General features: G+C 44.3%; 4 protein-coding genes and 2 long non-coding RNA genes across 32 annotated transcripts in view; 5 read left to right on the top strand and 1 right to left on the bottom strand.

Annotated features, from left to right (window-relative positions):
* Window positions 1–10,159: 10,159 nt before the first annotated feature.
* On the top strand, window positions 10,160–10,860 carry LOC125548987 (uncharacterized). The gene has a single exon (XM_048712488.2). The coding sequence runs from the start codon at window positions 10,247–10,249 to the stop codon at window positions 10,565–10,567; it is 321 nt and encodes a 106-aa protein (XP_048568445.1). The 5' UTR covers window positions 10,160–10,246; the 3' UTR covers window positions 10,568–10,860.
* A 23,272-nt stretch (window positions 10,861–34,132) lies between these two features.
* On the top strand, window positions 34,133–34,996 carry LOC147981024 (uncharacterized). The gene is made up of 2 exons (XM_087517011.1): window positions 34,133–34,375; window positions 34,482–34,996. Exons 1-2 carry the CDS (start codon window positions 34,223–34,225, stop codon window positions 34,845–34,847), a joined length of 519 nt encoding a protein of 172 aa, XP_087373137.1. The 5' UTR covers window positions 34,133–34,222; the 3' UTR covers window positions 34,848–34,996.
* Window positions 34,997–35,373: 377 nt separating this feature from the next.
* LOC125547108 (uncharacterized) lies at window positions 35,374–38,125 on the top strand. Its single transcript, XM_087515837.1, has 4 exons — window positions 35,374–35,458; window positions 36,202–36,266; window positions 36,447–36,900; window positions 36,980–38,125. The coding sequence occupies exons 1-4, from the start codon at window positions 35,374–35,376 to the stop codon at window positions 37,474–37,476; spliced, it is 1,101 nt and encodes a 366-aa protein (XP_087371963.1). The 3' UTR covers window positions 37,477–38,125.
* LOC125545698 (proline--tRNA ligase, cytoplasmic) lies at window positions 35,931–45,305 on the top strand. Its single transcript, XM_048709725.2, has 13 exons — window positions 35,931–36,144; window positions 38,132–38,179; window positions 38,287–38,372; window positions 38,817–38,909; window positions 39,386–39,502; window positions 39,970–40,157; window positions 40,864–40,930; window positions 41,397–41,519; window positions 41,634–41,786; window positions 42,691–42,975; window positions 43,999–44,217; window positions 44,814–44,907; window positions 45,032–45,305. The coding sequence occupies exons 2-13, from the start codon at window positions 38,152–38,154 to the stop codon at window positions 45,094–45,096; spliced, it is 1,518 nt and encodes a 505-aa protein (XP_048565682.1). The 5' UTR covers window positions 35,931–36,144; window positions 38,132–38,151; the 3' UTR covers window positions 45,097–45,305.
* Window positions 45,306–60,606: 15,301 nt separating this feature from the next.
* On the top strand, window positions 60,607–64,526 carry LOC125545700 (uncharacterized). Of its 8 annotated transcripts, XR_007300180.2 has the most exons (4): window positions 60,792–61,513; window positions 61,607–61,710; window positions 62,677–62,760; window positions 63,222–64,526. It is a non-coding gene; the product is annotated as an uncharacterized LOC125545700 (long non-coding RNA). The 8 variants fall into 8 exon arrangements; XR_015598797.1 differs by having other exon boundaries at window positions 60,776–61,362; window positions 61,440–61,513; window positions 61,607–64,526; XR_015598798.1 differs by having other exon boundaries at window positions 60,794–61,513; window positions 61,607–63,309; window positions 63,831–64,526.
* Window positions 64,527–65,094: 568 nt separating this feature from the next.
* The window catches only part of LOC125545699 (uncharacterized), a 6,665-nt gene continuing 760 nt past the window's right edge, over window positions 65,095–70,999 (bottom strand). For 2 of the 20 annotated variants that reach the window (XR_007300160.2, XR_007300159.2), the window contains exons 2-11: window positions 70,992–70,999; window positions 70,732–70,896; window positions 70,230–70,439; window positions 69,788–70,081; window positions 68,998–69,133; window positions 68,314–68,915; window positions 67,662–67,916; window positions 66,231–67,467; window positions 65,515–65,669; window positions 65,095–65,407 (exon numbers count right to left, since the gene is read on the bottom strand). The exon at window positions 70,992–70,999 is cut by the window's right edge and continues 59 nt beyond it. This is a non-coding gene — a long non-coding RNA (uncharacterized LOC125545699). Of the gene's footprint in view, window positions 65,408–65,509; window positions 65,670–66,230; window positions 67,468–67,661; window positions 67,917–68,313; window positions 69,134–69,787; window positions 70,082–70,229; window positions 70,440–70,731; window positions 70,897–70,991 lie in introns of all 20 variants that reach the window. The other 18 variants (XR_015598792.1, XR_015598788.1, XR_007300172.2 and 15 more) reach the window with 18 other exon arrangements.

Below are 70,999 nucleotides of genomic sequence, written 5' to 3' on the forward strand. Positions count from 1 at the left end.
AAGCTTCTGGTAATGAGGATATCTTTGCTTTGAAGGAGTCAAAACTTCAGAAACATAATATACTGGGCGCTGAACTTTGAAGGCCTTTCCTTCTTCTTCCCGCTCGACCGTGAGTACTGTACTGACAACTTGTCCTGTGGCTGCAATGTAAATCAGCAAAGGCTCCTTGCTGATTGGGGTAGCAAGCACCGGCTGGGTGGAGAGCAGAGTTTTGAGCTCTATAAATGCTGCATCAGCTTCTGGAGTCCACTCGAACTTGTCGGACTTCTTCATCAGTCGGTAAAGAGGTAATGCCTTTTCACCAAGGCGAGAGATGAATCGACTTAAAGCAGGCCAAGCATCCTGTAAGCTTCTGGACGTCATGCACACGCACAGACGTTTCATCCAGAGTATAGTACCAATTTTTTCAGGATTGGCGTCGATTCCCTGTTCGGAAACGAGAAAACCGAGTAACTTCCCACCTGGAACTCCGAACATGCACTTTGATGGATTGAGCTTGATATCATACCTCCTGAGGTTGGCAAAGGTTTCAGCAAGGTCAGTCAGCAGGTCGGAACCCTTCCGTGACTTGACCACAATATCATCCATGTATGCCTCCACATTCCGACTGATTTGAGTGAGCAAACACTTCTGAATCATCCTCATGAACGTGGCTCCGGCATTCTTGAGGCCGAACGGCATGGTGACATAACAGAAGCACCCGAATGAAGTGATGAAAGATGTTTTGATCTCGTCGGGCCCGTACAGACGGATCTGATGGTACCCGGAATAGGCGTCTAGGAAAGACAAACGCTCACATCCCGCGGTCGAGTCGACTATCTGGTCGATGCGGGGGAGAGGAAAATGATCTTTCGGGCAGGCCCGATGGACATGCTTGAAATCAATGCACATGCGAAGTGACTTGTCCTTCTTGGGGACCATGACAACATTGGCGAGCCACTCGGAGTGGTAAATTTCTTGGATGAACTCCGCTGCTAAGAGCCGAGCCACCTCCTCGCCAATGGCCTTCCCCTTCTGGACGGCGGACCGTCGAAGATGTTCTTTCACAGGTTTAAATTTTGGGTCGACTCGTAGACGGTGCTCAGCCAGCCCCCTGGGAACTCCAGGCATGTCAGCAGGCTTCCATGCGAAGATGCCCCAGTTCTCACGGAGGAACTGGATGAGCGCTTCTTCCTATTTGGAGTCGACCGTCGTTGAGATGTGAGTCGGAGTAGCGTTTGGATTGGTCGGGTGAATGTGAACTGCCTTCGTTTCACCGGACGACTGAAAAGCTGATTCTGAAGCAGGCTTCTTAGCTCATAGCAACTCACTCGGATCTGCAGTCTTCTGATACTCTTGCAGCTCGACCACCGCCATCTGAGCGTCAGCAATCTTTGAGCCTTTCTGAAAACACTCTTCTGCTTTCTTCCGATTGCCTGTAACAGTGATCACGCCTTTGGGACCAGGCATCTTCAATTTGAGATACACATAACATGGTCGAGCCATGAAGCGTGCATAAGCTGGCCTGCCCAAAATAGCGTGATAAGCACTTTGGAAATCCACAACTTCGAATGTCAACTTTTCCTTGCGGTAATTCTTGGAATCACCGAAAACCACATTAAGAGCAATTTGGCCGAGTGACTCGGCTTTCTTCCCAGGAATGACTCCATGGAAACTCATGTTACTGGTGCTGAGCCTGGACATCGGAATGCACATCCCTTTCAATGTTTCTGCATACAGTATGCTCAAACCGCTGCCTCCATCCATCAGGACTTTGGTCAGTCGAGTGCCTTCGACAACTGGGTCGACCACCAGAGCTTGCCTCCCAGGGGTGGCAATGTGTGTAGGGTGATCAGACTGGTCGAATGTGATGGCAGTCTGGGACCACTTCAGATAATTGGGTGTTGCCGGAGCAACCATATTTACCTCACGGTTAATAACCTTTAGTCGACTTTTGCTCTCAACATCAGCAAAAATCATCAGGGTGGAATTGACCTGGGGGTACCCATCGTCACTATCTTCCTTGTCCTCAACTTTGTCCAACTCATTTTCCTTATCTGTGGACTGCTTGCCTTGAAACTGCTGGATCAGAAGCCGACACTGTCGAGTGGTATGCTTTGGGTAAATGAGTCTACCCTCTTCATCTTTCTTGGTGTGGATGTGACACGGTAGATCCAAAACATCATTTCCATCTTGGTATTTAACTTTCTTGGGGTTCCAAAGTCCTTTGGGTTTTCCCTTAAATTTTCCCTGGGTTACGGCCAGGGCCTCCCCAGGAGCGGCTGGCTCGGCTTTCCGCTTCTGTTTCCGACTGGAATTTCCTCCGGTTTCCTGGGCGACTGCTTTATGCTTGCCACTCCGGAGTCGATCCTCATCTTCACCATTAGCGTATTTGGTGGCAATCTCCATCATCCGATTCAGAGACATCTCTCCAGTTCGACCGAACTTCAGATTCAATTCTCTGTACTTAACGCCTTCTTTAAAGGCACAAACTGCTTGATGATCTGGTACATTTTCAACTGTGTGATGCAATGTGATCCACCTCTGGATGTAATCCCTCAGAGTTTCATTCGGTTTCTGCACGCAAGATCGCAATTCCGTAAGGCCTGCAGATGGCTTGCATGTTCCTTCAAATGTGGTGACAAACACTCGGGAGAAATCCTCCCAAGTGTAAATGCTGTTGGGTGCTAACTGATTCAGCCACGCTCTGGCCGAGCCTTCTAACATGAGAGGCAGGTGTTTCATGGCTACCTCGTCGTTCCCACCGCCAATCTGGACAGCCACTCGGTAATCTTTGAGCCAAGTATCGGGCTTGGACTCACCGTGAACTTACTAACTCCAGTCGCCAACCTGAAGTTGGGAGGAATTACAGCGGATCTGATGGCTTAACTGAAACACTCTGGCCCTGAAACATGTAGTCTGCTACTGGTAGGCGCATCTCTGTCGTGGCCTTCTCGGTGAGCTCTATTCCTGTCGACCAAACCTTGAACGAGAATGGATCTCGCATCAAAGCCTGGTTCCCTGGGGTCGACTGGAATTCTCCGCCCAACACTATGAGGGCGTCTGTCCACCTGCTGTCGAGGCACATATGATCCACTCCTCGAGGGAGGGGTTGGCACTCGACGTCGATCATCACGATCGAATCAGTGATCATACTGCTCATTCCTTCTGTACTGATCACGCCGGTCTCCACGTCCCTCACGCCTCGGAGGCGATCTTGGGTTGTGAGCCGACTGGACTGTATCCGCTGCAACGGATCGACTGTGGATCTTGTTCTGCGACTGAGAAACAGCGGAATTCTGGTCTCCCGCTGCCCGGAGCAACGCTCTGATTTGCAACAAGCCCCTGGCAGCCTCTGACTGGGAGGGCTGAATCGACTCTGCTACACGGGCCGCAGCCGCCAAATTCTGAATCGGAGTATGATATACCTGCAGGGGCGGAAAGATTTGACGTCGACTGGATTCTGGAGCCCGTTGACGCACTCGCCCGTCGAGTATTCGCTGGAGATTTTCCAGTCGAGTGTGCTCAGCCAAGTTAGCCAAGCGCGCGTCCTCCAAGGCTTGGGCCTCGGGGGTTTCTCCAATGATAGGAGTGTGGAGTGCATCCATGTTTCGGCGACGAAGTTCCTCCCGTTGCAACAACGTGAGAGACTCGGGGAGATACTCCTCGTGAGGACGCGACGGGTCGCCCCCATCCGCGCCTCCGTCAGCGCGGGGGAAACCGGGAGGACTGTGTGGCCCATCGATCACCAGAACCTCTGCAGCTGGGTCACTGCTGTCGCATTCGGATGCGGTCTCTGTGGAGCCAGTCGACAGGTCGAACAGGCCGTAGAGGGATTCGTCGGGCTCGATTGCCGCAACTTGTGGGGTGGCCGACTAGCGGGCCACCGCATGCCTCACCCACCTCTGAAGCCTCGACCGACCGGAGCGCTTGCGCCGGCGAGAAACAGGGCGGGGAGATGCCACGGGAGCCGACTGATACTGGGTCGACGGCTGCCGCAGGAGGACACCACGGACGCATGCGCGAAAGTGCGTCGCCCCGCGGACGGGGAGCGCGTCGACGTCGAGTGGAGCCTCCTGAAGCCAAGCAGAGTCGTCGGCGATGAACATGAGCACGCCGAGACGGATCTCGCGGCCCTCCACCAAAGCTCCGCCCAGAACCATGATCAAGGAGATCGGAAAAAAATTGCAACTTCTCCAACTAGGCGCTAAGACTCCTAGCCCCACGGTGGGCGCCAACTGTCGTGGTTCTAACTCTGACAGTGATGTAAGGGGGTAAGTATGGAGAGGCGAGGTCTTAGCTATGGAGAGGTTGTAAGGACGCAAGGTTTACGAGTTCAGGCCCTTCTCGGAAGAAGTAAAAGCCCTACGTCTCGGAGCCCGGAGGCGGTCGACTGAATTATGTGTGTATGAGTTACAGAGGTGCGAACCCTTGTCTCGGAGGAGGGGGGTGGCTTATATAGAGTGCGCCAGGACCCCAGCCAGCCCACGTTACGAAGGGTTCAATGTACATTAAGGTAGGGCGTTACTGATAACGCTAGTAATAAAGTGCTATGATGACCATAAAAGCTACTTAATGACCGACCGTTAGCGTGCGGAGTGACTTTAGGTCTCCTGACCATCGAGTGGTTGGATCTTGGTCGAGTAATTGCTTCTTGGTCGAATGTCTTCGAGTCTGTCGAGTGGAACACCTCCAAGTCGATTGAAAGGTGATTTTTTCTAGAGGTGTCCTTGGGTAGGGCAGTTAGGACAGGTCCGTGACCCTACCCTAGGTACATAGCTTCATCACCGGGCGTAGCCACACTCGGTTCAACTAAAGTTGGAGAAACTGACACCCGCTAGTCATCTGTGTGCATAGCATGGCGGTAAAACCAGTCTCGCGTAAGCGTACGCGTAATGTCGGTCCGGGCCGCTTCATCCAACAATATCGCCGAACCAAAGTGTGACATGCTGGTAAGCAGTATGACTTATATCGCCCACAACTCACTTGTGTTCTACTCGTGCATATTACATCAACGCATAAAACCAGACTCGGATGCCACTGTTGGGGAACGTAGTAATTTCAAAATTTTCCTACGCACACGCAAGATCATGGTGATGCATAGTAACGAGAGGGGAGAGTGTTGTCCACATACCCTCGTAGACCGAAAGCGGAAGCGTTAGCACAACGCGGTTGATGTAGTCGTACGTCTTCACGATCCGACCGATCCAAATACCGAACGCACGGCACCTCCGAGTTCAGCATACGTTCAGCCCGTTGACGTCCCTCGAACTCCGATCCAGCTGAGTGTTGAGGGAGAGTTTCGTCAGCACGGCGGCGTGGTGACGACGTTGATGTTCTACCAACACAGGGCTTCGCCTAAGCACCGCTACAGTATTATCGAGTTGGACTACGGTGGAGGGGGGCACCGCACACGGCTAAGAGACGATCAACTTGATCAACTTGTGTGTCTAGAGGTGCCCCCCTGCCCCTGTATATAAAGGAGCAAGGGGAGAGGTGGCCGGCCTAGGAGGAGGGCGCGCCAAGGGGGGAGTCCTACTCCCACCGGGACTAGGACTCCTCCTTCCCTTGTTGGAGTAGGAGAGAAGGAAAGAGGGGGAGAGGAACAAGGAAAAGTCGGCTGCACCCCTTGTCCAATTCGGACTAGAGGGGGGGCGCGCGCCTCCTTCCTTTTGGCCTCTCTCCTCTATTCCCGTATGGCCCAATAAGGCACATATACTCCCCGGCGAATTCCCGTAACTCTCCGGTACTCCAAAAAATACCCGAATCACTCAGAACCTTTCCGATGTCCGAATATAGTCGTCCAATATATCGATCTTTACGTCTCGACCATTTCGAGACTCCTCGTCATGTCCCCGATCTCATCCGGGACTCCGAACTCCTTCGGTACATCAAAACTCATAAACTCATAATATAACTGTCATCAAAACCTTAAGCGTGCGGACCCTACGGGTTCGAGAACAATGTAGACATGACCGAGACACGTCTCCGGTCAATAACCAATAGTGGAACCTGGATGCTCATATTGGCTTCCACATATTCTACGAAGATCTTTATCGGTCAGACCGCATAACAACATACGTTGTTCCCTTTGTCATCGGTATGTTACTTGCCCGAGATTTGATCGTGGTATCTTAATACCTAGTTCAATCTCGTTACCGGCAAGTCTCTTTACTCGTTCCGTAATACATCATCCTGCAACTAACTCATTAGTTGCAATGCTTGCAAGGCTTAAGTGATGTGCATTACCGAGAGGGCCCAGAGATACCTCTCTGACAGTCGGAGTGACAAATCCTAATCTCGAAATACGCCAACCCAACAAGTACCTTCGGAGACACCTGTAGAGCACCTTTATAATCACCCAGTTACGTTGTGACGTTTGGTAGCACACAAAGTGTTCCTCCGGTAAACGGGAGTTGCATAATCTCATAGTCATAGGAACATGTATAAGTTATGAAGAAAGCAATAGCAACAAACTAAATGATCAAGTGCTATGCTAACGGAATGGTTCAAGTCAATCACATCATTCTCCTAATGATGTGATCCCGTTAATCAAATGACAACTCATGTCTATGGTTAGGAAACATAACCATCTTTGATCAACGAGCTAGTCAAGTAGAGGCATACTAGTGACACTCTGTTTGTCTATGTATTCACACATGTATTATGTTTCCGGTTAATACAATTCTAGCATGAATAATAAATATTTATCATGATATAAGGAAATAAATAATAACTTTATTATTGCCTCTAGGGCATATTTCCTTCACTTTCGATCCTGCAGCGTCGGTACATACTCTGAAGATGGATCGGTGGAAGATGGCGGCGACAGCCTCTGAGAGGTCGCCGAACCGGTGAGTGCCCCAGAGCAGGTGGCTTAGTTGGGGCCTCAGGTTTTAGATGTTAGGCTTTGATGTGAGGTCTGTTTGGTATTTGGCCCGGACTCTCGGCACCCCCTTCATCAGTTAGATAGGAGTAACGACAGATGTTGCGAAGATGGTAGCTTCAGACTTATTAATGTATCTCTTTGTAAGGTCTTTGTGAATAATCAATAAAATGACCGCATGCATCTTCCAGATGCAGAGGCCGTGAGTCATCCTCCTTTTCTAAAAAAAATCTTCTCATTGGGTGCGTGCTCGTCCGCATAACTTGGCATGCGACACTTTCTTTGTGCCGGATCATGGTGGCGCCCTCCCCCCCCCCCCCCCCCACGATGGAACGGTGGACTTCTTCGAATGGTGGTCATCGGCAATGAAAGCCTCCCCAACATCCCTGCGCAAAGGTCTTGGCTCCCTTGTAACCCTCACACCTTGGGCAATCTCGAAGCATCAGAACGCTTGCATCTTCGACAACGAGCAACCCTCGGCTTCGCTCCTAATTAACTATATCAAAGAGGAGGCAAGCCAATGGGTGACGGCATGTGCCTCCGCCGGCTGGATCATACGAGGACCCTATAGTCCGCACCGCCAAGCAGCAGTCGCTGGCCTCCAAGTAGCCGAACGTATGACGTCGCCGCCAAATCAATGTCAAGACCCTTGCCGAGGGCATTGAAGTGTCGTGCCTCGAAGCAGAGAAGAAGGCAGAAGAGGATGCATGTGCCTGATTCCTCGCGAAGCGGCAAGCCAGGCCGCCAGTGATGTTTGCAAAAGAGCAAGCCCAGGTTGTTCATGCCTTCGCCAAGCTGCCCCCAAAATCAATGAGAACATATACAGTGCCTCCTCCGACACATCCAGCTCTGAAGGGCAAGCAGATCTACCTCGACCCCTAACTCGCCTTCGAGCGCTACTTACTGACAATGACGGAATGGGGCAAGAGTGGCCATTGGTGGGCTTTCTCTATCTAGTCTTAGTTTATTTATGCTATTGAAGTATCTAGTCTTAGTTAAATGTTGTCTTATGTTATCAAAATATCGAGTTGTATGAACATCTTTTTTAATAATTTAATAAAGGGTTGTGGGGCTTTTGCCTCACAATATCCAGTCAGAAAAGGGTATCTAGTTGTAGTTAAATGTTTTCTTTTGTTGTCCTATGTCTTCCGCTATTTGAAATATGTCCTATGTATGCTATTTACGTATATTAATGATGTTGCATGATTTGTATGGATTTGAGCATTTGGCTACAAGGGGGGGGTGACTACGGGGATGGACAATTAGGGGCCACGCCCTCCAGTCCATAGACACGTCGGCGGACAAATGAGAGGTCAAAATAGGCCAGTCCGATTGGCAAGGAAAATATAACCTTTGAAAACATTTTAATACACATGCTTCAAAACGTAGGCATGTTTCCCGTAAAAAAAACATAGGCATGTTGCTCGTCCTCTCACGCGATGCTAAAACAACCTTCGGGAAACAAGGGAAACCATCGACTAGGGTTCTTTCAGTGTTGTTGCTCTTCACATATGACATTTGTTTCAAATGTTTTTGAGAAGAGTCCTACCGATGCCACTTTAACATGTACTAACTATAACTATACTCAAAAAAGTTCACTCAGCATGCAATTATGCATGGAGAAAATAACCCATCTTAACATTCAACCATGCATACTATTAATTCAAATGTTCATAGTCACATAAATATTTAACAGTGTACAATAATCAGATACAACAAAACAACAGTATTTATGCATTTCCCTTGTAATTCTTATATATTATTTTTTTCCCATACAAATAACTGTACAATAATCAATTATTTTTTGCTCTAGTAAGTTTTGAGATATCTTTTTAGTTTTGTCATGTAGGTACTTACCTGACTTGTACTTTGCTTTTTATAATATGAATAAGACACGTATTACCATGCAAGAAAAAACTTCATGGGCTTGTTGTTTTATTGAATCTCGCAACCTCCACGGGAATCTGAGCTTTATTGAATCTGCGGTTACCTTCCTGGGCTTTTCCTTGCTGGGCTAGCTAAGAATCTTTGGGAATCAACATTCACAAAAAACACATAAGCGTCAGAAACCCCCGCCGATTTGTATAAACCGCGGCCCGCATAGCGACCTTCTTTTCTGTTTTCTCCCTTTACCTTTTCCAGGTTTTTATCCTCCTTTTGATTGAAAGCTAGCACAGCCTGTGTGTGCGTTAGGCTTTCGATGTGTTTGCCTTAGGGAGAGGGACAGCGGAGTAGTTGTCTCAAAGCGACAATGCTCAGATCTGCTTTTCATGCTGCTCCGTGCAGCTCCTTCTTGTTCTTATCCTGCTAAACAAAGTATAGTCAATTCCACTAGTTCTTTTTTTTATAATCGTAGGTATGTCCATGGTTGAACACATAGGAGTAGATGCATGGACACTGGAGCATTTGGGACCACGGCTCTGCCCTCTTGCTCTTGTTTTCGCTCTTTCCACTTTCTCAACTTTCAAGTTTGAACAAAAGATGCAGCTCTAGGTACCACGCGAGTAGCCATGTACTGCGTACTGTAGCTGTGTAGCAGTTAGCAGATGAAATAGTTTTACAAATCCGAACAGTACGAGGCATTTGACCGGGTTTACTGCACATGGTGGGCTATACTTGTTTGTGTTTGCGCGTTGATCCACGGCTCAGCTCGCTTTGGTACTCGGTCGTGCGATTCATTTCAGTAGTGGCGAATCAAACAGATGATAGAGATCGTCTTTTGTATGCCCAAAGGAAAAGGTGCACGTACAGAGCTACACGTACAGTGATTTCTGCAACAAGTGGCATAAACCGAGAAGAATGGCGCAAGTCATGCCTGTCAGTCAGGGGATGTTCCTGGCCCTGGCCGTGGTCGGTCCGTTGGCCAGACCTCAATATAGATGTGTACTGTACTGTATACAACATTTGGGGTGACAAGCCTGCAGCTGGTAGGTGCGCTCTGAAAGTGTCTCAGACTCTCAGCTCTGGACTCCATCTCGGCTTGGAATATTGTTACGGCCAGCTACGCGAGCACGTGCATGCATGCACGCACCTGTAAGCAGGAGCTCACAAGGGAAAGCGCGTCATCTCTAGCTACGTACGTGCATGTGCATGCGCTTCGATCGATGGCCGGCGAACAATACAATGTGGCTTTGGCGCGCCCGGTGGCCGTGGCGCCGTCGAGGCATATTCGATCCTGCCCGTGACCGCTACTGCGTGCCAATGGACACAACAAGCTAGGCAGCGCAAGAATGGAGCACATGCCCGCGTCAGATCACGGGCGGCCCTATCACCGCGCTATATAAGGCATCGGCCACGCCGATCAAATCACAGCACCACACACACCAAGCCGCCCAGATCCTACCTGCGCGTACGCACCTAGCTCTAGCTCGATCCGAGACGATGGCCGGGAGCAAGGTGACGATGACCAGCGCGGTGGCCGTGGCGCTGCTGCTGGCCATGGCGATGGCGGCCGCGTCGGTGTCGGGCACGGTGTGCGGCGTGGACCTGGGCAGCATGAAGGACGCGTGCGGGTCCTACTGCGCGAGAGGCAGCAGGGAGGCCCGGCCGAGCGGCCAGTGCTGCGGCGTGCTGAGGAAAGCCAACCTCCAATGCCTGTGCAAGCTGAAGCGCAGCTACGGGAGCTTCGGCAGCATCGACGCCGGCCGCGCCATGCAGATCCCCGGCAAGTGCGGCATCGGCGGCGTGCCCAGCTGGTGCTAGATCCATCTTCGCACCGGCCGGCGATCCATCCTTCCACAGGCGCACGCATGCATGCATTTGGGCGGGCGGTCGATCGGTCATGTGTGACGATACTTCCTTTATAATTTGGGGTTTTCGATTTAGATTGAGTTTCCGTACGTCCGTGTGCTTTCGTACGTGTATCCTCTTGTGAGTTAGTCCTTTATTTTGCACTGTAATTCTGTACCGGTACCGTACGTGTGTGATGCAGAATCACATACGTATATGCTTCCTGTGCATCGTTATGGATCAAATAATATGATCAATTATTATCACATCAGCTGCATTTTCTCTTGGCAAACAGAAAGCCCTCAAAGAGGGCTAAAATTTACGGCATTATTTAGCAACCTAAACAGTGTGCGGAAACTAGTTTCCCCATGGTAAAAGAGATGACTTCAAAAGCCATTTTGGAATTACATGTAGAGGCTTTGCTGCATAAGAAAGTGCAACTAGAGGATGATCTACACAAGAAAGGCCTTTTTGCTAGAGTATGAGCGATAAGATTCTTAAGCCTAGGAATGTGCTTGATCCTGCATGGACGGAGACTTAGAAGTGAGGTTGACGAAATCTGCTAGAGCATGCCTGTGATCACCCAATGCCCTGGGTGCTCAAGTATATTCTTGGCTTCAGCGGTTTCCACCAATGCCCTGCAATCAGAGAAGGAGACTGCATTCCAGTTCAAAGCCTTGACAACTGTTGCTGCAATAAGTAATCCCAGAGCTTCTGCCGGTAAAACTGAATGTATATTTGTGGATGCCGCTTGTATGAATACAGAATGGCTATTTAGCTCATTCTCTAAGAGAAGCTTCATCAGCTGCCACACCAAGATTGGATGCCACATCAACATCTGCTACGCCATCTATTCCCGGCCGTGTTGCCACTATCTCCACTTTTCGTACCTCCTCCCGCCACCAGCACTGAGCAAGAGGTCGAGGCCACCGCCACACTATCCCCCCACCCCTCCCCGCGAGCACGCCTGGTGCGCGCAAGTTGATCGGCGAATGGGCCAATTTTTTTTTCATTCTTTCAATAACAATGTAAAAATATATTTGAAATGAGATATTGTAAATGAAAAAGGAGATGAGAACCAGTGAAAGAGAAAAAAATTAGGAGTTAAGTTTAGGGAATCAACTAATTCACATGCTCATGATACTTAAACAAAAAATGTGCATGCTGATTTTTGAATAAATAAATTTTGAAAGTTAAGTAGGGATGAAAACAAACAGAACTAAGTGTTGCCGCATTTGTCTTCATTATTTGTAAAGTGAAAACGAATACAGGAACCCCTAAATGAATACGAAAACACATACTACAAGAAAAAATACGGTGCACACGGGATGCAAAACCAGATGTGATGTTTGCACACGTGGACGCAAAACCGGATGTGATGTTTGCCAAACCAAAAGACCTCTTGAGCCATTTAGCTAATTAGCAAACTATTTCAATTGATATGGCTAAAAGACCCCTTCGGTCGGTGGCACGAGCAATGCTACACACACGAACAGGTTATTACGGGATTTACGAAGGTGCATAGATGGGACAGCTTGATTGGATAAAAATTCACCAATTTGCGTCTATTGGATGTGGGGACTATTTGTGTCACATGAGAGGCCTCACTCGCTATAATAAATAAACCAATTTAGAGCATCTCTAGAGACCTCGTATCCTAAAAGTGCTAAAGCTTTTCCCTATCCATGAAAGTCAGATCTTTTAAGAGATTAAACTTTTTCTCGGCTAGCAGATCCCCTAAACTTAATTCCCCCAACCAACTCGGTCCACATGGAAGCCTGCATCATCTTCCTCCTTTTTCTTTCTTCCACGTGGCCGGCGGCTATTCCTCGGCACTAGATGATATCCATGATCTAGCTAGGGCCTAAGATTGATGATCCATGGGCCACGCTTTGGGCACTTTTTTGAGGATTCGCACATCGTACACATGTGACGAAGGGGGTGAAATCGGTCCTCCATGGGCCACGGTTTGGGAACTTTTTTATCTGAATGGGTGCTTCTCATTTTTCATTTTCTACTAGTGGCGCGATGGTGTGGTCCGAAACGCAGCGAATCATTGGAATCGGCTATTGCTGGTTGATACCCACGGTTCTCTATCCTCTATAGGTGATCGTCCGCCGCAGTGCAGCTTTGCTCGTGGCCGAGTACGATGTGGAGGAGTGCCGCCGGGCCGGGGATTCTTGGGAGAAGCATGGTTGTGGCCGGGGACGGTGAGAAATACAATTTTCTTTTAAAGAAACAAGTCCGCTGGTATCTCATTGGAGACAGCGGGGGCGAGGAGGTGCCATGGGTGGCGAGGCGGGCCGGGGATAGCCGACGCCCAACGGTGAGGTGCACAATGGTGGCGGTGGTCATGGGCAGCACGACGGTCTTCGTAGTATTAGGAAGAATGGCCTCCTCTAGACTAAATTTAGTAAATTTATTATAAGTGGGAGAAACTTTTGAGGACATAAGGGCATCTCCTAGGCTGGCCCGCAAATATCCTCGGCATGTCCGTTTTTACGTCTAGGCGTGGTCCGCGAACATGATGCGGGAGGGAGTCATCCAATGATCATCATAAAGTATGCGGTTGGGAGAAGAAAAGGTAGGCAGGGACCATGCATATGTGGTAGGATATTTGTGGTTTAGTGTCCGATTGGAAGAAGAGAGAGAGGAGAGGGGGGCCATGCATTTGCGGTTGGGAAGAGAGAGAGAAGAGAGGGACCATGTATATGATTGGTCAAGTGGATGTCCGCACTACGCAAATCCCCCCCCCCCCCCCCCAGTTTTTTTAAAAAAGGAGGAAGACCCCCGACCTCTACATCTGGGCGATGCATGCAGTCACTTTATTAATTCATAAAAGACCTTACAAAGAAATACAGCAGTAACTCTAAAGTCACCGTCTAGGCAAAATCTGTAGCTATTCCTATCCAGTTGATGAAGGGATGCTAATAGTCCGGGCCTAATACCATAGACCTCGTAGCCAAGCCTAACATCTAAGACTTGAGGCCCCAACCAAGCCACTTGCCGGGTATGGGGCACACACCGGTCTGGTGCGCTCTCAGAGGCCGCCGCCTCCAACTGCCATCACTCCATCTTTAGAGTTGTACTGACGCACCATCCTTGCTCGGTCAAGTTGTCGTCGACGCCACCACGGTGCCCAACATCACCACCTCCCTACGCGCGAACTGCTGAGCACGTCGCGGTCGCCGCCGATACACCTCAGCACCATGCCGCCAAGTACCATCAGCCGACACAGCTTGAAGTCTCTGAAAGATCTGTCGTGCGTAGCACCTACCGTCAGGCATGACAAAGCGTAGCACCAGTCGGCCAGACATGACTTGACATCTCCACCGAAGGTCCGTGCAAGACGAAGCCGCTCCACCTCCTACCTCTAACTTCCGCGCTGCTCCACAAATGATGCTCCCAAGAGAGAAACGACACTGTAGTGCCACTATTGTCTGATCTGGAAAACCAGATCCTAGGGTTTCCCCGAGTAGCATGAGTGGGTCGATAGTAGTTACAGGACGATGCCTTCGTCAAGGTAACGGCGCAGAACGCCGCCATCATCTGCCCTCGGTTTTCACTGGCAACTATGTCTCCCCGACTCGCTACCGAGACTAGATTACAGATCTCGAGATCCGATCACCCAGCCTCAGGCCGACCACCTCTGACGTAGGAGATGTCCACCACCGTCATAATCCTCGTGATGCGATGCAGAGCCGGAGTGCTTCAGCGAGCCGTCGCCAAATCCGATAAGATGCAGCAGTTTGAGGACGTAACGGCAGCCGCCCACCTAGACCCGAAGGTCCTAGATCGAGCCCGGGACGCGCCCCGGTCGCCGCTGCCGCCATCTCCTACTAATTCCGCCGGCTGCAGCCAAGCCCCCCGTCCTCCACTGCCCGCCATCCTCGTTGCAAGGAGATCCAAGTCAGGCTGCCGCCACCTCAGATCTCGGGACGCTAGAGGAGGTCCGCCGCCGCCACACCACAGGGCCTTCGCCTAGCGACGTTGCCGCCGGCGGCGGAAGGAGGGAGATGCGTGGGGAGTCGAGGGGAGGTTGGGTGGTGGCCGCCCAGTGCGGCCCGGCGGCGGCCGTACGGGGTCGGGAGTGTATCGGATGTTCGTACACGTTTGTCTCTTGGATATCGAAATCCATACGTTCGGACTGCTAAGCGGACATACAAAAGTCCTTCTTGAATGATAAAAATGATCCAAACATTGTGGTCCGTAGGTGAACATGTGAGCGTCCACCTTGAAGATGCACCAAGACGAATTCCTGAAAATGATTTTCTTTGGTTCAAATATAGCTGAGGGATCTGTTAGATGTGATCTTATACCAGCCTAATAGACAATCCCAGATGACTCTCGTCCGACGAATGCGTAACAAATGCAAGATTACTAGTAACTAGCAAAAGACCCGTGCATTGCAACGGGAGAAAAATATATATCATAATCTCCAATGTAATTATGTAACACTTTTTAATTCAATTTTTGCAAACATCAAAAATAAAGTTACATTGAGTATTTCTTTTTGAACTATGGAATTTGGACGTATCATAGCAATGTCTGTCATGACCCATTTCAGCTCTCCGATGAAAGAATCTTTCAATCATTTTTATTTTTGATGTTTAGAAAAAACATGAATATATATTTAATTTGAGAAGGTGTTTTATCTAATTTTTGAGAATATTTTTTAAATGGAATCATTTTTGTGGTGACTAACATTTTTTTGGAATATTATGTTTCATTTGTAATAGCTTTTGTGAGAGCATCAAACTATGATGCATCCTAAACATAATTTTAAAAATGATTAACATGCAAGATAACGGCATATTTAAAATCTACATATATATATATATATATCATAATCTCCAATGTAATTGTGTAACATTTTTTAATTCAATTTTTGCAAACATCAAAAATAAAGTTACATTGAGTATTTCTTTTTGGACTATGGAATTTGGACGTACCATAGCAATGTCTGTCATGACCCATTTCAGCTCTCCGATGAAAGAATCTTTCAATCATTTTTATTTTTGATGTTTAGGAAAACATGAATATATATTTAATTTGAGAAGGTGCTTTATCTAATTTTTGAGAAAATTTTTAAAATGGAATAATTTTTGTGGTGACTAACATTTTTTGGAATATTATGTTTCATTTGTAATAGCTTTTGTGAGAGCATCAAACTATGATGCATCCTAAACATAATTTTAAAAATGATTAACATGCAAGATAACAGCATATTTAAAATCTACATATATATATCATAATCTCCAATGTAATTATGTAACACTTTTTAATTCAATTTTTGCAAACATCAAAAATAAAGTTACATTGAGTATTTCTTTTTGGACTATGGAATTTGGACGTATCATAGCAATGTCTGTCATGACCCATTTCAGCTCTCCGATGAAAGAATCTTTCAATCATTTTTATTTTTGATGTTTAGAAAAACATGAATATATATTTAATTTAAGAAGGTGTTTTATCTAATTTTTGAGAATATTTTTTAAATGGAATCATTTTTATGGTGACTAACATTTTTTTGGAATATTATGTTTCATTTGTAATAGCTTTTGTGAGAGCATCAAACTATGATGCATCCTAAACATAATTTTAAAAATGATTAACATGCAAGATAACAGCATATTTAAAATCTACATATTTTTCTGAGAAATTTTCATATATAACATGTTGGATTTGAAGTTAGAATTTGACAAATATCAATATTTTTTAAATATTTGAATTTGAAAAAAGAAATTAAACAAAGAGAAAAAAGCAGGTTGGGTCGAGCAGCGATGCAAGTCACAAGCTGCAGCTAGCATGCTAGGCACGTATTCTTGCAAAATGTGAGAGTGTTGCGCTATATGAACCAAATGCAAGGTGGAAGCGGCCGGGAAACTTATTTCTCACTTACCGGTGGCATAGCGGGTAATTAGTGCGAACATCGGAGGCAATTTTCCTGACGGACGACCAGAAGCACTATTTGCTTTATTATATATATATATATAGCTATTCGTCATCCTGGTTGAGGAATAGTTATTTTTCACCCCCCTCTATTTTACCATCAATCTACCGTAATTTTACGTTCCGTAAGTTTTTTCTTATTTCCGACGTAAAAAGAGACCGTAAGAAAATATATAATCACCGTAAAAAATATTTTATGTTATGTAAAATTACAAACGTAAAAACATAGTCTAAAATACACATAAACTACAAATTTTCTTGTCTTATGACCTATATTTTTTTATGTCAAATTTTACGTAGTGAATCAATAGGAATGTAACTATTTGAATTCTAAACGTAATTTAATTATGAAATGATCGTAAGATTACCTCGAGTGAAGAAATTCTTATTCTGCACCCTGGATGATGAATAGTAACACTATATATATATATATATACAGAATAAGTTATTCTTCACTCGAGGTAATCTTACGGTCGCTTCCGAAATAAATTATATTTAGAATATAAATAGTTACATGCATTTTGATTTAATATGTAAAATTTGATATAAAAAACAAAAATATAGGTTATAAGACCAGAAAAATCACATTTTATATATGTTTTATACTATGTTTTTACATTCGTAATTTTACGTAACATAAAATATTTTTTACAGTGAATACATGTTTTCTTACGTTCTCTTTTTATGTATGAAATAAAACAAAATTTATAAAATGTAAAAATACGATGTGTTGATGTCAAAATAGAGAGGAAGTGAAGAATAACTATTTCTCACCTAGGATGACGAATAGCGCGAGCCTATTCATCCTCGAAGAAGCTTTACCGGTTATTTTGTTCGTGAGCGCTGGGACCAAACTGGGTCAGTGGGGCACGGTCACGGACCGACGATCCTGGGACTGGGAGTGCTCCTATTTACCGTTTTTTTTCTTTTTGAGCGGGTTCTATTTACTGCTTAAGGAGCCAAGATCCCTCTGTAGTGCGCACTGGCCGCGGCTCATTTTTCATTTTAAGGGGAGGCTGCGCTCCATTTAATCTCGCTAGATTTCTCGTCAAATCACGGGAGCAACTAGTTAACGAGCGCTTCTTCGGGAGCCTTGCAACGATCAGCGCCACTTGGCGCGCTCTCAGTCATTCGCCACGTGTCGCGTTCTGAACGCTTCTTTTGGGTTTTTTTTATTTTTCCGCACGCGTTTTCGGCTTTTTAAACGGGTTTTTTCGGATTTTTTCGACGTTTTGGTTTCCCCATGGTCTTTCTTAGCTTTTTGATCAAAAAATATTTTTTGCATGAAAAAACGCGTTTTTTTTATTTTCCTTTCGCGAAAGTCACGGTTTTTCTTTATCGAGAGGTACGGTTGTGCTTTAGCGAGAGTCACGGACATGCCTTTCGGAAACGAAAAAAACGTGTTTTCTGTTTTTTTTTCTTTCGCGAGAGTCACGGTTTTGCTTCCGCGAGAGTCACGGCCGTGCCTCTCGGAAAACGGAAAAACAAAACACGTTTTTTATTTTTTTTCTTTCGTGAGAGTCACGGTTTTGCTTCCGCGAGAGGCACGGTTGTGCTTTCGCGAAAGTCACGACCGTGCCTCTAGGAAAGAGAAAAACAAAACGCGTTTTTATTTTCTTTTTCTTTCGTGAGAGTCACGGTTTTGCTTCCGCGAGAGGCACGGTTGTGCTTTCGCGAAAGTCACGGCTGTGCCTCTAGGAAAGGGAAAAAAATATCCGTTTTCTGATTTTTTCTTTCGTGAGAGTCACAATTTTGCTTTCGCGAGAGGCACGGTTGTGCCTTCGCGAGAGTCACGGTCGTGCCTCTCGGAAACGAAAAAAACGCGTTTTTTTCCTTCCACGAGAATCACGGTTTTTGCTTTCACGAGAGGCACAGTTGTGATTTCGCGAGAGGCACGGGCGTGCCTCTTTCGGAAAGGGAAAAAAAACCGTGCTCCCGGTTCGGTTTTTCTGTTCGTTTTTTTCGTCCGGTTTTTTTCATGAAAAAAAAAAGTTCGTCAAAACCTATCAACATAGGATCTAGTTTTGAAGATCTCAACGCGAGGAATCCAATGGTGAAAACGGTTCGAGATTTGGACGCACGGTTTAAGAGATAAAACATTTTAAATAAACGAATCTATGAAAAAAGGGAAAACTCTCAGGTTGCGACAAGTGGTGCACTGCATGTGCACCACTTGTCGTGACCTGGGAAAGCGAAGTGTTCTTTGCAACGAATACTCTTTAATTAGTGATTTCGTCAAATCACTCACTGCGTGGCTATATGTCTCGCTGCGAGAGCGTCTCCTCGCCCTTCGGAGAGCGCAAAGTGGGATGGTACAGTAAGGTTCGTTCGTTAGGTTACCATCTGTCCTTAGTTACGTTTGTCTTTTCTTTCCTATTTTCCTTTTATTTTGTATATATTAGTGTTCACATTCTGAAATCTTTTATATACATTTATATCAAAAACTAATTTAGTTAAAAAATTAAAGTGTTCATCGGAAATTCAAAAAATGGGCTTGCCGTCCAAAACAATGTTTGTGCAACTTTTAAAAAATGTCTATAGCATTAAGAAAATGTTTATGAAATTAACAAACCGTTCACACGTTTCAAAAAAATTATAAGATCTTAAAAAATGCTTATAAAACGTAAATAAATATTTGTGAAATTTAAAAAGTGTCTATCCCAGTAAAATAAATTATTCATGACATTTAAAAAATAATCACGTGTTTCTAAAAATGTTTCTGACATTTTAAATAAACTGAATATGAAATATATGAAAATATTATGTAATAGATATAAAAATAGTATCATTCAGAAAATGTTCGTGATATCTGAAAAAATATGTTCACGCGTTTCAAAAATATGTTAGTAAATTTTACTATTTTTTATGCAATGTAAAAAAATTGCATAATTTTTTTATGAATATTTCATATCATTCAAAAAAGTTAAATATGCATTAAAAGAATGTTTAATCTATTTAAAAAATTAAAACATATATTATAAAAGTTTTCATCATTTATTTGATAATGCTCAAAGAAATGTTCCACGTGTATAAAAAATGTACAACATGTATTAAAAAATTAGACATGTCTTGTCTAAAAAATGAACTGGAAAATAGAAGAACAAAAACAATGTTGATGAAACACATAAACGGAAAACGAGGAAAACCAGAGAAAATGGTACAGAAACACAGAAAAACCCTGCATGGAACGTTCTGAGATCGGTCTAGACCGATATGTACAACCTTTCCAAAACTGATTCAATGGCGAGAGACAGGGTGGGGCGAGCCCAAATCCTATTTGGCGCACTAAGAAGAGAGCGCACCTAGCGTGTCAGAGGCGAGGCCATGGGCGGAGACAGGGAGGGGGCAGCAACTAGCTGAGGATCGCTCGTTCGCAACCCCTCCAAGGGTCATTTGGAGTGGGCTAAGAAAGCACCACTTGGCGCGTTCTGAGCCGTCGCCATTTGTTGCGCTTTGGACGCTCTTCATGGATTATTTTTTTGCATGCGTCTTCAGCTTTTTATATTATTTTTTTTGTTTTTTTACTTTTCAGCTTTACACCGGTCTTTCTTTGCTTTTCAACCATTTTTTTAAAAAAAAATTGCATGAAAAAACACGTATGTTTTTGCTTTCGTGAGATACACAGTCGTGCCTCTGTGAAATGAAAAAGAACGCGTTTCTTTTTCTCCTTCCGTGAGAGGCACGGATTTACTTTCGCGAGAGGCATCGGAAATGAAAAAAAACATATATTTTTTCTTTCTTAAGAGGCACGGTTTTGCTTCCGGGATAGGCATGGGTTTGCTTCTGTCAGGGGCATGGCCGTGACTCTCGAAAACGAAAGAATGTTTTTTTTTTCGTGAGAGGCATGATTTTTTCGAGAAAATAAAGTTCGTCAAAACCTATCAACATTGGATCTAGTTTTGAAGATTTTGACACGAGAAATTTAATGGTGAAAACGGTTCAAGATTTAGATGCACAACTTAAGAGATAAAATGTTTTACATAAAAGATCTAGAAAAAAGAAAAAAAAGAAATCTCAGGTTGTGACAAGTGGCGCATATGCGGTGCACCACTTGTCGCAACCCGGGGAGGACGGAGTGACTTTTGGAGGAAGTACTCCTTACTTAGTTTTTTTTAGGCAAAGTACGAAGTGCACACCCTCTGACCGACATCGGCGCGTTTTTCGGCCATTTTTTCTGTTTTGTTTATGTCCGTTTTTAGTTGGTTTATATTTTATTTTATTTTTCTTTCTGCCTTTTCTCTCTCTAATTCCCATTACAAAAATCTGTTAAAATTCGTGCACTTTTTTCAAACTTGAAAACCTTTTCCAGATTCATGAACTTTTTTAAATTTGTGATTTTTTCCTTAAATTTATGAGGTTTTTAAAATTGAATTATTTTTTATATTTGTGAATCCTTTGTAAATTCTTGATTTTTTTTAAAAAAATTGAACTTTTCTCAAATCCGCAAACTTTTTTTCAAATGCACATTCAAGTCCATGAACCTTTTCAAACTTGTGATTTTTTCCAAATCAACAAACTTTTTACATATTTGTGAACTTTTTGTTGCAAATCTATGATTTTTGTTTTCAGAATCCACATTTTTTAAAATTTACGAACATATTCAAAATCCCAAAAACTAGTGGCCAATCTTTTTCCTAAACCTACATCACAACACAGCCGAGGAAAAACCGTAAGCGTGCAAGCCGAGTTGAGCAAGCGAACGAGAAGAAGCAAAGCGAGAGCGAGCGAATCTTAATGGGCTGCGGCCCGCTCAAATTCGTGCGAGTGCGAGTTCTTGTTTTCGGCGCTATAATATGTAGTTGTAATGTACATGCCTAACAACCACAACCAATTGCATAACTAGCCCATATCTCTACTACTTATGAAAGAGCAAACATAAATTACCCTAGAGCCATACCGAACAATGTACACAGGATTACCCGAAGGGTCCTATAATTCTAGCTAAATCACATCCAACAGTGCATATCACATCCGGGGCCTCACACGTAAACTAACACCCTACATTAAATGTTCTGTCAGACCAGACTACCCGTCGCACCCAGCACCCCTTCGTCTTGAATTAGTGGGGATTACTATCCTGTAATTTTCTCGGGCCTCACAACACCTTGCCGCTACACCTGTGTTGCCCATGGACGCAAGCATGGATAACTGTTGCCCCACGTCGCTCCTCCTTTGTTGCCCCGTGGGCACGAGCGAACAGAGCCAACCACCCGAAGCGACTGGAGCGGCGGAGGAAGGGAGACTGCGTCGGCGGCTGCCGGGGAGGAGACGGTGCGGGTGTTGCACCTCCTCATCAAGCACGAGGGGTCCTTTCCGAGGGTCGGGTCATCTCTGCCACGACACTGCCGATGTCGAACTCGCCGCGTGGCACTCTGAATGCTCCTTCCTCCGATGCGGCGGTGACCAAGTTATGCCGCCACTTGCCCCGCCTGCGCACTTGATGGCTCTAATTTTTATCACTTTTAGTAGAGGGGTTTGACTTGGTTTCTATCAGGTTTTCGCCATTTCTCGATTATTACTAACACAAATCCTTCGAGCGAGAAGGAAACTCGGTTTTCCTTTGATTGGCAAGAAAATATACTTTTGGAAGGCAACCAATCAAGATTACACCAAATCAAGCAGCCTCCAAGTTGGTAAAATATGCACCATCACCACTAGAGGAGAAGGCGACCACTGGTATGTGGGCAAGCACTCGTACCAGGCATCGATGCCCCCCCCCTCATCTGTAGGAACAAACTTCGTAAAGGGACATTGATGACCCACAAGTATAGGATCAATCGTACTGCTTTCGATAAGTAAGAGTGTCGAACCCAACGATGAGCAGAAGGGATTAACAAGTAGTTTTCAGTAAGGGTTCACTGCAAGTGATGTAAGATAGTTTTGATATATGGTTTGACAACAAGATAATTTATAACAAGAGTAAATAGGTTCAACAAGTGGCCCAATCCTCATGAGCGCTAAGGACAAACCGGAGGTGTTTCTTATAGTAGCTAAAATGCTCTTGAGGACACACACGGTAATCTCGCTAAGTTACTTTCATCATGATTCATTAAGTTATCGTTCATTGATTCAATAGGTGTTGTGTGGGTGGATAGGAGCTAAGATATTGTCTTAACTTGAACAAATACCTACTTATGATTATACTCTCATGCAAACATATGCAACTACAAAGATAAATAATTAAGATACATCTAACCATAGCATTAAACAGATTGATCCAAAACAGCCCCTCACGAAACAACTCATAAACCGGGGTTTGGGTTTCTACCACTCCCGCAACTCGTCATCTACAAACTATTTTCACAACACATTCCCCTAGGCCAAAAGATGGTGAAGTGTCATGTAGTCAACGTTCACATAACACCACTAGAGGAAGAACAACACATTATTTCATACCACGGTGATTACCTGCATTGTTGAGGTTCCACGAGGTTCATCTGGACGAGAAACGGGGAAGTGGTTCGGACAAGGGGAAACAAGATGCACCACTTGCGCGACAAGTCCCTCCAAGCTTCCTCGGCACAGGCTCTACACATCCGCACCCGCACATTCCTTCCCCATCTTGTTCATTATCGTATGTATAGGGGGTGCCCAACCGAGATCCAACAGTTCACACGGCTCCAAAACAGTCATGAAACGATGCCATTTGGCTCTCCACCCTCTTTGTCCGAGAGAAGTGCTCATGTTGCCATAAGGCCTCGTTGAAGTCTCCACACACCATCCATTATTATGAAGAAACAACCCACAATTTTGTGAGGTGACCCCACATACGATACCACGCGACTCTCCACCCGCGGCTCTCCATAGACAAACGTAGCATGCCAAGTTTTATCATTAGCAACATCCATAAACCATAGTCTATGTACCGCACACAAGAATCCAACATTGTAACTTGGTAGATTTTCATCCCAATAAAGAGTAAATCCACCACTACGTCCATCACTTCCAACACCGGCGAACCCCTTTAGTCCTTGTCTCCACTTTAGCCGCTCCATTTTGGAAGAGGCTTGTCTAATTTCACATAAGAAACCGAGTCTGGGGGAATTGTTTTTTGAGAGGTCCAAAACATCACAAACTGTCTCGCACCCCCCGACAGTTCCAAAATAATAGACTCATTGCATCCGACGGTCCTCCTCGAAGGAGGTCGTCGATGTATCTCCAGAGACACCAAGGTAGTCAACTTTTGTTGTTTGATCTATTGCTAGGAGATTCAATCCCCTGAAGGTCTCCCCCCTTACCATCTGTTATATCTAGTGTTCCAACCGATGCACGACTACCCTCCTTCCCGTGATTACCTTCTTCGCCCTCCATATTCAATCTTTTCCTTATAGCAGAATCAATTTGCATGGGGGCACTCTCAGGCTTGAAGGGACTAGATGTTGTGTCCACAACTGTTGGGTCCTCTTTTGCTTTCCTAGACCCTCTCCCGGCCGGTGTTGCACTACCAGCCGGCTTGCTTCCCTGCCGACCTGGTAAACTTGTCATCGGTACGTGTCTGCTTTGGCGCATCTGTATACAAGCATGACCCAAACTTCTTGCTCTTCTCCTCATGCGCTCCGGTACCCCACTCCTTAAATTCACGCCCTACCAGCCTACACACGCTGCAGAACCTTGCGAGTTTCTCGTACCGGACCAAGAAGACTTGGCGGTTATTTGCTCTAACTATGCTCATAAATTGCATCAGTGCTTGCCTCACATCATGGCACACACGTATTCTCACATAATCCCCACGGGAGTTCCCGTTCAACCTCATGTCCAAGATCTCACTTGCGTTCTTCACGAGTTGTTCCATGATTCCCTTCTTGTAGAACGGATCCGATGACTTATGTATTTGTAACCAAAGCGCATAAACACAGTCAGCACCTCCCGAGCCTTGCGGAAACCATCATACTGACACATTAAAACAACACAATTTCGAAACAACCCCGAAACAAGAAGCTTGTAAGACAAGACGGAAGCGAATCGCCTGCGCTGGATTCCACGCGGCACGCATGTCCCGGTAGAAAAGTCGCCTGGCTAAGTGACTTGTCTATATGAACCCTAGCTAGGGCTAAGAATCTCACACTTTCCCAAATCTCCGGATCATCCTCGACAATCTCCAAATCATCAAACTCTTCTGAAAGAACATGCGCCCCCATGTTTGGTTTTGGTAATTGATGACAATCTCTATGGACTAATGGTTTCCTTGAGTTATATTTGAAGGTTTTGTCCATAGGCTTTTCTTGGAGTGCATGTGTTGATTTCAATGAGAGTTTGTGTCGACCAAGGTGTTATTCAAGGAATTATCCAAAGATTGGTCATGTGAGAGTTGAGCTTATTGCAAGCATGTCTTGAAGAAGAAGATTGTGTGATCATTCATGTCTACCTTCAAGACATCATTCAAATGAAGAGAATTGGAAAGGTTCAAGGTTGATCAAGACTAAGTCAAGAGTGAATCAAGTTGATCAACTCACAAAGCGCAGAAGATGTACCATTTTGTCCCAATGAGTTTGGGTACCATTTTGTTTGTGTTGTTGTTCTAGGAACAAGTGGAGATGCATTGGATGCTCGGCTCACTCACAAGGAAGGTGTTTTCACCATGTGCTTATTGGAGTCAAGCTAGGATGATCAACTACTTTGTACCTTCAATTGGTATCTACTACATCCTTCCAATGTTATCTCGGTAACAAGTATCTTCATATACTTCATGCACACATTTCTTGTATCAACCTTGTATAGGGCATGTTATTCATTCATTCTTGTGATACTTGTTTTCTTTCTCAAAGCATCCCAACAATGATCTCTTATTGCTACTTGTGATGTCTTTGTTGTTCGTGTGTGGACTTCATTTATATACAATAAGACCAATATCTAGCCATGAGCTATGCTTCCAAGCAAATATCTTATTGGTATAGGTATGACCTCCCTTTGGATATCTTGTTCCTCGTGTTGTAACTATTTCGGGTGTACATCCTTCTTTGTAGATATATATCATCATGATTTCGTCTACCTAGAATCTTATACACTTGAGAGAAGTTGCATATCTAGTTGATATCCTTTCTTTCACGACCACCTTGTCTTTCTTATGTTATTTTTTTGGTGGCTCCGTGAAAGCTTTTGCCTTGAGTGCATGTCTTCTGTCGTTGCATCTTGATGCACTCTTGTGTGTGGTGAAGATTATTTTCCTCATGCTTATCTTCACAAGGCTTTTGCCATCTTAATTGGTATCCCTCGTCTTGATGAGGCTTTCATCTTCTATCTTCACCATGGGTTGTCACAAGCATAGGTTCTTAATATGCTTATTAGTAAGCTTGTGAACCCATTTGCTAGTTGTGTGTGGGAATGATAGGCCTTGCACCATGTGCCTCGTTCTTTCAAGACTTTATTGATGCCTAATGCTCATCCGTATATTAGTCTTCTCAAGTGCATTGCCTTGACTCACACACATCATTTTGGTTGAGCCCATTCTTAAGTTGCCTCTTTTATTACTTGTTGCTCAACCATGTGTGTGTTGCAAGTACTAGGCTTTGTTTCATATATGCTCACTTGCACTTGTTGTAAGTTTCTATTGATTTTGGGGGAGCTATGATCCTATTTTGTGCACTTTGTATCCAAATATAAATATTCTTATGTGTGCACAAATCATGGGGAGCTTCTCTAGTTTCTTTAGAACACTCCTTTGCTCATTTCATAATATCCTTTATTCATGTGGCTCGTAGGATCTTTGGTCTAGTTGGTTCAATTGATATCCGTTGATTGCTTGCTTCAATCGGTACCTTTTGATTGCTTGATTGCTTGTGTCTCTCTTTGTTATGTCCTTGTGGCATATCATTCCTTTAGCAATCTTGGTGCCTCAATATAGTTGGTCTCCCTCCAAGTATTACCTTTGGATATGTGTATGGCATGGATATGTGTATGGCATTCTACTCTCTTGTTGAGAAATACACAACTTTTGGAGGAACACCTTTTTATATTGGTCTTCTTAGCTTTTCACCCATTTTGGCAATCGATGCCAATGGGGGAGAAGTTTCAGAGAGTTTTGTGGAGGTTTCAGAGAGTTTTGTGGAGAAGTCTTTAGAGTTTTCTCCTTGCTTTGGTTTTGTTCCTAAGCATTTGCATCTCATACGCATGCTTTATTGGTTGTTGCATTGCATGGTGATGCATAATTCCTTGTATTAAACTCTCTTGAAAGTGATTGTCATCAATTACCAAAATGGGGGAGATTGAAAGAACATGCGGTGCCCCCATGTTTGGTTTTGGTAATTGATGACAATCTCTATGGACTAATGGTTTCCTTGAGTTATATTTGAAGGTTTTGTCCATAGGCTTTTCTTGGAGTGTATGTGTTGATTTCAAGGAGAGTTTGTGTCGACCAAGGTGTTATTCAAGGAATTATTCAAAGATTGGTCATGTGAGAGTTGAGCTTATTGCAAGCATGTCTTGAAGAAGAAGATTGTGTGATCATTCATGTCTACCTTCAAGACATCATTCAAATGAAGAGAATTGGAAAGGTTCAAGGTTGATCAAGACTAAGTCAAGAGTGAATCAAGTTGATCAACTCACAAAGTGCAGAAGATGTACCGAGAGGGATCAAGTGATCCCATGGTATGGTAAGAATTGTCAATTACGCTTTGTGTACTAACCCATGGTCTTCGTGAGAGTTCTTTGTGGGGTTAGGTTGTGGTGTGCAAGTTCAAGTGGAGCATCACGAAGAGATCAAATGCTTAAAGCTTGCCGTCCTTTGTAGTGATAATGGACTTGTGAAGATGTGCGGAAGAGTGGCTCACCCATAGTGGAGTATGGGGGAGCAATCAACTAGTCTTCATCGAGTCAACACAATCAAGAAAGGTGGTCCAACTTGAGGGAGTCAAGATTGTCATCATCTAGCTCAAGTGGACCATGTGCAAGGCAAAGGTTTGCCCTTGATAGGTTTTCTATTTTACCGGTCTCATGATGGTAGTTGGGAGACCGGGTTATAGGATCGATTGCCGTACTATCAAGGGGGGCTCTCGATGAGTAGCTTGATCGTATCGTTCGTAGAGAGCTCAAACCATTGCATCCTTGCATCATCTTTCTTGGTTCTTGTTTGGTTCTCTTTGTGAGTCTTAGAGCTTATGGTCATCTTGATGACAAGATTGAGTTCATCGAAAACGGAGTTCGCATGCATCTTCTATGATGTTTTCGATGTTGGAGGTTTTGCCGATTCTTCTCGGCTGGAGGTTTCACTCCTCTTTTTGTTAGGCATACCTCCCCTGCCTCTTCTTACTATTACCAGTCGCTGTTTTGATGCTACTCGTCGTCTTGCTTCCAACAAGCTTGAGTTTGCTCAATTCGGAGCTCATATGCAGAAGTTATGGCAGTTCTTGTTTTCTTGGAAGTGGTTTTTGTCTGGTCCCAGCGGTAGTACCACGAGCCCCAGCGGTAGTACCGCTTGGAGCTCTCAGCCATTGTACCGCTGCTTCCGGGCGGTGGTTCCGGCCAGGCACCGCCCAAGTACCGGTCAGGCCTCTGTTTTGATGCGGTACTCGGGCGGTGGTGGCCCGGTTGGTCCGGTCGTACCGGTACCACCGGTGTCCGGAGCGGTTCTACCGCTCAGGACTTAGTCGCCCGAGCGCTCAAGGCCATGCGGTTGCACCGGCCCGGTACCGCTCGACTACCGCACTCAGGGGTGACTCCCTTCTGTTCCTATGCGGTGGTTGAGCGGTGGCTGGGCGGTTGCTCCGGTTGTTCTTCTCAACCGGTGCTACCGCCTGGTCGCCCAGTTGTACCGCCTGGTAGGGTTCTGCACGTATACTGTGAGTCCCGGTTGTACCGGGACCAGGAGCGGTAGTACCGCTCGTGTGCGGGCTAAGCACATAACGGTTGGATTTCCCCCCTCCTATAAAAGGGGGTCTTCTTCCCCAATGAACCCGATCTCTTGAGCTCGTTTTTTCCCCCATTGTTAACCTTCTTTGAGCTTGCTAACTCTTAATCCCTCCATGGATTCTTGCTAGTTTTTGAGGGAAAAGAGAGAGGAGATCTAGATCTACATTTCCACCAATCACTTTCTCCTCTATGTGAGGGGAACCCCTTGGATCTAGATCTTGGAGTTCTTGGTGTTCTCCTTCTTGTTCTTCCTCTCATTTTCCTCCCTAGCATTAGTTGCTCCGGTGGGATTTGAGAGAGAAGGACTTGTGCACTCCGTGTCCCTTGCCATTGCATTTGGTGCATCGGTTTGAGTTCTCCACGGTGATACGTGGAAGTGAAGTTTGAGAAGCTTATTACTCTTGGGTGTTTGGGCACCCTAGAGCTTGTTCCTCTTGGGTGCCTTGGCGCCCTAGACGGTTGGTGTTGTTCGGAGCTCAATCATTGTGGTGTAAAGCTCCAGGCAAGCGTCGGGGTCTCCAATTAGGTTGTGGAGATCGCCCTGAGCAATTTGACGGGTACCGGTGACCGCCCCCAAGGGTTGTCAAAGTGTACGGGTTCGGTGACCGCCCCCAAGGGTTGCCATTTGTACGGGTTCGGTGACCGCCCTCAAGGGTCCCTTAGTGGAATCACGACATCTTGCATTATGCGAGGGCGTGAGGAGATTACGGTGGCCCTAGTAGCTTCTTGCGGAGCATTGTGCCTCCACACCGCTCCAAACGGAGATTAGCATCCGCAAGGGTGTGAACTTCGGGATACATCGTCGTCTCCGCGTGCCTCGGTTATCTCTTACCCGAGCTCTTTACTTATGCACTTACTTTGTGATAGCCATATTGTTTCTTGTCATATATCTTGCTATCACCTAGTAGTTTATCTTGCTTAGCATAAGTTGTTGGTGCACATAGGTGAGCCTAGTTGTTGTAGGTTTTGTGCTTGACAAATTAACTGCTAGGTTTATTCCGCATTTGTTCAAGCCTAAACCATAATTATTTTAAAAGCGCCTATTCACCCCCCCTCTAGGCGACATCCACGATCTTTCAGCTTCGTCACCCAGGTCCATTTGTACAAAGAAATCTCCTAGATCTGCTTTCATGGCCCTGTATTGCTAGAGGGAAAAATAGCGTGCAAGCCAAGACAGGCTGGATTCGATCCCGCCAAACGCTGAATTGAAAGCTAGGGAATACGATATCCAATTTAAGCTTTTCAATCGAGACATCCAAACGCAGCGTTACAAACAAAGTTAGTTCATCAAAGGAAACAAAGTCATTGCATTGCACCATATCCTGACTAGACTGTACACATCCTTCCACCGATGCGGCCACGCCGATCTCATGGGGCCACTCGTGTACCGCGAGCGTCGGCCGTGGTGTCCAAGTCCAACTAGATCATCGATGGCGCGCGTTGCTGCGCCCATCCATTTTTACAATAAAATGGTAGGAAGGAGTTCTATAAATATGTGGAGACAGACAACATGATAGTAATATTTGCATAAACATATATGATTGAGGGTATTTTGTGTTGGCTAAAAAATAAACAATAGTGAAACCATATTGGAGCTTAGACATTGGTTGCATTAATCATTTCCCAATCTTTGAAGCGGAATTGATGCAACAATGAAACTACATATGCTTAGAACATAAAGGCACTTGAAGAAATAATAGTAGAAAGATCATGAGATGTTATGTCTCAAACCCACTTCATCATCCATAAATATTTTTGATAGAGCTAAAAATTCACCGGATCATATTCTTCCCTAAGAAAGCCTAGTAGGAATTTTAGCCCAGCCAATATTAGAAAAGAAAGGTAAGACATCAGTCTAATATAATAGAGTTTCTATCATCCCGGATCACATGGGAAAAACAGAGATACAATGATAGTTCCACTGATAAGAACATGGAATGGAAATTGAATAATTGAGATTCATTGGCTATGAATAGTTTGAGAAAACTTTCAGGAAGAGAAACACAATATTCCAAGTATACTTCTTCTCCAAGAAAATTGTGGCAGATACCTCAGTTATAATATCTTCTCTCCAAAAGATTTATTTCCATAAGGTGAAGCCATGCCCTATAACTATTATACAGATTATCTTGAAGTGGCGTATACAAAGAACATACATTAAGTTCACAAAGGAGGAAAGGCCGAGTGCAAGAATTGGCAATCAACCTTTTTATGGCCCTGTTTGGTTGAGCTTTTATCGACGGATTCCGCTACCGTGCAGCAGAATCTGAACCAAAGGGCGAACCCAGCAGAATCTGAACCAAAGGGCGAACCCAGCAGAATCCAATTCCAGAAATCCGCTGCCAAAATCTGAACCAAAAGCGGAAGCAGCCCAGGACGTGCTTTCCAAAATCTGATTCCGCTGCGGGCCAAAATCTGAAAAAGCTGTATCAGCTGGTTTGCCAAATGACCTACATCTTTTTCACATGAGATTTTCCACAGCTGTTTTTCCACAGCAGATTTTTCACAGCTGCTTTTAGAAATCCACAGTCAAACCAAACAGGGCCTATACCTTTTGTGTTTGTGTTATAGATTATATACCAACACACACATGTGGGTTAAACCACGGTCATATTTTCCACAGTATGCAGTGTAAGATTATATACTGATGAGATGACACCATGTACAAGTCTAAATCTGAACAGGACTATTTAACTATGTCATATGCGACTTCTCTTCATTCCACTGAGGCACGTCAACTACATCGGCAAGTTCTGAACTAGAGATAATATGGCAGACCACAAATCAACTCTGCCATAATGTTAAAAATTGGGAGTCAAGTAGTGAAGGTACCCGTGAAATCAACTGGAGATAATATGGACATAATGTTAATTTCAATGGAAGAGATCACAAACACAATTAGAATTACCAACGTCATCATGGTATGCGGAATCAAGTAAGAGATTTGAGTATGTACGCACAAAACAAATACTCGCATAGTTCTCAAGAGTATGCAAGTCTGAACATGAATATAAAATACCAACAGTGTGATTAGAATGATAGGCAAATTGGACACAAAAAGAAAAAAATGACAGAAAAACTATTGTATTACTTCTGTCAAAGCAGTTCAGATTCATGTGTACCCATCAATCAGTTTGCATTGGTACAACTACATGAGCAGGACTCAGGACCATTGACCTACTAACCTTTTGCAATGCAGTCAGAGGCTCTAAGTTGTTTCCCTTCAGACCGTAGTATATTAGCCGGTACTAGCCAAATCATGTAATCTGAACAAGAGAAGAAACTTTTACACCGCCAAAAAAAGAAGAACCTTTTTAATGTAGGATTTTACACAGGAAGACATGATAAGGATTGACGAAAATATCATTTGGTCTGACTGACCAGGTAGTGAAGGCCGATCTGATTCAATGGGTACACATGCTCCTTTCATTCTTTGAGCTGCCAGCACGTCATTGTCAATCCACATTTGCGCATCGGCACTTGTGACAGCAACTAAGAGATCTAGGCAACAAGGAGATCTTTTCCTTTCAGTAAGTATTGCTAAACAATACTGTATTGTTGCAAAAAAGATAGACTCATGAAACAGGCAAACCTTCATTGGGTCGGCCGCCGCCGCGCCTATGCCCCCAGGCCGGTGGCTACAGAACCATGTTGCTCGCTGAATTTCCATGGAAATTCAGTGCTCTCGCCAATGGTGGAGGGCCTTCGCCACTATGCCTGCGCCCCCTGGCCACTAGCTGCTTGCTGCGTCTCCATGGGGATCCGGTGCTCCCACCAGTGGAGATGTGGCATGCGCGCCACTTGTCTCCATGGGGATTCGGTGCTCCCACCAATGGAGGAGAGGCCGCATGCGCACCACTTGAGGGCGGCGACATGCCTAATGGCGTCATACCCATGAATCGACTGGAGATAATATGGACACCATGTTAATTTCCATGGAAGAAATCACAAACACAATTCAAATGTACATCATGGTCTGGGGAATCAAGTAAGAGATCTGAGGATGAACGCACAAAGTAGATACTCCCGTGGTTCCCAAGAGTATGCAAGTCTCAACATGAATATGAAATACCAACACTGTGATTAGAATGATAGGCAAATTGGACATCAAAGGAAAAAAAGAAGATGGTAGAACTATTGTATTACTTGACATCAAACAGGGGCACATAAGTAGCTACTAAAGTGGGATGTTTGTCCATACTTTTAGACTGAGAAGATATTTTCATGGTTTCGGAGTGCAAGTTGTCAAAATAAATACTACAAATAACTACCCAAGCCAGAAAATCACATCCCAGACTTGTCAAATCAACTGTTAGATCAGAAATGTTGAAATTCTAGAACAATGTAAGGATCGATGGAGTCCAGTGATGAACCATCTAGTCTTAATTGGAGAGGCCTTGTGTTCCCTATTTCAGATTCAAATGTTGAGCATAGGACATATTAGGACTAATATAAATATAGATGGACTAATGGGCATCCCAAGCCGATATGTTTGGTCACTTGATGCGGATGATGAGAGACTTGAATACAACATATTGGATGACGCCTTGTGTTCCCTATTTTAGATTCAAATGCTGAACATAGGACATATTAGGACTGATATAAATATAGATGGACTAATGGGCATCCCAAGCCGATATGTTTGGTCACTTGATGCGGATGATGAGAGACTTGGATACATCATATTGGATGACCTTTTACCAACATGTGCAACATCAGGGGCACCGTTGTCCACACTTGCTTCAGGAAACTTCAGAGTATTACCAAAATTATGGATATCTAGCCTGCAAGAATCCCCCAAAGCAACAGATCAGAACCAGCCAGGGGCATTTGTGGTGCGGGTACCTTCAACAATTGAATGGCCCTTGTCATCTGGATCCCCTCATCGGCTGGATCGGCTCACCTCGCGCGCCTTGGCGATGCGCGTCGCGCTGGATCACCTCGCTCGTCTCGGAGGTGCTTTCCTACCCTGGTAGCGGACGTCTCTCCCGCCATCACCGGTGAGTTCCCGAGGCACCGCAGTTCGGCCTTGCCCCCTTAGGTGGTATACCTGGAAAGCTGGCGTGGGCTTCATATGGGCGACAGCGCGGAGGCGGCATCCTCGGTGTCGAGGGTGTGCCTACAGCGGGATTAAGGGCGTGGCCAGGCAAGATGATCTTCTTTAGGGCTTCTGCTGGCGCCGGGGGTGGGTGCAGAGGAACAGGCAGAGTACAGATCAGATGAAGCAGTTAAAGAAAGGCTTTCTTTGAGCGCGATCCGGATAAATGGGCTTTCTGTGGGAGACAAAGTCCAATCAACCACAAACCTGCAAATCGGCCACCAGAATAGCTGCCTACATAACAACCCATTTGGTTTTGAGCAGATGGCAAATCGTATGGCCAAAAACGCTCTAGACATGTCATTTGACGGTTAAAATCGCCAAGTGTGTGAGAGGACAGGGATTAGGCTGTTCTTAATCAAAAATCTGTTTTTGTGCTCGAGCTTAGATGCTCCCGATATCTATGCCGGTGGTCCGCGACGAGATCCGTGCGTCATTTTGTATTGCATGACCGTATATGGATCCCCCCACGCCGCAGTCGTTCATTTATTGAGACGCGTCTTTGCGTCGCCGTAGTGGATCAGGAAGGCTAGCGATGGCTCGGCTCATTTCCTGAGCCATCATGAGCCGTATGTGACACGGCCTCACCGAATGACGTCGCCCGTTCATAAATGCCCCAAGCTACTCGCTCGCCATCCGCCCACCGCATCTATTAATTATACAGGCATCCTCCGCTCGTCATCCGCTTAGCTACTCGCTCATCCATCCCCATCTTCAACCTCGTCCTCTCCGCCATGTCTGCCTCCTCGTCAACCTCTCTCCCCGTCCCACCGGATTGGCCACTCCCTCTCAGGACGTGCCCATTTTGCGTTGACCATGTTGTCACCAATGTAGCGAGATCCGACGGGCAGGCAGGGGATCGGTTCTACAAGTGCATGCTGTATGATGTAAGTTTCTGTTCTGAATCTCGAAGGCTTTGCATTCGACGCATCACTTTTTCCAAAGACGAGGCTTGCCTAATGCTTGTGGATATCATACCTTGTTCTTGTGCAGGCACGACAGTGTCGTTTCTTCGAGTTCCAGCAAGCATACTGCAGGAGGATGACCCCTCACCAGATCGCCACTGCTCGGCGGCAAGCCAGGATTAACCCAGCTGGCCAGGGATCTGGTGTCTACCAGGGCAACGGGGTGGCTCAGATGGTTCCTGTTGCCACCCAGGCCCAGATACAGGCGCAAGCTCCACACCAAGTGCAGACACCCCCGCCGGCGGTGAGCAACCTGATTGCTGAAGTGGATAGGCCGGCCGCCGTAGCCGGAGCCGTCCTTGCAGGACAGGGCCTCGTTGTTGTCTCTATTCTCATGGTAGCTGTCAACATCATGCTTACTGCTCTCGTTATGGTGGTTGTTCTTGCTAAGTAGGAGGGAGGTGGGGCTGAAGCGGTAGTTTTCATTTTCTCTGCATTTTTTTCTATAAATGGCTCTGGACTAAGCACACGAGGGGACCCTTCCCGTGATTGTACGCAGTATGTAATTTGCAAGCAAATTACTGCATCAGAATTGTTTTCTAACCTTTTGGTCCAGCCGGGGGCCTCTGGATTAACCCTGTCGGTTGACTGAGCGGACCTTGTTGGAGACGCAGCTCGCCTTCGCCGGCCATCGCCCTGCTCGTCGGGCGAGACTTCTTCCCCGGCCAACTGAGCCACGCCAGACCCACTGTTCGCCGCAGCACCCCCTTGCTCTCTGCCGCCCCCATTTTGTAACAAGTATAGAAGAGGCACCGGATCTAGTTGTTCAAGGTTATTAGCAAACTCCTACCGGACAGGGAACCTAGGAAATCGGCAGCGAATCGCATAGGGTAAATCTACATAGTTTATGTACAACACAAATTTGACAGGCGGTGAGTAGGGGATTGACTGACCTGTCGACCGCATCAAGCAGAAACTCCATGCCCTCCGTGTCCATCAACACGCAGGCCGGCGACAAATGTAGGGCGGCCCCACCCCACCCACCTCCGAAATCACACCCTTCCGGTGACCTTGCCTGTTCTTCCTTTTTTTTCTCCTACGTAGTTGGTTGAGGACGACCGACAGCCGAGGTCTCTAGAAAGAACGAGGTTAATCCTTGGAGATGTCATTTTCTTTTCTCGCCCGCACGTGCATGCTCGGCGTGACCACGCCGACCGGCAGGCGGCTCAGACAGCGACACCCATCACGGACCCATTATCTGATCCTTGGCCCTGACAAAAAGCAAACGTTCTGGTCCACGGCCCACTGGCCAAGTCACGATCCTGGTACACGGCCCAGACCGACTCGGGCCGACGGCCGTCAGGCCTCCCCACGCGCGTGGCCACTGTTCGCTACCGTATTCAACCGTATATCCGCTTTATCGGCCTTCACAACCACGAGGACAGCTGGATTTGTTCGGATCACGAGACTGGAACAGACGAGGGAGATATCCGGAGCAGCTGAGCCTTAATTGGCTACTTGCGCCCTACTCTTGCTATACTCACCCGTTCTCACCGTCGAGCGTCCTTTATAACAAGAGATTGCACAAGCGGAGCCTCCCCCAAAAAGAGCGCGACAGCTAGGGTTCCTAGCCGCCGCCGCCGCCGCCGCCCCTGCCGGCCGAAGCCTCCGCTGCCCGCCGCCGGTACAGGAGCCCAGCAGCGCCAACCTCCGTCGAGCAGCCGCTCCCGCCAGCAGCGCCTCCCTCCCTGGTAGCAACCACTCCTTCCTCTTGAACCCTCTGATTGCTCAAATTTTTCTTGCTGTAGAAGTGTTATCCCACACTTCAGGCGACGCCCCGAACCTGGACCCCGCCGCCGGCCGGGCACCCACCGTCCGCCCACCCCGCGTCGCCGCCGCCGGCCGCGCCGGGCCCTAGATGGCGGCGGCGGGTCCGTTTCTCCTTCCCCGAGCCCCAATCCCCCGCCCTCTCCCACCTCCCCGCCCACTCCCGGACGCGATTTGGGTGCTCCTCCCAGCGGGTGACGGTGCTTTCCGCCCGGGTGCGCCCTAGCGGCTACCCCCGACCCCGACCCACCCCTACTCCCTGCTCGAGCTTCGGGCCGGCCTCTTCGGGAGGCAGCCATGGAGGCGGTTTGTCCTGCAGGACGGTGCCTGTTTCTTGCAGGTCGCCGATCAGGAGTGTGGCTGCGCGCGTGACCCCTTCAACACCACAGCCACCCACCACCACCCCGCAGGGGCGGCTTCTGCCCGGCGGCCATGGACCTGCGTCCCTTTCCTGCGTTCATGGTCGGCGCGGCCTCAGACCCGGCGAGCCCCGGGGGCTGCGCTCTTCCGGCTCCTTTGGCTCACTAGCTCCTCGTCTCTGCACCACCATCACCCTGCCGGTTCCTTGGTTGGCCGTCCATCCCGGTGCATCTTTGTCTCCGACATTGCTCCAGGAGCTGCGTGCCCTTCCAGCTCTTGGGCCCGCCGGCACCCTGCTGCTCCGGTCCCGGGTGGCCCAGGTCTGCGCTCCCTTCCAGATCGTCGCTCGCCCGGGGCTACGGCCACCGTCTCATACCCGCCGCCTCTCATTCCGTGCAGCCACGCAACCTCGCCCTCCTTCGGAGTTCGCACGTCCAGCGGCGCCCAGTGCCTCCTCCGGCATTGTGCGTGGCTCGCCTTCCTGCAGTCGCAACTCCGGCCAACGCCTGACAACCTCCTCTCTGATTCGTGTTCCGACGTCTTGGGATTGCTCGAAATTGGCCAGGGAGAAATCCCTGCATCTTATGTTGGTAGCGGCGACACCCGCGGGTGCCGTACCCTTCTTGGAGGCGCTGCCATGGCTGTTTTTCTTATGGTTCGGATTTCCCGGTGTCGTTCTCCTTCTTGAAGGCGCTGTCTTGGTTGCTCGCGGCGTCCTTGGTGCTAGATTCGGAGCTTTTGGTCATCTAGTTGATTGGGTTGCTTCTCTGGTCGGCGAGTTTAGCTGTGTTCTTCTTTGCTTGGGTCGAGTATCTTATGTCTCTCCGCTTCGGGCACCATGTTCACGCCCCTTGCGTCCGTGTCATGTGCTGTACCACCTGTTGCACTCATTCTAACTTCTTCTATCAATGCAATGATACGCAAGCTTTGCGTGTTCCCGAAAAAGTACTTGCTGTAGATCTGATATTATGAGAATATAACGATGATTATTTCTTGATGAGTACTTGCTTCATGATTTTTCCAGTGCATGTTCAAGTTTACATGTGAGAGGATTTTGCTTGGTAGGTGTTTGTGATAATGCTTGAAGGGGCAAATATTTACAAATTGTAGTTCAAGTTTTTCAGATGAGCAAATCTTTTGGTTTAAACTTGTTAGCAGTGAAACATGCAATGAATGACGATATATGAAAAGGAAAATATTAAGTTGTTTTATGTGCATCGTGTTGACCTGAAATCAAAGCTTAGCAGTAACATGCAATTTGAGAGAGCAGGAATCGGTTAACACATTAGTACTAGTGGTATTAATGGCATGATAGATTTCCCAACTCTTGTTTATTACTGGGAATATAGTGGCTGTCACGCTGTGCTGTTGATTTTAACAGTCAGACCTAAAATAATACCTTTTGAGGTGGTTGTTTCTCCTTTCAGCATCGGCCCGATACTGATACACGTATCAGTAGAGGAAGCAAGCCGAATCCCTCCATGCTTGCTCCTCATGAAATTTTCCTAGCTTATTTGATTGTGATTTGTCTTTTGTCTACCTGTGCTGCAGCGGTGGTTCGGGATCTAGCCATGTCGACCAACAAGGGCGGAGGTGGAGGTGCGTTCCTGTTTGTCTTCTTCTTGAGCTGTTAACTCCTCTGGATTTGAGTTTTGATATTTGATCTTTGCATTCTCTGAGCTTGTTTCTTGGTTTGTGGATTGCAGGGAAGAAGAAGAAGGAGGTGAAGAAGGAGACGAAACTGGGGATGGGGTACAAGAAGGATGATAACTTCGGGGAGTGGTACTCCGAGGTGTGTCTTCTTGCTTATCGTTGGCTTGGTGAGGTTTATTTACAAGTTGATTTGGGCGCATGGTGAATTGGTGGGTGCAATGTGGAAATAGTTATGTAAGGTGCTCATAGTATCTGCCCAAGGCAAGATTTCGTATGATAGCCGTGGGAAAAGTTCTGTTTTGTGATAGCGTTAAGTTTGTTGACACATACTACTGCACCAATCTGCAATATTGGCGCACATGTTATCTACTGCTTTTTCTTTTTTCTTTTTGAACTGTTCTATGTCAAATATTCTGTTTGTATGTTGTTCTTGAAGAGAAACTACTGATCTTCCAGGATTTGATGATGTTATAGTTTTTGCTTTTGTGTATCAGACATTCTATTAGCAAAATTTCCTTCATACTGCAAATTAATCCTGCTCTTGGTAGGGGCTTCTTTTAAGCTTTTTTATTTGTTTGTCCAGGTTGTTGTTAACAGCGAAATGATTGAGTACTATGACATCTCTGGTTGTTATATCTTGAGGCCTTGGGCGATGGAAATATGGGAGTTGCTGAAAGTAAGTTTTCTAATATCATCTGGAATCTGATATCCAAATGACCAAGCTGTATTTCACTGTTTCTTAGTAGTATATTCCCTTCTATGCAATGAAATATATGCATCCTTTCTTAGGAGTTGCCTCTTTTTCGGAGACTGATTTTGGGTGCCATTTGAAACTTCTCTTATGCTTATGCCCATGTTGCTTCCTTTTCTTTTGCCAATATCCAATCAACATTTCATAACACATAATCCTTGATGCCTCTTTTCAGTGTTATATGTTTAAGTTCCATTTTTCCTTCATTGCTGTGTTGCTGTCTTGTTTGAAAGCTGTTATTGCATATGTTTTATTTCTTATCATACCGATACTTTTTGACTCTGAATCAACATCAGTAACCTTGCTGTTGATGTTGCTGTTAGTTTTTATCTTTCAATTACCAAGCGATAGTGACATTATTATCTTTTACTTGTAAGTAACAACAATGTGATTTGGTGCAGGAATTTTTTGATGCGGAAATAAAAAAGTTGAAGCTGAAACCGTATTATTTCCCTTTGTTTGTTACGGAGAATGTTCTGCAGAAGGAGAAAGACCATATTGAGGGCTTTGCCCCTGAGGTGTGCCTTCTACTTCTTTTCGGATGAAGTATTTTGCAAGTTAATATGTTGGTTTAGTCAGCTATTTGCATGTACAACTATGACAGTAGCTGTTGGAAAGTTAACATTTGAAAGAAAAATAAACAATAGTGACAACAGCTCCCAGACCTGTGACAAAGTTTGTCAAGGTACCACTGTGGACCAAAAGAATAATTGTTTTCTTTAACCTTAACACACCTAGTAAGTTGTGTTTTACTATTTGCTTTGACCTGTGTAGTGGTTTTTATATGAATTCATGGTATAGGACAGAAAACAAAAGGTATTGGAAACAATGTGCTTGGTCACCAGTTCATCATGATACAGATCTATGGGTATTATGTTAATTATTTTTTCTCTGTGCTATGGTTCTAATTAGCTTGTTCCATATTTACTTTATCTCTTTCTTATATTGTCTTCTGAAGATAGTAAACTTTTCATTTGTCCTCCAGGTAGCATGGGTTACTAAATCAGGAAAATCTGATCTGGAAGCTCCTATTGCAATCCGTCCAACAAGTGAGACGGTCATGTATCCATACTTCTCTAAATGGATAAGAAGCCACCGGGACTTGCCTTTGAAGTGTAACCAGTGGTGCAATGTTGTTAGATGGGAGTTTAGCAATCCAACTCCTTTCATAAGGTAGTTCACTGTTTGGTGGCCCATCATCACATTTGTTTAGGCATTTCTCCGAGTTTGACTTTCTTATAGTGCCTGTCTTGTTAGTAGTTAATGGTGCGATAGTGTCTAATTGCATGCTTGATAATATATTAAATTATTGCAAAAGCAGTACATTCATTTGCAAAAAGCAGTATATTAGCAAGATGGCTGTTAAAGTGCTAAACTTTTCAAGTATTCCAAGGGTCAAGGACATCACATTTAATATTCCCATCAAAATCATGAAATTACTATAGTGAAAATTTTCATGCTAATATTGAGATGATTGGTTGCTAGACCATTTGAAACAAAAGAACCAAAGGAAGATAAATGAGGTTTCATGACTTCAGAATTTGCACTGAAAATTTTCAATCATTCCAGTATTTGTGTATGGTACCAATAACACCCACCATCTTTGTTCATTTCTTTTTTTGGGGTGAGAATTACCTTTCTTCATTTGTTACATTCTAGCAATCTGCTGCTCATTTACTCACAATCATGATGATGTTTTCACAATTGATTTTCTCAATTGATGTATAAACCGAATTCATGCACCTTGTTTCTGCAAAGCTTGTCATTATGGCTAATAGGCCTTTTTTTCCTATGTAATGCTTGTGACATGTCTGGACTAAACATTCTGCATGTGCTTCAAGTTATTTGATTTGACATGATCTGTAACCGTTCTCCTCAGGAGCCGTGAATTTCTTTGGCAAGAAGGCCATACAGTTTTTGCAACTAAAGAGGAGGCAGATGAAGAGGTATTACATCCTCCGTTCCTGAATGCATGGCATGTTGAGTATTTATTAGGCCATATACACTTTAACCAAGATACAAGCAAATAATACTGCACTACCTATTTATTAGGCCACTTATCACTATTAGGAGGCAGGTAATTTCGTTTGTAGTAATAAATGACATTAGAATTTGGAAATAACCAAATGGAGGGTATATACTCGTTGAAAATGTAAGCTATGGAAACTTGGATCAGCATTTTTACCTTGTGTAAATAATTACACAACACCACACACCCATAACTTTACTTGTAAGCTCTAAGTTGTTATTCTGCTTGCAAAACTATTTAAGTCAATCCTCATGGGTCGGAGTAACACTTGAATAAATGCAGTATTGTGATATCAGTTCTATGTTGTTTGATAAGATGATTTTATGAAATTTGCATGTTAAATATCAAAAGGTTAACCAGTCATTTATGGCAATGTTTATCAGGTCCTCCAAATATTGGAACTCTACAGGAGAATATATGAAGAATTTTTAGCAGTTCCAGTGTCCAAAGGGAGGAAAAGTGAGATGGAAAAGTTTGCTGGTGGACTTTATACAACCAGTGTGGAGGTATGGATAAGAAACTGCTTGCTGCATGCAGCTTTTTCGAATCTATCCTGGTAAGAATACAAGTGCTATTTTCATTTACTGCAAGATTAAAGTTTATTGGTTGTTTTTCTTTAGGCCTTCATTCCAAATACTGGCCGTGGTATACAAGGTGCAACTTCCCATTGTCTTGGTCAAAACTTTGCAAAGATGTTTGATATCACTTTTGAGAATGAAAAGGGTGAACGGTCCATGGTGTGGCAGAACTCTTGGGCATACACTACCCGCTCGGTAATTCTTGTATTTCTTTTACTTGAAATGGATTTTGCTGGGATCCTTTTTTTATTGCTAAAGTTTTGGAAGTGGCATCACTTTTTGAATCATATTGGTGCGCTTACTGCTTATATATCCTGTTGTGATGTAAATGTTCCAATAAGCTTATAAGTTTGATCATAAAAGATCAAATGTTGGAGAATAGGTTCATGGTAGTGTTAATTTTGCGAAGGCATTGACAGAATGATAAATAGGATTACTAGTGTGGGAAATGCCGGTATACACCTCGATGTATTTTTCTTTCCAAAATATATAGGTTTCATTTAGAGGAATCTCGAAAGACAGGAGCTCTACAATTTACGAGTAGAAATTGACTTTGCCTAGTTTAACTAGGGAAAGTCGTGCAATAACCAGTAGAATGGGCCCCTGCCCCAACAATGGGTATATTGTATGTAATGTAATTAATCTAATTTTGCAGTTCCATGTAATTCTATGTATATCATGTATAGAGTTGCCTAACTCAAAACAAGGCCTGATCCATTGTTTTTTTGATGAAAATCATGATGACCAGTCTTCCATTTTTGTTCTATCCATTGTTTTGTTGAGAACTTAGTGTGCCCTAATACAATATAAGATCTCTTTTTTTTTGAGAAAACGCAAATAGCCTTTGCGTTTCATTGCATTGGAAAAGCTATGTTAGCTTGAAAAATTATCTTATATCGTGGGACAGAGGGAGTAGCTTTTAATACTAGCCCAAAGTGTTGGCAATAGCCATGTGTTCCAACTTTTTGGCTATATCATGATTTTGTTTGTTAAAATATCACATAGTATATTATTTTGTGTATGTGATTTTTCAGTCGCTGAATGTTCTGTTTAGTTATGCTTCCATTTGTAATATGTAGGCTTTATGCTGTTATTGCAGATTGGAGTCATGATAATGACACATGGTGATGACAAGGGCTTAGTGCTGCCACCAAAGGTGGCACCTATCCAGGTCATTGTTATTCCTGTGCCATTTAAAGATGCTGACACAACAGCTATTAAAGGGGCGTGTGAGTCGGCCGTTTACACCTTGAACCAAGCTGGGATTCGAGCAGATTTGGATGCTCGTGAAAACTACTCTCCAGGTTGGAAATATTCTCAATGGGAAATGAAAGGTGTTCCTTTGAGAATCGAGATAGGTCCAAAAGATCTGGCGAACAAGCAGGTACTGGTTATTGACTCTTAATCATGTGAATAATTTGCTCCATAATTTGTCACATAGTATATTATTTTGTATATTTGATTTTCATTTTGCACTCTACAAATATTCACAATTGGCACTATTGCCTTTCATATCCGTCATACAATTCTGCCACCTTATGACAGGTTGCTCTCCCCCCTCATATAGCATGTTTTCTTTTGTTCCTATTTGTTGAAGATGCTGGATGTTTTGCTTCTTTGACTTGTTCCTGAAGCCTAAGATGTGTGTATGCGCTTGTGTTCAAAATTTTATGAAAACGTCATACATTGCACTTAGGCCGTAACTACTTCTTTGCGTGGTGAAAGCAAGTGGCTAATGTTAACATACACATGTTAGAATTTAAGTACTAGGTATTTTTAACAACCGACCCGAAATTAAAATTCTCTCTTTAGCTGTTAAGAGTCCAATGAATTATGATTAACCTTTTGTCTACTGATTCTCACCTGTATCCTGTTTGTTTTGTTCTCTTACTGGGTTTTGGCAATTTTGAGTGTTGAGACGGTTAGCAAACTATTTTTTTAGAACCCTTTTATAATTGAATGTCAAAATAGAAGGGAATCATTGACTCGTTGTGCATCTGTGCTATTGTTTTCTTCACATCATTCTTATTTAATAATACTTGATATTCTAAAAGATACTACATGTTCTGAATAATCAGGAATAAACATTCATGTGTACTGAATAAGCCATTTGTTCTACAAATTCTTTGTACGAAATATCTTTAGTTGCTGACTATTGTTTTTAGATCTAAAGCTGCATGGACTGATTTCTCCTTTAAAAATAGATTCAGTGGGATATCTTAGGCAGAGGAATTTAGAGTTATTTTGACTTGCCTGATTAACCATATGATTTCGCCCACAAACTGGTTCATCTTTGGAGGATTAGATTTATGCAGAATTGTAGCAAAGATTCAAAGCCCTTAATTTCTTATCATTTCATGAACTTCCATTTGGCAGAGGAATGGAATATAATGTTTTGTATTTACAGGTGCGTATTGTCCGGCGAGACAATGGTACAAAGGTTGATATTCCTTCAACCGACTTGGTTGAGCAGGTTAGAGTGTTGCTGGATGGGATTCAAGTAAACTTGTTGGAAACAGCGAAAGCAAAAAGAGATGCATGCATTGAAATCATCAGCACCTGGGATGAATTCATAGCGGCTCTCAACAACAAAAAGTTGATCTTGGCTCCATGGTGTGATGAAGAGGTATTTTATTTCCTGCCCTACATTTTTGCTATTCCCCTCCCACCCTGATATTTTTCAGTCAGTTACTTAATAACTAATAGGAACTAATGACTATGGCACACATGTTGGTATCTAGCGTATGTTCTATGCACTTCACTATACTGCAAAGCTGGTTGTAGTAGGAGTAATGGGATGTGCACATTTGTGCAGAACTGTTTTGATACTTGTATAGCTAAACCTTGATATTATATAAAACTCCAAAAAGTTGGTTAAACTGAAGCTAATGCATGGAGGAGGAAGTTCTAGTTTCAGTTTGCTCATCACCTGATAGCTCCATTTACAATCCAGGCATACATAAGATTCAGAGCACCCCTCCTTTGTTAGGTCACTTATTGCTCTTGGATGCTGTTTGTGCTCTCTAGTTCATATTAGTAAATGCTGTTGTTAATTACCATGATCCTCATGAACGGGAGGCGGAAAAATTATTTCAAATCATATTAACTGCAGGATGACTTGTTCGAGTGGAGGACTAGCATTTTGCACAAATTCTATGTTGATGTTGTTAATTGCAAACTCTGGCATGTTTAGCATACAATTCCTTCCCTTGTGCTGTGCAGGAGGTCGAGAAGGACGTGAAAGCTCGGACCAAAGGTGAACTTGGGGCTGCGAAAACATTGTGTACTCCATTTGACCAGCCAGATCTTCCTTCCGGTACGCTATGCAGACAGCAGTGCTTTTATTTCATTCTGATTTCTCTTTTGCTGTGCTTCTTGCAAATGATGCTTCCATACACGATGCACTAACATTGACATTGATGTTCTGCACAAAACTTCAGGAACCGTGTGCTTTGCTTCCGGAAAGCCTGCCCAAAAGTGGTCATTCTGGGGTCGCAGCTATTGATCTCTGTGTTCTGTCACCTATACATTGCCATTTTCGTGGATCTTTTGTTCTGGCAAAGCTGTTTATTATATTACCTGATTTTTGAGTGATGCATTCGTATGATACCTGTAACTGCGGATTGGTTGTCCATTTGCTATTTTGTAATGATTGCATGTTGATCAGTTCGGTGTCACAGAAATATACATTGTTAATGTTGAGGATATTACTTACGTTAGTGTTTCGCCGGCTGGTGATTAGAGATTAATCGGAAATTGGCTGATTAATCATCGGCTATTAATCGACTAACTTTTTTTGCGAATCCTGGGTTCCTAGCACTAAAATATGCTATATTCAACAAAAAACACTATTGGATAGAATTGTTACACTTGCCTTGGAATCCTTGTACAATGACGAATAAAGTAGGACAATCATATATATTACAGTACATAACAAGGTCCAAAAAAATAAATTTAAACATAGTTCTTGCACATATGGTGCTAGGAATATGCCTGATCTGTCGATGTATTGTCAATTAATCGCTTGTCAGAGTTATATAAACGGTGATGATAAGGCGTAATCTTATCTATCTCCCCTGAGTAGTGATAAATCAGATGGTAAATCACTGAATCGTTGGTGTTTTGAGCAGTGCATTGTGTACAACTTTTTTTTTGGAAGGCATTGTGTACAGCCTCAAGTGATAAGACCTGCTCATGTCAATATTGCCACCGTATAGAGTGCCCGAGTTAGCTCTCTGCTCCATCCACATCCAGGCTTTGGATGAATTAAGAGCATCTCTAGCCCATCCCCAAAAGTCAAATTTAATGGACTTTATGATTTGGAAAATTAAACTTTGTCTGGTCCATCATCAAACCTAAAAGATACACCTACAGTACACCAACTTGCACCGCGGGAACACTTTCATACAAAAACTTGAAAATTGAGACAAATGGGTCACTAAACTTGCTTTGCGGGAACAAAATCACACGTCGGTTGCAGGACTTGCACGTTCCAGGAGGAATATTTCCAAAAACATCCCGTTGTATGTTGAAATAACAAACTGAAACTAGCAGTAGTAGTTAACTGAAACTCTAACTGATAGTCTGAAACTAGTACCTGTAGACACATACACTTAACTGGAGACGCGCCCGGATTCCTACAGCATGGAAGATGAGCCACTGAAGTCACCTATGTCTACGTGCGTGCTCCAGGGCTGTAACTACGTCGTGCTCGAGCTAGCTTCGTACTCCAGTCAAAAGTCAGAAACACTAGCTTCTTTGGCCGCCCGGCGTCGTGTTTCTGCGGCCGCTGCGTGGTGTCGTCGGCGACATTTTACATGCCGCGAGCTAGGACCTGCTAGTCGTGGCCGAGCTCTGGGGCCGCCGTCGAAACTGGCTCTGGCGCCACCGTGGGCTGTCAACGGCGGGCGGAAGATGAGCCATGTTCCTTCACGCAGTGTGCACGTAAACATAATAAACGATGCAGTGCCCAGATGCTTGATCTCCTCTACATAGCTCATTGCCGAAACAACTGTCTCTAAATCTCAGGTCTTGGGTTCCGACTCCCAGGTCCCAACTATGTTTGCTCAGTTTTTCATGTACATGCTCTGTTTTCAGATGGACAAAATTCACTATGTTCCATGAATTTCAAATTTTACTTCAGGATTAGAAAAATTTATAACATTACCTCCCTCAAAAAGAAAGAAGAAACACCCAAAGCATGTCGGCTAAGATAGAAACCTTCAGAACATGTCGGCTGACAAACATTGATGACATAAAGCAAATTTGATTCAGAACATAGCAAGGTTCAGAACATGCATATATGAATTTTGAACATAGCAGGTCCATAACATAGCAGTACCAACGCAACAACATTCAAGTTTTTAGAACCTTACAAAATAAAGTGCCTACAAAGTTCAGACATGAACTACTACATGATTAGCTAGTTCATCGATGAACTTTGCTAACATCCTACTTTAGAAAGGTCCGGACCAGTAGGCGCATTTTGGGTCACAATGATCTCTTCTCGAGCATTGAGGTCAGGGATTGCAGCAACATTTAGGTATGGAACAGATGCATCTATCCTTTCTCCATCTTCTCCAAACAAAAGATAGTACCAGCTCCTTCCACCAACGCACCACCTCCTCTTCCAGCAGCATTTCCTCCACCTCGTGCAACATTAGCTTCCCCTCTTCTAGCACCACTCCGTCCACCTCTTGTAGCATTTGTTCCCCCTCTTCCAACAGCATTTGCTCCTCCTATTGTTGCATTTCCTCCACCTCTTGTAGCATTTGCACCCCCTCTTGCACCACCACTTTGGCCACCTCTTGCAGCATTTGATCCCATTCTTCCACCAGCACTGGTTGTAGCAGCTACTGAACCTCCTCTTGTTGCATTGTAGGGCCCTCTTGCACGATTGCTTCCATCACCTGGGTATGTGCTAGTACTTGCTTTCTGTCTCTTGCTTTTTCCTCTGCTCGTAGCACCAATGGTTTCTTCATCACCTAGTGGCCTCCCTTTGCCTTTTCCCCTATTCCTTCCTCTGGCTGTAGCAGTAGTAATTGTTCTCCTGCAAGTAGAATTACACAACTGTTACGTGTCACGGAAAATGCTAACTGTTGCTAATGAATATGCATATCATTTACTGAAAAATGTTTTGCAACAACACTTCCAAATATGCCCCTAACCATATATCAAGCATTGTTTCTAAACTACATTTTTAGAGAAAAGGCGCCGGCTGATCCCGAGAAGAGCTCGAACCTAACCCGACTTTGAATTAACAAAGCGATCAACCGGCCAGGATTACAAGGGCACCACATTACAAAGGGGATGAATGCAAAGCAAAGCGGAAAGAAGATACAAGGTGCTAGGCAGAACAACACAATGGCAACAACCGGAGCCAAGCACACAGCACCGTTGCCGACGACCAGCACTACGCCTTTAAACTACATTTAAGTAAATTCGGCCACTGAATTATGAACATATATCAAAAACTACAATACACTGATTTCTGCCGCTCAATTTTGAACCTATATCAATTCTGAAAGTGCAGTACAGTATATAGCATTTCTGAAACTGATTTGAACCTATATCAATTCTGAACCTATATTCTTCTTTACTGCACGATATTAACGACAAAAATCTGAACCACATGCTTACCATTGCAGGGAACCCCATATATCTAGCATTGTTTCTGAACTACATTTCAGTAGATTCGGCCACTGAATTATGAACATATATACAAAAATACAGACACTAATTTCTGCCACTCAATTCTGAACCTATATCAATTCTGAAACTGCAGTACAATATATCACATTTCTGAAACTGATTTGAATCTATATGGTTTCTGAATCCATATTCTTCTTTACTGCACTATATTAATAGCAAATCTGAATGCTTAACGCCACAGCCAACAAATATTTCTGATCAAAACAGGGGACACCACAATACATGAAAACACACTACATCTATGCCGAATCTGATCAAACACTGAATCTTAACCACACGCCCCCCCCCCCCCCCCCCCTAAACTCCACAAAAAGCCCAGACTTTCATCTGAGCCGTGGCCACAAATACCGACGATCACACCCGATCAAAACCCTAGCAGAACATGACCAAAGAGCGGAGCAGAGAGTGGGACAACTCGATTTTGTACCATAGTCCGAAATTCGCCGATGCCTCGAGGACGTGGCTCCATCCAGTATAGATCGCCACGGCGAGGGCAATGTGAAGGAGACAAACCAGCCACAGTGATGCGGAACATGCCACGAAGATGAAGAGCGAAGGTGTTTGGAGAGGGTTACTGGTGCCAACGTGACTTTTGGCATAAGTACAGGTTTATCCATAGATCTTTCCCCCACCTCAATCTCAATCTGGACTACGGGTTCAATGTTTACATTATTCAGGGGGGTAGTGGGGTTTCTACAAACTAACCAGACACCAGCTCGTGCTCCCCTGCCGACGTGGCGTGCCACGTGGCCGTTTCGGACTAATTTGTATGATTTCATTCCCGCAAAGCAAGTTTAGTGACCCATTTGTCTCAATTTTCAAGTTTTTGTATGAAAGTGTTCCCGCAGTGCAAGTTGGTGTACGGTAGGTGTATTTAACTCATCCTAAAAGGTTATAATTAACCGACTGATTTCTTGTGTGGCATCAGCCGCCCGCTCCGCCGTTCGATTCCACTCGCGCGTGTTCTGCGATGCGAGCGCCACATGCAGGCTTCTGTGCATGATGCGGGTCCCCACTACTACTACGCGGTACATTTCATTTTTAAATTCTACGCCTAGTACTTTTTGGTGACCATGGTATTGCAAGTTGCAACATCCTCTTTGTTGCAAGAAAAAATTATGCAACATTAGGTATGTTCAAATCTCTCTTCCGTTGAAAAAAATTCTGCAACATTAGCTTTGTTGCAGAAAAAATTTCTGCAACATTAGCTTTGTTGCCGAAAAAATTTCTGCAATTTTTTCGGCAACATCACCACAGTTGCAAAGTTTTCCGCAACAATACCATTGTTGCAAAAGTTATATCACGTCTCCGCACAAAGTCTCTCTTTCAGCAACAACCAACTTGTTGCAATTTGTGACGCTCACGTGGGGAGATTTAACGGCGTGGGAGGTGGGCTTGTTTTTGCAACACCGCGCTTGTTGCAGAAGGGAGGTGGGGAACGTGGGTGGTATATTGGATGGCCAGCAGCGCGTCCATCCAAGGGCCAGCTAGGCGGCGGATGTTTCCAATTCATCCACCGGCGGACGCCTAGTAGCCCCTTAATTCCTTGAAAATATAACTTATCACCCTTTATAACTTAGCCCAATAGCCCATATTTGCTCCATCGGCAACTATGAGTAAGAATGGGAAAGCTATAGAATGTGTTTGGTTGCCTACATTAGCCCCACGCAGGTCCGCGTGGGAGCCCGCTAGGAACGGCCGACTCGGCCGTTTCCAGCAAGCCAGGCTGGGTCGAGCCACCTCCATTAAACTCCCTTTTTTTCATCCCTGCTGATGTACACAACACTACTTTGATTTGGGACAAGGTCTATACAAAAAAGATGCACATTGATGTCATGATTCCATTCAGCGAGGTGACCTTCCGGGACGGCCATGGTGTCCTGTGTGGAGACGAACAGAGGAAGGAGAAGCAGAGGGTGAGAGAGGAGAACAGGAGGAGGGGGATGAGCCGGGGAATGGCAACGCGTCCCAGGGGCTCGCCGGTCGGCGCGGCCCGAGGAGGAGTTCGTCCCGCCGGATCTCTAGATTGGTCCTCATGCTGCCATGCGTGGCGCGCCGCGGCTGGCGAAGGCACGATTCTGCCACCTACGCGGTGGCCATGTGCGCATGTCCCGTCTGCCCACCACGCGCCCATCCCTTCTGTGCCAGCAGCAGCCGTTCGTCGATGAGACAACTATCGCATCCTCCGCGCGCGAGCGCCCGCACCCCTAATCCATCACCGACCGCTGCCTTGGCCAGCCATGGCTGCTTCCATGGCGCCGCCCCTGTGCCCGAGCTCCTCCGGCGGCTCGCTGCTAGGACCGCACCCTGAGCCTCCTCTGTCGCGCGTGCAGGTCGTGTCGACGCCTCCCCGCCTTCTGCGTGAGCTCGCCTCGGTTAAGGCCATGGCAGCACCGTGGAGGATCTCGTGATCCCGCCGACTCCTACGTCCGAGCATCCCCTGCCTCGCCGCTGGGCCACCCCTTCCTTCGTTGCCGAGCTTGAGAGCCACAACCGTGGGTTGTCCCCTGCTGTTGCCTGTGCACCTCTGCTGCTAGCCTCATGGACGTCAGTCCCACGGCGGCGGGAGGCTTGCTCCACGACCCGAAGTGGCCGGTGTTCTGCACAGATGAGCCCACGGCGGTGGACGGTGGCCTCGACACCGAGTCCGACGACGTTGCGGCAAACCAGTTGCTTTTGTTTACTGCCCCTGCCGGCGTCGTTCCTCTCGCTCACCTCATCCTCGGCCTACACTGACGTTGTCATCGCCAGCACACTGCCAAGAACTCTACTGTAACTCAGTGTGTCATGAGTAGGTGTTAACTCTTAATCACCTTGCCAGTATGCAACCAAACACCGGGCATTTTGCATCTGCCAAACCAATGCACACAACTAAATGGCAAGCAAAAAATGCTCCTCTAATGCACACAACCAAACTAAGTGCAGATAATGGTTTTTTGCATGCATATGCTCAACCAGACTCAACCGGGGCAAGTATGCAACTGTGAAAAAACCGATGCAGATAACCAAACGCATCCATAGTGCATATGTTGCCGCCCCCCGTGAGCAGTCCTCCCGCCGTCTTTTGTGAGATTTTGGCGATGTTTTACTGTAACGCCCCAAGACCGGAGCTTCAGATGCCTTCCATGGTTTCCGGGTTTCGTTGTGTGATTTGTTTCGTCTGTTGCTTTCATCTTTGCGTCGTGTGCATTGCATTATGTCATCATGCCATCATGTCATTTCTTTTCTTAACTCAACTAAATAAATTGCATGGATCTTCGGTCCATTTAAATCGAGGGAATTCACATGGTGATTCTCTTTATAACATATCCTCCCGATATTAGGGAGCTATATTGAATATTCCATTTTCGGACTCACCCATGAACACACTTGCAAATAATCACATGTCTTTTCTGCTTCGAGTTTGCTCCTCAAACTTCGCCCATAAATTCTTTTATCTTTTTCCGGAGGTCTACCAAAAATCTCAACATTTTGGGACCTTTCTAACGCCCACTTCTTTTTCGAACTCATTTGAATTTAATTCAAATGAGTTCCAATCCAAACTTTATACACATGCCCATTTATATTTTTCTTGGATCAAGATCATTCTTGCGAGTCCAGTAAAATTATCCCCATGCCCAAATTGTTGTCCACTCATTTATTTTCTCTCCCTTTCTTTCTTTGCTTTTCTGCTGTTAAAAGAGAGTTGGAGGGGGAAAGAGAAGCCCAGCCTAGGCCGGCCTGCTAGGCTCAGCCGGCCCAGCTAACTCCTCCAACACTTGGGCCGGCCCCAAGGCCACCTCCCCCTAACCCTAGCTCTGCCTTAGCCCGATCCCTCGCGCTCATCTCCCTCTCGATCCCATCTCTCCCTCGACCCCTTCCCGCACCGCCGCCTCTCCCTTCGTCCCTCTCCCCCGATCTATCCCCTCGATCCCGATCGTTCTATTGCCGATCACCTAGTGCTCCCTCGCAGCATCTTCTCTCCCTTGACCCCTCGTCCTCCTCGAAGCTGGCTCCGCCGCCACCGCCCGGGAGAGCGCCGCCCCTGAGCTCCTCGCCATGGATTCCTTGCGCCTCCTCCGAACCTCCCCATGATTTGCATGCACCGCGGCATCCCGCCGCCCAGCCGCCTTCTCATCCAGCGCCGCATCGAGCTCGTCGGCCTCGGTCTCCTCTGCTTCGCTCCTCCCGACGCCCCCCACTTCCATCGCCCTGCTTCCTCGTCACCGGAGAGCGTCGCGCCGTCTTCCTCTCCTCCTGCCCGCAACCGAGCCCTGCTGCCGCTGCCCCTTCTGCAACACCGCCGTCTGCGACCAGCAGGAGGCGCCGCTCGTGTCGCAGCCCCTGCTGCCGGCGACCTCGCCTTGACCCGGCAAGTTCACCGGAGTCCCTCTGCTGCAGCCCCGCGTCGACTTCCCCTGCTCAGCAGCAACTCGTCATCTCCAGCGCTGCCCCTGCCCGAGTCAAGTACCACCGCCCCGAGTTTTTGCCTTGCTTCGTTTTGGATTGAAGACCGAGACGAGACCGCCAAGATGCATCCTGGTGTCGCCGAAGACACGTGAACATCTACACGACGATCGCCGAGTACCTCTTCGCAAGTACCACTACCATCGCGTGGATCCGCCAAGACCGTGGAGTAAACGAACAAGTACCCCTACGCGGGAAGACGCCAAGACCGTTTCGGGATTCACCAAGTACCACTACGGCCGGAGACCTTGACGCCCGACGCCTAAAACGATCACCGAACCGGAAATAACGCCAAGTACTAGGTCAACGAGGACCCCAAGTTCGTCTTCTGCCGTCTCCGAAATCGCCAAGTACCACGAGGATACGAGAACAACTACCGTCGACGTGCATTTTGCCAAGTACCACTACCGTCGACCCTCGAAAACTCCGTGGACATCAAGTTCTCGCCGTACCCATGAACATCTACGGAAACTTGTGAGACTAAGAATGTGAACGACTACCATCGCCAAGTACCACTACTTCCCACGACGATCGTGAACGACTACACCGCTTGACCCGAACCATTCCGATAACGCACACTTCGAAGGTATAACCCTGAGACGATCGCCCGTGGACGAATGTTTGTGTGATGTATGAGATGCCCGTGTGTTGCTCCATGTCCGTAGTGTCTCTCGCTTCCATGCCATCGACTCATGGGACACCCGGTATCCGGGAGCGCCCCGCCATCTTTTGCACGCATCCGCACACTTCTCCTTTGCATCGGTATCTCAATCGAGTTACTGGAACCGGAACGTTGCCGTGGCACCCCCTTTCCTTTCCACCACGGTGACAAATGCCTCATAATGCTCTTATCAATATTTTCATAAGACTTGCATAAAACTTGTTCATGTCATCCGCATCATGATAACAATAATTAAAATGTTTAAATTGTTGTTGCACCAAATTGATAATTGCATATGGGGATTTACCGGATTTGTTGTTTGTTATATCCGGCCCCATTTAAATGGTTTAAATGGTATAGTTTTGTTATGCTTCACCTCTTGCCATGTTAACCAACATTTAAATTTTGTTGAGTACCTAACCGGGAGAGAACTAAAGAATTATTGTGGTGTTCCGTCAATATGCAACCCGTTGCATATTGAGCTCCACTTAACTTGTAGTGTTGTTTATGCACTTTGCCATGCCATGCTTCTTTAAACCGGACATGCATCATACTTGGTTGTGCATCATGTCATGCTTATGTGGTGGTTGTTTACCATGTTGTTTGCTTTCTTTCCGGTGTTGCTTCTTCGGGTTGGTTCCGATAACGTCGTGTTGTGAGGATTCGTTCGACTACGTCCGTTTGTCTTCTTCATGGACTCGCTCTTCTTCCTTGCGGGATCTCAGGCAAGATGACCATACCCTCGAAATCACTTCTATCTTTGCTTGCTAGTTGCTCGCTCTTTTGCTATGCCTATGCCGCGATACCTACCACTTGCTTATCATGCCTCCCATATTGTTGAACCAAGCCTCTAACCCACCTTGTCCTAGCAAACCGTTGTTTGGCTATGTTACCGCTTTGCTCAGCCCCTCTTATAGCGTTGTTAGTTGCAGATGAAGATTGGAGCTTGTTCCATGTTTGGAACATGGGTATTTTGTTGGGATATCACAATATCTCTTATTTAATTAATGCATCTATATACTTGGTAAAGGGTGGAAGGCTCGGCCTTATGCCTGGTGTTTTGTTCCACTCTTGCCGCCCTAGTTTCCGTCATATCGGTGTTATGTTCCCGGATTTTGCGTTCCTCACGCGGTTGGGTTATAATGGGAACCCCTTGACAGTTCGCTTTGAATAAAACTCCTCCAGCAAGGCTCAACCTTGGTTTTCCATTCGCCACCTAGCCTTTTTCCCTTGGGAGTCGCGCATCCCGAGGGTCATCTTTATTTTAACCCCCCGGGCCAGTGCTTGTCTAAGTGTTGGTCCAAACTAGAGCCACTTGCGGCGCCACCTCGGGGAAACTTGAGGGTTGGTTTTAGCTGTACATAGTGTTCATCCGGTGTTGCCCTGAGAACGAGATATGTGCAGCTCCTATCAGGATGTCGGCGCATCGGGCGGTTTTGCTGGACTTGTTTTACCATTGTCGAGGATGTCTTGAAGAACCGGGATACCGAGTCTGATCGGAATGTCTCGGGAGGAGGTCTATTCCTTCGTTCACCATGAGAGCTTGTCATGGGCTAAGTTGGGACACCCCTGCAGGGATTGAACTTTCAAAAGCCGTGCCCGCGGTTATGGGCAGATGGGAATTTGTTAACGTCCGGTTGTAGAAAACCTGAAGTTGACCTTAATTAAAATGCACCAACCGCGTGTGTAACCGTGATGGTCTCTTTCCGGCGGAGTCCGGGAAGTGAACACGGTGTTGGAGTTATGCTTGACGTAGGTCGTTTAGGATCACTTCTTGATCATACTTTCCCGAACGTGCTTTGCCTTCTCTTCTCGCTCTCATTTGCGTATGTTAGCCACCATATATGCTAGTCGCTTGCTGCAGCTCCACCTCATACCTTTTACCTTACCCATAAGTTTAAATAGTCTTGATCGCGAGGGTGCGAGATTGCTGAGTCCCCGTGGCTCACAGATACTTCCAAAACCAGTTTGTAGGTGCCGTTGAGTCCGTGCAGATGACGCGACCCAGATCAGGAGGAGCTCGTTGAAGATCTTGTCCTTTGTGTTGTTTCGTTCTAGTTGATCAGTAGTGGAGCCCAGTTGGGGTCGACCGGGAACCTTTGTCGCATTTGGGGTTCTTCTTTTATTTTGGTTCCGTAGTTGGACCTTGATTGTATTTGGATGTTGTAATGCTTTATTCATGTATTGTGTGAAGTGGCGATTGTAAGCCAACTATGTATCTCTTTCCCTTATGTATTACATGGGTTGTGTGAAGATTACCTCTCTTGCGACATAGCTTTCAATGCGGTTATGTCTCTAAGTCGTGCTTCGACACGTGGGAGATATAGCCGCATCGAGGGCGTCACATTTACTCACCTTTTTGTCTTACCCATCGTCTTCAACAACACTAGATGCCTCGTTGCGCCCATGGCGCAAAGGCCGAGAGCAAGCCAACTATTGAAAGAGTGTGCATCAAAATATGCAGACACGAAAGAAAACATATGAAAAATAGTACTGATTGATGATAGATAGATGGTGCTGATGATACATGTTTTCTAAGAAGCTTACGAACGATCATTTACAATGTTATGATCAAGGCATGTAGATAGGCAGAGCTACGTTAGACAGATGTATCTCTGCCTGTTCAGGACAATTTCTTTGAGGCAAGTCTTCATAGCTGTTGTTCTTCATGGTCTGCATTGCTCAGAGCAGAAATTCCTTCGATATTATCGTTCAGGCTCCAATAATACTTGTTTGTTTTCTGTATAACGGCTTATGATTGTAAACTTATATCATTAAGACGATCAACAACATATCTTATCCGTGACAAAATATGTTTCAGATTGTTGGCTTTGGGTGTTGATCTTGCTGTGAAGTTTGTATCTATTATGCGGTAAAGTTTCTTCACTTCACTTAGATTACTTGAGAGCTTCAGTTGCCGGTCGTTCTTCAGCATCTTTGAGTTTACCAAACACGTAGATGGATATTGATTTCCTTGGAAGTCAGTTGTCCAGTTGGTGCTTTCATGGATAATGAATGGTTGCGTCAAGAACAACCATGCTTGCCTTCTATGTTGAGTACACTGCGTTTGGAAGCCAACCTACTGTATCATGGTGTCCAGAAGGTCCTTTGTTGGGATCCTGACTTTTTCCATTGCGGCTGACTGATGACAGTGAAGAAGATATAGTGAGTTAGTGCAGTTTATGATTGTATATGTGTCTGTATCAAATTCGAGCGAGATACACAATGTTCATAGTAACTGAATGATATGTGCTGGCTTAGCTATTTATTTGAGAATAGCAGGGGCCTGAGCTTGCCTAAACTGTAGAGTATACATGTTTTACTATTTGTCAGGCACCAAGAAAATAGGGGATTAACATATGTGGGTAAGTATGCACATTGTTAGTAGAAAATATATTCATTTTCTCATTCTTGATGTTACAACATTTATGAGATCGGGTTATTGAGGAAAATATAAGGTACAATCATTCTTTTATTTAAACATAAGGTAAAATCACTCATTTCTTTAAATGTAAATATCAGGTTATGAAAACAGGGGATCAACATGTATTCATTTTCTCACTCTTGATGTTGAAGTATTTATGAGATCAGGTTATGGGAAGCAAATATAGGGTACACTCATTCTTTTTTTTAAGGTACAACCATTATTATTTTTAATATAAATATCAGGTTATGAAAACAGGGGATCAACATGTACAGAGGATAGTAGGCACTGAATAAGTATATAACACTGGCAATAGAAAAAGGAAAACCCAGGTTTTCCAGATTTTACTAGATCAATGGTAGGTACGGAGAATAACTGATTTTAAATGTAAGTTGTGACGGAAACAATCACACCTGTTTTTAGCAAATACAACAAGTCTATTGATCAAGCAAATACACCTAGTGGACAATAAGCAAATACCCTAGATGACTCGTTGCGCCGATGGTGCAAAAAGCATCGGCCAGCCGAGTTATCAAACCATGTGTATGTGATAGTGGTATCACGATAAATGAAGAGGAAAGATATAAAAACATTTTGAACACTGATTAGCATAGCCAAATAGAAATTTACAGTGCTTATACATAGAGTTCTAAGAAGTTTACGATGAGCATAAGCAAATAGAAACTTAGTGCTGACATATAGCGTTCTAAGAGAACCTACTGCTGATACATAGTAGTCTAAGAAGTCTATGATAGATTATTTACAATGAGCAAAGTACATAACCAAAGATGCATCATATAGATTGTTACAGTTATGAAGCGATGATCATCAGGTAGAGCCATCGTTGCATGCGCCATCAGTGTCGAAAATGACTTTGTCGTCTAAGCAACTCTTCATAGTGTGTGTCATCGGCGGTTTGTCATTTCCTAAAGCAGAGATTCCGTCGATATCATCGCCGAGGCTCCAATAATACTTGTTTGTCTATCGTCGAGGTTCCAGTAATACTTGTTTGTCTGTTGGAGATCATACTCTGACTGTGTAGTTGTGTCACTAAGACGAGCAGCAACGTATCTTATTTGTGACAAAGTATGATTAAGGTTGTTGTCTTTGGATGTTGGTCCTACTGTGAAGTTGGTATCTATTATATGGTAAAGTTTCTTCGCTGCCATGCGATCTCCACCGAGGGTACTGCACCAACTATTTCTAAAACAGTCCATTATTCCGTCTTTTTCTTTCTATTGATGCACCAGAGTCTTACATTTTTGCCGAACCAATTGTAATTTGTCGTAGTTGAGGTCTTGGAGTACCTTGCCGGAAGAACCTTCCATGCACTTGAGAGGGTTGCCTCCCGGCCAACCGTTCTTGCCTTGCGTGTTCATCCATTTATCGACTAACTGATTATAGAGAAGCAAAATTCTCTGAAATTTCCATTGGCTGCAAGAAGTTCCCTTTCTTTCATGCAGGAGGGAATGAAAGGACAAAACCGATAAACCAGAAAAATATTACAATGACCAAATTACTAATCTCGAAACCAATAGGAGGAACCTTTGGGTGATGGGTTTTTCATATCACACTGATTCATCTACAAAATCTATTAACCCAAAATGAACATACGTTAGTGGCGGTTCCAGGGTGCTGGTCCTTAGAGGCACATGCATGAAGACTTTCCGGCTGTCATAGACAATGTCAAGCCAACTCCAGTAAAGGAGTGGCGACAACGGCGCATTGGTTGTCGTTTGATGGTGTCGGAATCTCGATGTAATTTTTATTATATTTGAGATGTTTTGTACTTCTGGTGAACTTTAATAATAGATCTGATTTTTTGATAGAAAAAGCTCCTAGGAGTAGGAACTCCCTCGTTCAATTATGGGGTACAATTTTGACTGGGTGGTCACGCTCCCTGAGAATAGATGGCTTCGAGCGCTCCGAGATCCATTTGCTTGGTGGCGGCTGCTATTCAAGGGTGGACGGGTTGTGGGCCACAACGCTTCGCATGGCAGGTGTGTGTGGGTTTTGGTGTGTGCAAACCTAGGCAAATGGGTCGGCCGGCCTGGGTTAAAAAGGCCAGACACGGCATGGCTCGGTCAGGCATGGTACTTGGGCCGTGCAGGCCGGAACGCGTGCTGACCTCCTTGGCCCAGGCACGGCCCCTCGCTAAACGGGCTAGCACGGCGGCCCATTTGGCACGCTGACATAGCTACCCTGATTAGGCACAACCGCATGTTGCTTAAGAGTATGTACAATAAGGTGACATAAGCAGGCTATAAGGACTAATATATTATATATTTGCTTAGTTGGAGGAGAGAAAAGAGAAGCAAATTGTTCAAAATTTGGCACAAATTACAAAGGGGACCTATAAACCAGGATGAAGATAGTAGTAGCCAGCTGCAGCACAAGCCCCAAGACATTTTGTGAGGTTGTATGATGGGCCAACTATTAATAAAATTTACTATTGTACGTGTCGGCTATTAGGTTGACTCTAAATAACATGGCAACTCCTTACAATCTATTGTTGGATGTACGCTCTCAGTTTTTTTCATCTGCATATAACATTTGACCAAAGTCAAACTTTATAAAGTCTGACTAACTTTGTCAGAAAAAATATCAATATCTACAATACTAAAGCTATATAGTATTAAAATTAATTTCATGATGCATCTAATAATATTGATTCTATAGTGTGAATTTTAATATATTTTTGATAAATTTAGTCGAAGTAAAAAAAAATAATTTTGACCAAATTTTATATGCAGACAAAAAACATAAAAATATTACTAACCATACTACGATCCCATAAAAAATTCGCTACAACCATGGTCTAGAAAAAGGCACGTCCGCCCGTGACCATGCGTAGGCACGCAGCACTGCAGTGTGCCTGTCGCCTTGTGCCTGCCAGGACCCAGAAGACACATCGATGCATGCAGGGTGCACGCGTGTCCTCTCAGCAAGCTTTATTCTCCAGCTGGCCGCTGGTCTAAGTCGCGTGTCGGCTGCTGCTTGGGCACTGCTTCGCCATCCACGCGATATGCGCCACTGCTGTTCTGGTCATCCGTCTGCTAGGCATGCTGCTCTGCCCTGCGACCGCTGCTGTTCTGGTCATTCGTCTGCTAGGCTTGCTGCTCCGCCCTGTGTGCGGTCTGGTTTGTATTGTTTCCTCCGATATTAGATTTGTTGTTTGTTGTCGTGGGCTGGGTTCGGTACGGTGTTTCTTGAGCAATGATGTCGTTGGATTAGGCGCTGGTTTTATAGGGATGCCGCTTATGTGCATCATTTGTTGTGGAGGGCGCATCGTGGAGGAAGATGGCGCTTATGTGCTTCAGATGAAATGCATTCAACATACATGGTGAAAGAGAGCTGCCACTACTGAACCACCACGCCCACTATAAGGAGATGGAGATCTTCGTCCCAGGGGTAATGGATTTAAACTTTACTAATATTAGGCCCTGTTTGGTTCTAAATAAGTCACCAACTTATAAGTCGAAAAGTGTAAAAAGTGATTTATTTTGCCAAACAGACCTAACTTATAAGTCACCCCAATTTATAAGTCATAAGTTGCTCCACCCCAACTTAAAACTTATAAGTCATCCCTTTTTGCATGGGTCCCACCACCTTTGCATAAAAAATAAGGTGGAAAGATGTGCTCAGAAGACTTATAAGTCAGGTGACAACCAAACATGCATGACTTATAAGTCACTAGTTTTAAGTCACCTGACTTATAAGTCAGGTGACTTATTGAAACCAAACAGACTCTTAGTCACCTACATTACTATGATCTAGTATACATACAGTGATTCACCAACCATATACAGTCATTAAACTGCACGCAATTCCTGTCTTAAAAATACTTGCCCAAATAATGGCTGCATTATCTGCTCGGCCATCACTTTAAAATATGAGCTGCCACATTTCTCCTTCCCCTCACACAATGCAATAAATTTGTGTATGGCAGTCTCATGCCCTGTGTTTAAATCGGTTGAGTAAAAAATGGTACCCTGATGCATGCACTTGCCAGAGAGGTGCATTCAGTACTTCCCTACTTGAGGTGATCAGATATCTGTACTATTAAAGGGGAATCTGTCGTGATGGTTCGACCATCTCCCATGTTCCCCTGTTGCTCGCGATTGATGAAAAAAAAATCTGAGAACCAGCCCACCGCTCCCCCGTTTCCGCTCAATCCACTCAAAAAAACAAAACCAACGAAAAACAGCAGAAAAAACCACTCCCCCACGAACTCATCACGTCCCACGTCCCCATCCCCCCTTGCCCTCGCCCTCGATCCTCACTCTTCCCTCCCCTGAAACAAATCGCCACCACCAAGCCCCCACACGCCACCTCACCGGCCTAGATCTCGATATGCCGCCGCCACTCCCCTCCTCGTCAGCCTCATGGTCGCGGTGGTCGCAGTCCTGTCCGTGGACGCCGCCGCTCCCCTCCTCGTCAGCCTTGTGGTTGCGGTGGCCGTAGCCGCCCGCTCTGCACGATGCCCCTCCCTTGCCCATCGCCATTCTCGTCGCGTCACCCTTGTGTTGGTCGCCGTCGCGCCGCCTCTGTACACAGACACCCCACTATTCAGTTCCATGGGCCCTAATTGTTTGTTCAATTTCAGGTAAAGATTGTGGGGCATGAGAGCCACCATAGCTTGTGTCCGTCGAGGTCGTTGACTCCTCCATCTGTCAATTGGTAAGCTTCCCTGCCGCGTACTACCCTTGAAGTTTCAATTTCCATAACGTGACCCTGTAGGTAAATTGCTTTTTTTGTGTGGGTTATCTGCAGCATGTAGATGGGCTTCTATTGTGATGACGACTGTGCTGTTGCGAACATCGATCATCCTCGTCCCGTGACTGTTGAACCAGTTGAAGTCCACAATGAATTATAACGTATTGAGCTTAATTATATGACTATTTTTACTGTTTCTACTTACATGCTTTTATTATATCACAATTCTGCTCTTTAGGTATGCACTTAATTTATGCGAGAGCCCCAAACTTTTATTAAACAACATACCAATCTTGAACCTTGAGAATTCAGACTGGTGAAGTACCTGCCATTTTTAGGCAATTGGTAGTGGAGACTGCCTTCCGTATTTGACTCGTCACACATATGTCATATACTTAGAACACACTTTTGGCTGGATATGTGATAATGTAGTTCGGTCACCGTTGGTGAAGTGGATAAACTTAGAACATAGTGTCATTTTTAGGCAGTTGGTAGTGAAACAACTATAATGACTTGGTCCAGAGGTCGAGCGGATAGTTGACACCATGCAGTTCAACGATGTATCGATCCCTCGGACGTGCCTTTTGAAGCTACTCGAAGCAAGACAAGAAGCATGGCATGCTCAAGTTCAAGTCGTTGCGATGGCTCGTCGGCCCTGATAGATGCCGCGCTGAAGTGATGCGATGTGCGCTCAAGTGGTCGAAGCAGAAGAAGAAAGGTTGGCTGCAATGTAGTCTTGCTGGTTGTAGTATTACTATATACTAAGCTGAGCAAAGCAGAGGAAGCAAAGGAAGAGAAGGATGAGTAACAAGTTGTCAACTACATAATCTTAGTGTCAAGTGACAAGTGTATAGGAGTATTCGCTGGCATGTTTTTAGTGGTCGCGGTGAGATTCTTAGTTTGACCATTGTATTTCGCTGGCATGTTTTTAGTGGTCGCGGTGAGATTCTTAATTTGACCATTAATTAGTGTGAATTATGATCACAACTGATCAATTGATGCAAGGGATTTGTTTTATGTAAAAGCATTGGACCTGATGTATGCAAGCATCTGCCACTAGATTTCTTTCTGTATTTTCATCTGTTGTATGTTCCCTCCTAATAACATTTTTTCATGAATAATAATAGGCACAAGATCCCACTAAGAAGATTACTTCTGTAGTTCTGTGCTCGAACAATTCCAAATGACTGCTATTTTTTAGAGAAGAACAGGTATGTGTGCCCCATCTAGAAAAGCTTACTTCAGGTTTATCTGTACGCCGTCCGATCCGACGCTCGTCACCATTGCCCTGCCATGTCAAGGGTGAACTAGAATATATCATCAGTTCGTACCCATTAGCAATGAAAACTGGTGTGTTTTTTGTACCTCCCAATGGTTACTTTGGAAGTTGATTCTCCAATTTAAAAACCCGTCTTGACTTTTTCTGGCCTCTTCTCCATATTGATATGGAGGAAGTTATTGTGCTTTTCACGGATTTAGACTATGTGGCTATATATCCATGGACAGTTTTCGGTTATTACCAATAGGAAGCAGATAAATGAACATGTGTGTTTGCAAAACTTGGCGAGCTTCTAGCTCCCAATATGTGTTTGTGCTTGATCAATTGTTTGCCTCATGGTATTTAGTTATAAATTTTCCTTGATTATTAGCATTTGTGTATTAATGCTTGCAGGAGGGGAGGAGTCAGACTAGGTTGTCGTCCAAGTCGCTTCTCACCTTTGACGCTGTTGCGTCTAGACCATTGCTCATCTCCCACATCTGTATGTCTGGCTAAGCACTTTAATTTTTGTTATACAGTGCATATGCATTTGCTATAATTTTTGTTCAGGTATATCTATTTTAGTGTGCTCAACGTCAATTGATTCTTTGTACCAGCAAGATTAAAGCAATGCAATGAAAGGAGCTTCTAACATGCTTTCTTTCATTTATTTGGTCTAATCAAAATGATACTTTATTGAAAGTTTGAAACACATGTGCAGAAGTAATAGATGTCAATCGATGCTAAATTTTCATATAAACACACAAGTAGCTCTTGGCACATGACATGTTTTTCTGATATTGTTCTATTTCAATGCAACAAGTCTGCATTTCTGTTACTTATTCTTACTGAACAGACAAGTCTCTGATGCAAGACTTCTCCTTCTATCATTGGATTAAGAAGATAAACTCTTATACTAACTATTTCTTTTTTTTTCTTTTCTGAATTGAAGATTCACTCCTAATGTGTTGAGAGCTACTGATGTGTTTTATTTTTTTATTGTTCATGAATGGCATGATCAAGGAGGCAGAGAGGAAATGTTTTATGAATCAAGAAAAACATACTGAAACTTGGTAACGTTGCTGAGAAGTTAAATAGAAGTATGATATTTCCATGAAAGCTTCATCTTCTTATTCTCTACTTGTGTTGTTGGAAATGGCAATCAGTTGATCTTTAAATTATGCAGCCTATCTAAAAATCTTAACTGTGGTCTAGCTTTTGAGGTTCTGATACAATGTAATAAACATTACCATTCGGACAAAGTAAAAGGTACTTCTTTATTGAAATGTTTTTTTAATCCTATTTGTAGCATTTGTCCATGATTCTCTTCCTTACATTTGGTGTTAAGTTGTGTTTCAAAGTAGGCGCTACATCTTGTTGCTCTGGGACAAAGTAGGCAATGGTGGCCAAAGCAACATCTTCCCCACCTAGGTGCTCCGAATCTGGTGTCTCGGCATCGAAAGATTGGACCAGGAGGATTGGAGTTTGAATGGGATGCATTTGGTGTGACAGGAAGAGATGTCTCGCATCCATCATGTTGATGGCTTGGGGGTGTGGCAGCTCGGGATACTTACAAGCTAGATGTAGTTGCCCCCATCTCTTATACTTGTTTGTTTCGCTTAGGGCATGTTATAGTTTAGTTATAACATGGATTTCATTTATCATGTAAAGTGTACCATCAAATTATGGATCTTAATGTTTGCTTCTTTTCAGCACTTATTTGTGGTTTTGCGTGCAGATTTTGAATGTTATTTAGTACTCCCTCTGTTCACAAATATAAGATGTACCAACTTTTTTTTCTGAACTGAATGTATATAAACACGTTTTAGTGTGTTTGTTCACTCATTTCAGCCCGTATGTAGTCCATATTAAAATATCTAAAAATCTAATATTTGTTAATAGAGGGAGTACAATGGAGATCTTAATTTTTACTACTACATCAGATTCGTATTAATTGTCGTTGATTTAGTTGTACTAAATCACTGACAATAATTATGGATTGGAGCGAATACATATTTAGATTGGGATGGTAGCAGCAAGAAACCTAACCTGTCCTCTAACTGATGGCGAAGGAAGTGCCCGTTGGGAGCAAAGAGTGGGTGCTTGGTTGCTGAGATTGACATCGATATTCAACACTAAGTAAACAGATGCATGGCATCCATCTGTGTTCATAAAAAGGACTTTCATTTTGCTAACGTCTCTAGCATATCTATATTGTCCCGTGGCAACACACAGGCATTTAACTAGTACTAAATTAAAACGCAATGATCACATCACAGATTATAAATTGTTTTCTTAATTTACCATATCACCATATATCCAACCTTTATGCGAAACAGGCAACTTACAATTGGAGTGATAGTTCAGTAAGAAAGAACATTTAGCACAAAGGAAGATTAATTTTGAAAGGAAAAGAACTTGTAGTGAACATAGAAAAAATTGATGCTCGAGTGACTACTAATATCATCTAAAAATATGCAAGACAAAATAAGAGGTCAAGCAAATCAAGTGAAAGACGTTTGAACTGGAATTAGACACATTGTACATCATCAATCATTAGGAGTTGGACCCATAGGAGTGAAAGACGTTTGTCTCCTGGTCTGCAAGCCAAAAAAATGTAGGAAGACTATCAGCGCATATGCAGCAAGAACACCATGGTAACAGTAGTAGATGATTGAGCGCATTGTAAATAATGGGGTGACCTCACCTCAAGTAGATCGCGTTAGAATAGAAACAACATAGGGAGTGGCGGTGGCACTTGTCGACCTTTACGCTGAAACAGAAGTATCTGATCTCAAGTCGAAACACAGTAGCATCAACAGATCCAATGGGCCTATCCTCTGTGAAACCAAATGGAATTTGCTGCAACATTATTAAACTAAGTATTGTTACCATGCAAGTTAGAGTGGTCTGAAGAATTTATTTGCATATCAAACGGCAAACGTGCAATGCAAAATTTATTTGCATATCAAGGCTTCTCATATTTAAATGCAAATGTATATTGTCACCCCATAGTTTACATAGTACAACTTGACAGCAAAAATGAAATTACATAGGCACAATATTAATTGTCCAGGTTACATAAACTTGGGCCTTGCTAGTCGAAAGGATGGTACAGAATATATAGTGAAATTCGAAGTGGCATGCAATATATAACCGCAGTGGAGATAAATTGCCTAGATGATCATCCATACTCGCTACTCAGAGACAGTGGATGATAAGATAAAGCTGTCTTTCACGGTGTTGAAGACGGAAACATATGCCTACAATGTAGAAAAAATATGGCAAGTTTGTTTTTTGAAGGAAAGCCTCATGGCACTTTATTTAGATTGTGGCAGTGTTACATCGTCGAGTACATGAGAAAGTAAAAAACTGGGAGCAACATCTGCCCAAACAAAACTTGAGTTAACATCATAAGAGTACCTAGCCAGAAAATGTGCCAATCCATTAGCTTCACTTGGACAATGCTTGAAACAAATTCCAGGAATTTCATGAGCAATATGAAAACAGTCCGCAAGTATTGCTACATTGGGACCCAAAATCTCAATTTTTCCACTACGTGCTTCAATCAGTTCTAGACAATCTGATTCGACTGTCACCTTGGTGCACCCAATCTCTGAAAGAAGCTTCAAACCTTGCAACAGCGCCAAAGTTTCAGAAGTTTGGGTATTAAGAACATGGTCAATTAGCTCGGAAGCTCCTGCGATAGCTTCCCCTCACGAGTTTCTAAGCACTGCAGCAACTGAACCTGTTCCATCATCAAAGTAACTTGCGCCAGTATTCAGCTTATACGAACCTGGAGCAGGTTTCTGCCAAGTAAGCTATGGTTGCCCTGTCCTCATTTCCTTATATTAGATGGGCTTCTACATTAAAGCATCCATTCCCAAATTTGACTGGGGGGCATTCAACTATTGGGTTCAGGAACCTCGGAGAAAAAATTCTTTGTGAACAATATGACAACGAGGAAACCATGAACTTGGCAATAGAAGGGGGAAAACAAGCAGTCTTTCAAATCTAAGGTACGTTAAATTAATTGCAGTATGATCACGCAAGTGCTCCTTCATTTGTATTTTAATTAGCAATTAGAACTGGTTCACTTATAGTCAATATACAACTACAACATTTATTAGTGTTTTCCTATTTTACAGTACTCTGCAGTGTAGAGTAACCACCAACTTCATGAGCGATTAGCTAAATTATCAATGGTGGTTTTGCATCCGGTGAAACTCTATCAAGTTCAGTTTAGTTTGAACGATGATGTATTGTTGAAATTTTACCATCCTGATATAAAATGCAAGGTTTAGACACTTTGTAGCACAGTTAGCAAGGCGAGTTGTATCACAGGACATGCCTTTTCAAATCGTTAAAGGGTAGTACTTTATGTACGTACCTAATCAAGGTTGAACACTGTCATGCCTTCCAAAAGTTTAGAAGTTATCAGGAATGTAGTGCAATTACTAATTAGCCATGTCATGTTTTAGCATAAAAGGATTTTTTTTTCATTTAGCATATAGTACAGAAACAAGTACTCTCTGGAAGCATATACATAATATAAATATAGTTGAAGGTCCAACGATAATGTCATACCTGTAGCAGTGACATCACCTCAAGAAACAGTACGACTAATGAATGTTGCCATATTTGTTCATACTAAATAACCCTACATCAGAAAACAGAAGCTAAGTGTCAGCATGGTTCGTGAGAAGAGGACGCCAATACATTATGTTCATAGCACAACGGTAAATCAAAGGCAACCATGCTTTACATGGCAGAAGTTCCAAGGGAAGATAATCTAAAATGATATCTAATTGCGTGAATACATTGGACAATATCATTTCCAAATTTGGAGTTTACCATCCTAAAAACTGGAAGTCTCAGCATTCAGAAACCACGACCCTCCATTGCTACTGCCATCATCTTGTCATTAACTGGTTCTGCAAATCCAATAGACGATAATCCTTCATGGCAACAAGGAGGGCCATACGTTTATGTTCTGATAGTAGCTATCGACTATCGTTGCCCCATGACCACCGCCTCAACGGTTGTCTTCCAGGCTCAGGGTTGCGAGTCCTCATATATGTCATCAAGAGGAGCATAGGACATATAGCCCTGCGAACGAAAGCAAATTTGTATTGTTACACAACACTTTTCAAGGGATAAAGAGAACAATAATAAATTAAGTCGCCCGACAAAAAAAACATTTCGATCATTTCATCAAGCATTTATCATTAATCAAACCAGCAACATAGTACCACCATAAAAAACATCAATAATTAGATTTTCTTCAGGAATCCATTCCATATAATTCAAAATTGGTCGCTCATAGTTTCAAATATTTCTAAAATTGCTTCAAGGAAAGAGTGTGGACTGTGGAACATAACACCGCTGGTACTCTAAACCGTATCATCAAATCTCTGAATTAACTTGAAAGATAATGTATCAAATCAGCAAAATTATCATATTAAAATTTTGTCAGTAGTCATTTTCATCAGCAAAAATGAAGTACCTCTAGAAGATCTTGCAAAATGACAATTGTTGTGCAATGCACTTGGGATTACATGGAGCCCGTTAGTATCTTATGATCAGCATCAAATATGGTCTTACTAACTCCATTTAACCTACAACAAAATACACTAATCCATAAACAACTGCAGTTAGCAGTAAACTGAACTCACATGTAGCACAGAAAGGCTGCAAACACGTACTTGGTGCTGCTGAGCGGAAGAATATTAAACTGTCACTTCAACCTTACATATTACAAGGGAGGAGATATACCACATTACAACAGCAGCCCCGAATTGCAGCAAATATATATAGCTCAATGTGTATTATTCATTTTAACACACTATTATTACTTGATATACTGAACTTCAACAGTAGTACATGCTTTAGAAAGCAAGCAAATTGTTGAATTGAAAGCTAAATTTGCCTAACAAACTGTAGCACAAGAAAGCGGTAAAACGAAAAAAATGAGAGATGACAACTTTTCAAATCGAAGAATATTTACATTAGTATTTCTTAGCCAACACAGACAATGAGAGAATGGCATAGAAACAATTAAATGAAAATAAAGTACCTTCACTATTTAGGCATACGAAATATGTAAACCTGAAAGAGCAAAGACCATGGCCTGAGAATCCTGAGCTTATTAAGATCCTGAATAGTGCCTTTGTATAAAAGGGAAACTTACTCTATCCTTCCCAGAATAGACAACCATAATGCATGAAAGTAGAAACATAATTGCTCTAGCTTTTTCCTCCAACAGTGGTGATACTCATGGTTCTCTGTCCTAGACGGAACATACTTTTTCAAGCTGAATGGCAAAGCTGCAAAATGACAACATAAATTCAGAAATATCTTGGATTACTCGTGGAAAATATAACTAACACAAAACAACATCATCTATCCACCTAAAAGGAAATTACCAATGAGCGATAGCACATATTTTGAATGTTATCAAAAAGTAGGGAATGGGGAAAGGGAAAAAAGTAATAAACATATACTTTGCACATTTCTTGACATGTCCAAATACATAATTAATTGCTCACCCACAATTCCTTCAGTTTAGTCATGTGTAAAATTAAAAGCTAAACATGAGAATCAAGCTCGTCCACAGTTCTATATGGTTTGCTGGTAGACACACTGCGGGTTCATGACCGAGACCATGCAGTGAAGTAATGAATCATATAGAACTAAACCCCAGCTGTCTGTTACCCTCTTCGCTTCAACAGCAGTTATGTTTTATTGAAAAAGAGGTAGCCCTCCGATTTACATTATAATAAACGAAAGCAGGTCATACTCTACTCCTAAGAAAAAACAAAGAAAGAAAAAAATAGACAGGCTCAGCAAACTGAAGATGACAGAATGTAGTTTTTATTTATACTGCAAAGACAGGGGCAAGCTGATAATTTGTAGCCTTCCCGGTTGTTTTCTGGAAATTTCAGCTGAATAAGCTGCAATACTTGTAAGTTGTAAAGTACCTCTCGTCAAACTGAAAATGTCTGTAGGAAACGTACATCTTCGCCTAGAACTCATAGTTACTGGAATCCTCGAGCGAGGGAGAATCCTCGGCCTGAACTGTCTCGGGCTGTTTTTGCATCTCCAAGTGAAGAAAACATCAACACCAATACATAACAGAGATTCTGGGAAGGGAAACAAAACATCATCTACGTGCACATAGGTTGATCGTGTCAGTGAACCAAGAGAGGAACTTTGCAGGGTACAAATCACTCCATTGCTGTAAGAACCAATCTAGCTTGCAGCTACACTTGCACCTAAATATGAGTGGTGGTCAAGGAGAGGACAAGATCATACCAAATGAGAAAAACGACAGAAACACCCGATTTAGAGGGGTGTAATTAACCAATGCTTGCATAGTCACAGTTAGAGAGAGGGATGAAACAGGGAAATATGAAAGCTTACCGGAAACTTATTTTGAGCCTGCTGCATCTTTCAAATGGATATTGTACCCACTTCCTCCATGGTAAGTCACATCCATCTCCACACTTCAGAATCAAAGCAGTAGTCTAAGTGGGGAAACAAAAACAAATAGATGTGATGTTGTCTGAGACAACTCCACGAGGCTCATGCTGCCACCAAACCGGGGGCCCTCAAAGCTCGCCGCCGTCGTACCTAAAACACACAAGGCGCTCCCTTTTCAATAGTGTTGCAAGATGGAAACATCATTTGCAACTCTCAAATAATTTAGATGAATGACATGGCATCGAACTAAACAATTACAGTTACTAAAAAAACATCACCAGCTACAAGCTGCATCAGGTTTAATATGCCATTAAATTAAACAGAGCTAACAAGTTCATTTACCAACAGTTGTAGGCATGTCAGACTTTCAAAAAGAAATCTATCTATCTACCACATAAATTCATCACACAAATCACACAACAAGAGACATCTCGGATTTTACCTACAAAATTCCACTATGGCAATCATCACCACCTCATCACAGGAACAACCACCCTTCCTCTCTCGCTGTCGGCTGCCAATCCAGTCTCGCAGCCCTATCCTCGTAGCTCGCAGGCCACCCCAGGCCACTCTAGTGAACATGTTTCAGTTTTCTTCTCTTATCCGCCTTCAGAAAGGATCAAAGAGAACGTAAGCAAAGCTACTCGTCTTGTTATGATTGACCGGAACTAATTATTTGAAGAATTAAATTAGATGGCTTACATAGATCA

Source organism: Triticum urartu, chromosome 3A (assembly GCF_056163025.1).
Source record: "Triticum urartu cultivar PI428250 chromosome 3A, HENAU_Tu73, whole genome shotgun sequence".
NCBI lineage: Eukaryota > Viridiplantae > Streptophyta > Magnoliopsida > Poales > Poaceae > Triticum > Triticum urartu.

Bases quoted from the DNA above. Each gene is read 5' to 3' on its own strand.
- LOC125548987 (XM_048712488.2), top strand. From the start codon at position 10,247: ATGGCCGGGAGCAAGGTGACGATGACCAGCGCGGTGGCCGTGGCGCTG.
- LOC147981024 (XM_087517011.1), top strand. From the start codon at position 34,223: ATGTCTGCCTCCTCGTCAACCTCTCTCCCCGTCCCACCGGATTGGCCA. The intron at 34,376-34,481 runs GTAAGTTTCTGT...GTTCTTGTGCAG, and splicing joins ACAAGTGCATGCTGTATGAT to GCACGACAGTGTCGTTTCTT.
- LOC125547108 (XM_087515837.1), top strand. From the start codon at position 35,374: ATGCCCTCCGTGTCCATCAACACGCAGGCCGGCGACAAATGTAGGGCG. The intron at 36,267-36,446 runs GTCCGCCCACCC...GGTGCGCCCTAG, and splicing joins CCGCCGGCCGGGCACCCACC to CGGCTACCCCCGACCCCGAC. The intron at 36,901-36,979 runs GTCTGCGCTCCC...CATTCCGTGCAG, and splicing joins TCCGGTCCCGGGTGGCCCAG to CCACGCAACCTCGCCCTCCT.
- LOC125545698 (XM_048709725.2), top strand. From the start codon at position 38,152: ATGTCGACCAACAAGGGCGGAGGTGGAG. The intron at 40,931-41,396 runs GTATTACATCCT...AATGTTTATCAG, and splicing joins AAGAGGAGGCAGATGAAGAG to GTCCTCCAAATATTGGAACT. The intron at 44,218-44,813 runs GTATTTTATTTC...TGTGCTGTGCAG, and splicing joins CTCCATGGTGTGATGAAGAG to GAGGTCGAGAAGGACGTGAA.